Source organism: Bos javanicus, chromosome 24 (genome assembly GCF_032452875.1).
Source record: "Bos javanicus breed banteng chromosome 24, ARS-OSU_banteng_1.0, whole genome shotgun sequence".
Lineage (NCBI taxonomy): Eukaryota > Metazoa > Chordata > Mammalia > Artiodactyla > Bovidae > Bos > Bos javanicus.
The window spans coordinates 47,361,972-47,434,060 of NC_083891.1; the positions used below are offsets into that span (position 1 = coordinate 47,361,972).

A 72,089-nucleotide genomic window follows, 5' to 3' on the forward strand; every position below is an offset into this window, starting at 1 on the left:
ATTGGAGGACTGCCAAGAATTGCCAGGAACCACCAGACACCGAAAGCAGCAAGGAAGACCCTGCCAGAGCCTTCAGAGGGGCACAGCCCTCCCACCTCTTGATTTTGGACTTCCAGCCTCAGAATTGTGAAAGGATAAATTCCTATTGTTTTAAGGTACTTTGTTACCATAGCCCTGGGAAATTCATACAGTGACCATGTGCATTTTTTTCTTTGTTTTATCCCATTTTTTCATAATCTTTATTGAACTCCTGCTGCTGCTGCTGCTGCTGCTAAGTCGCTTCAGTCGTGTCCGACTCTGTGCGACCCCATAAACGGCAGCCCACCAGGCTCCCCCGTCCCTGGGATTCTCCAGGCAAGAACACTGGAGTGGGTTGCCATTTCCTTCTCCATTGCGTGAAAGTGAAAAGTGAAAGTGAAGTCGCTCAGCCGCATCAGACTCCTAGCGACCCCATGGACTGCAGCCCACCAGGCTCCTCCGTCCATGGGATTTTCCAGGCAAGAGTACTGGAGTGGCTTGCCATTGCCTTCTCCGATTGAACTCGTACTATATGCAAAACACAGGGCCAGGCCCTAGGGAGGAAAAGACGACCAAGGTCAGTAAGTACAAATCAACACCCTCAACAGGTTTAGGATTCAGCCTAACTAGAAGGTCCACAGGAAAATGGCCCAAGTACAAAGCAGTGTGTGATAAGGCCTCCAAGGGACAAAATATTTGCTAGGAGAGTTCAGAGGATAGGAGAGTCCATCTAAGAAGAGGGTAACATCCTCAGACAAAGGGAGATTGAAGGGAGATCTTTAAGGATAGAATTGATTTTGCTGAGTAAAGCTGAGAAGGACATTCTACAACTGCAGAAGCATTACATATGGGGAATATTTGGGGAATAGCCAGACTGGCTGGGCTGGTGAGTAGTGTCAGAGAAGGATGGACAGATGGACTAAGCCTGGATCACGGGGCTAAGGGTCAGGGCTGGCCCCTGTAGGCTGAGAGGGAGAAGGATGCTGAAAGGTTTCCTGGTGGGATGACATCATGCAACTGTGTTTTAGGATGCTGACCCAGCAGCGGCTGTTACGGATGTTTTAAAGCCTTGTTGAAGAAACCAATGGAAATGGCTGTAGTTATGCATTAGAGCCACGCGCCTCCATTCTACCATTGGAGTAACCGGGCACACAGTCCACTGAACTGCTCCTTTCCAGACAGTTCTCACCCTGACTCTTAGCTGGGGACAGGCTGGGCGGGAAGCAGGACTCTGAGAATCCCTGGGGTCTGGGGCCCTGTTGGAGATCAGTCAAAACCAGGAGAAAAGAGTGCTGTGTCACTGCAAAAATGGGATTCCAGCAACCAAAATGCAATGTGTACCTCGCTTGTACCTAGCACGTGGCTCCAGAGGAGCTGAAATGATGGACTTGAGGGAACACGGTGCACTGTCCTTCCAGGCACCAAGACAAACCCTGGGCAGCCCAGGAGCCCTCTCATTTGGCTTTTGCACAAGTTCAGCACTGGTGTTTAACTTTTTTCCTTTTTTTTTCTTGCTCCCTGTTATTTAAATGGTTTTAAACATGAAACTAGGCCAGGAAAAGGGGGTAGCATTGTTTTAATAATTAGCAATTATGATCGCTGCAATATTAATTGCATATTTCCATAGCAAACACTTCCCCAGAGGGCGGAAGGGAGTGGTGGTTAGAGACTGCCAGAGCCTAAAACTGGAATTCCTAAGAACAGAAAAAGGAGAGAAAATCAACTTCTTCCATTTAAGCAAATTACCACGGGGACCACAGGCCCCTCTAATTAGCCCAGCTCGCGTAGCTGGTGAGCGGGCGGGGGCAGAGGCTCGCTCCGTACGCCGGGCCTGCTGGCACAGACCCTTTCCCCGTGATTTCTTTTTGTCATTTGGGCAAGACAGCAGCTTATTTCCAGGGGGCTGTGGGCTGGGCTGGAAGATGACACTCCAGATCTCAGTACCCCAGACCCCTAGGCTGGGGCCAGGGGTTCAGTTGTGCAAATCCTGACCCCAGAAGGGCAAATGGGACAGGACCGCAGGCAATTCTGCGCGGTGGCGCTGGGGGAAGGCCGCCGGCAGGAAAGACACCGAGCTGCCTTCTCAACACTGTGACACAGATTAAGGGGTTCATGGTGGAATTGGGGGAATGAAAAAGCAGGAGTGGGGGAAGAACAGGAAGGAAGGAGGAGGAGAGAAGGGAGGGAAACCCAAGAGAAGGTACTGGCATGGAAGGAAGAAGCAAATAGAGGACAGAAAGAAGGAATTCAACCAGCAAGCAGAGGAAAGAGATCAGGAGGAAGAGTGTGGGGATTAAAAAGAAAAGGCCATGGCACCCTGAGGGCAAAGGAGAGACAAGTCAGAGAGGACTTCTTGGAAGTGGAGTCCTTTGCGGCTGCTTTGCACTGAGCCCGGAAAGGACTTTTATGAGAATAATGTGCTCCCACTGTAGCCCCAGCTTCAAGGATGCTAACAGGTTCACACAGGAGTCCCCAGATGAGTCCGGAAAAGCAAGACATTGGCAAAACCAATCACTCGGCAAAACCAATTCCCTGGCCGCTGTCAGGGAAGGGAAGAGACAATGAGACAGTGACCTCAGAGTCCCAACAGTGTCTTGTGTTTGCAGATCTCATGCCTGACACAATATCTCAGTTCTTCTTCATAGCAACAGGTAAGACAGGAATTGTTGTACCCATTTTACAGGTGGGAAGACTGAGGAAACCTGTTCAAGATCCCATAGAGACAGGTTGAACTCTTTCAGACACATCACCCTATCTCCCCAGCATTACCTTGCATTAGCCCCTGAGTCCTTGAAAACAAGTTTCCTAACAGAAGCAAGCCTGCCTGGCTGCATCCGTGCTGGGACCTTCTCACTGCATTTGGAAAAATCTCATCCACCCAGCTCCTGGTCAGCTTTCCAGGACACACTGGCTCCATTTTAAAGTAATTTGCTGAGCAAAACTTCCAAATTCCTGAATAGAGACATTACAGGGCAATAATTCTCATTGTAAAAAGGGTTCCCCCTAAGGTGCCTTTAAATGGGGGCGCTCCTCTGTGCATGGAAGCGTTTGTTTACAGATCATCGACTCCTCGATGGAGAAGCTGGGAGGCTTGACAGAGAAAACTTACAAAATGTCTCTAGCTGCTTTCAGTGGAAAAAGATAAACAATGAAAATAAAGGGAATGTTGTTTGGAGAGAAGGGAATCCAATTGTGTGAGGATAACAAGGGGATTGTACTTCACACACATAAGCACCCATCATCTCCCACGCTCTCCACCCCTCCCGCCCCCGTCCCCACCCCCATCCCCAAGCCCTGGTCAGGACAGCCTAGGTGCTGCTATCGTCTGATACAGGAGCAACCCCGTAAGGAAGGGCAGGTGAAGAAAATGAGCCCCAGAAGGTCCCAGTGCCTGTCTGAGATCCCTAGCTTGTACATGACTCCAAACCTCTCCCCACCTTTGATGTTTTTAAGACTACTTTATGCCCGCATGCCCCACTGGTGATGAGGGAGGGATTCCTGCCCTAGGGTTGTGGGGATGGCCTGGCACCCAACACCCAACACTGGACAGGCAAGACGGGCAGCAGTTTCTTAGTCTCAGATGCTCAAAGCCCAGGGGAGGAACCCAGGGTGCACCCCACAGAGCCTTGAAAGACCAGGGCTGGTGGGCGCCAGGCTGCAGGAACAAGAGAGTCAGGTGGCCTCTGGTTCCCACTGGAAGGTGTGACTGGCTTGGTTGAATAATTCTGAGGCTGATAGGGGAAATGAAATCCACTCACAGGAAAAGCAGAAACTGTGCGGGACACCGCCCCGCTCCCCCCCCCCCCCCCCCACCACTGCAATGAGGGTCGTCTGGGTGGGGAGCCCTATCCGTGGGAGCAGAGTGGGGGAAGGGAACATACATCAAAGCATTTGGGGGACTCCAAGGTCACAGCTGTCCGGGGAGCACATAGAATCAGACCCTAACCTCAGGCCTTACACCGCAGAGGTCCCCTTGCTGATGAGGCCCAGCTTCCTCAGTGAGCCCATTTCCAGTAACACAGCCACAGGCTCCTAAGAAACAATGCCAGCCAACAACCAAACCAGGTCAGCAAGGGCCCTGTCCTGAAGGAAGCCCCAGGGCCTGCAACTACCACCCCCACCCCCTGCCCGTCAGAGCAGCTTCCCCCATTCTGGGCTGGGGTAGAGGCTGGCTGGGCTTCCCTTGTGGCTCAGCTGGTAAAGAATCTGCCTGAAATGTGGAAGACCTGGGTTCAATCCCTACATTGGGAAGATCCCCTGGAGAAGGGAAAGACTACCCACTCCAGCATTCCGGCCTGGAGAAGTCCATAGACTGTATAGTCCATGGGGTTGCAAAGAGTAGGACATAACTGAGCGACTTTCACTTCACTGGAGACTAGCTGATCCAACTCCAGTTGAGAAAATGCACTCCCCCACCCTCCCCGTTAACAAGTCTATAAGGCTTTGTTCACTCTGTGTGTGTACAAATATTACCTGCTGTATTTTTTTTTATCTTACTTACTTACTTATCCCTGGGAATCTATCTCAAAGCTGACTTTGGAAACTCCTAAGTAGAATGTAATGCATGGATTTCAGCATCTGCTGGATAGTTTGATGTAGTTATTCCCCAGACTTTAGAAAGCGGGAAGAAAGAGCCAAAGAAGAAACATGTTTAACCCAGCAGCAGCCTATGGAGGGGGAGTGAGGGGAAGGCACGGGATGGGGAGGAGGGGAGGGACAGAGGGAGACACAGATAGGGAGACCCAGAGCAGCTCCCATGCCTGCTGCTTCCAAGAATTTGCTGAATGATCTCTGTCCACACACCCCCATCAACTTTATTTACCATGTCCAGGGAAACCAGGCACTGTGAGGGTAGAAAGTGTGGAGTGGGAGCCCTCAGTCTCCAAGATCTAATGTCGGATGATCGATCTGAAGTGGAGCTGATATAATAATAATTGAAATAAGATGCACAATAAACATATTGCTCTTGAACCATCCCGAAATCATCCCCTACCAGTGGTCCATGGAAAACTGTTTTCCATGAAACCAGTCCGTGGTACCAAAAATGTTGGGGACAGCTGGTATCAAAGGAAGTCCAGAGGTAACTATCCTGTGCTTGTGTGCTAAACCACTTCCGTCGTGTCTGACTCTTTGTGACTCTATGGACCATAACCCGCCAGGTTTCTCTGCCCATGGGATTCTCCAGGCAAGAATCCTGGAGTGGATGGCCATTTCCTCCTCCAGGGGATCTTCCCTACCCAGGGATGGAATCTGCACCTCTTAATTCTGCTGCACTGGGAGATGGCTTCTTTACCACTAGTGCCACATGATGTCAAAAATGTTCCCAATACAATGTTCAAAGAGAAGAACATAAAACTTGTTTTATAATTATAACTAAGGGCAAAAATTAAATGATAACCTAGAAAAATGAAAGCCCTTAGTAATAACTGTGTAGTGGATGGGACTGTTTGATTTTTCCTTTTGAAAGTAAACAAGTTATAATAATAGTGTTTGGATAACTAATATTTCAGTGTAACTATAGTTTGGGGGTAACTGGTAACAATCAGGAACGATAAAAGCATGTGTTATCGCCCTCTGAGTACTAATGGTTCAGTTAAGATACAGCTTGAATCCCACCAAAATACCTCTTCACTGAAGGAGGATGAAGAGGATGATGGGTTAGCTTGAAATTCAGGACTTTTCTGGAACCTGAGGCAGCTGCCAGACAGAGGAAGTGCTAAGATAGACTCAGACACACGGATCCTCCTGCAACTCACCTTTTGACCAGGCCAGATCTCCAGAGATGATGGGATTGTCCCTACTGTCTTTTCTTCCTTCGTGGAAGACCACCCCCAACCCCATCATTAAAGAACCAGAACTTGCATCACAGAACCCAAAGCACCCCAGGCAGGACCCTGCTGGAGGACCAACCAACTGCAACCAGGGGCCTCCCAAGTGGTTCTGGGAACCTTGAGAGAAGGGAATAAGGTTCAAAATGCTCTCTGCTGAGCCCTGCTGAGCTCTGTCCTCTCGGCACATTTTTTCAAAACACACCCACACCTTGTCACCACGCAGCGAGGCTTCCAGTGAACCCAGGATGGGGGAGAAGTGGCAGGAAGCTCCAGGGTCGTCTCATCCCTGTTCTCATGCCTCTGTGATGCCACAGGGAGGGTTACCAACTGGAACTGGGAGGGAGCAAGGCCACAAGAACACGGCCCTGGGGTCTGCAGAGGATTGTGGCTCAACAATCGAGCACAGATGTGGGGTCAGGCCGGCCCCACAGCTCTAAGCCCTGAGGTCTCCTCCAGTTTCTCCTAAGCCTCCAGCCCAACTTACATGACCCGAGTCAACACCACTTCTCTGCCCAGCTCCCTTCCCCAAAGCCCACCACTTCCTGCCCCGGGATTAGTAGGCATTAGCACACACTGGGGCTTCCCGGGAGGAGACCCTCCACGTTGCATCTGGGCAGAGTATTTTATCCTACATTATGTTATGTTATAGTCTCCAATAATATTATATTCCACTATACTATTATTAGCACCAATATTATCTCTATTAGCATTACTGTTGCTAACATTATTATTATTTCTAACAGTATTCTCCTCTTCAATATCACAATGCTCTCTATCATTATTTTTATTATCTCCAATATTATTATCATCTTCAATATTACAATTCTCTCCAATATTATTATTATTATCTACGATGAGTGGGGTAGTGGCCGTAATAAAAGATTTCTGGGTGTACATGGGCTGCAAAGGTCATCCAAGGACAAGTCCATGCTTGAGGGGACGAGTGCATTCGGATGGACAGGTCAGAGGTCAGGGAAGGTCAGGGTTGAGTGAGAACTGTGAAGCTGTGAGCCATGGGCAAGAATCAGCAGTGTGGCTTGACAAGTACAGGGACTCTGGGCAGGAGGACATTGCAGGGACGTGAGCAGGCCTGGATGAGGGGACAGCTGAGGCCCATGGCTGTCATTACCACTTCTGGCCAATGCCAGTCCCCCTGTGATCCTGGGAGACACTGTGTGCCATGGAGGAAAAGTGCTGGAGACGGGTAACTGCCTCAAAGTGTTCTGGGAATTAGAAAGAGTAGAAATAAGTAATGAACAGGCAAAATACAAGACAAATTTTAGAAGACAGAAATGTTAGAGCTTGGATGGAATATTGTGTGATTCCAGTTAAGGCTTGAGTCCACAGATAGAGATTCATGAAGCTGCAGGATTTCCTAAGCGTCATAATGGGTCCAGGATTCAAAACCAAGGTCCATGAATCCCCAGACGGCGTCTGCCCATGGCCCTTGCTGCCCCTGGTGTGGTCCCAGGTCCAAGGCATGCTGCTGTTTGCCATCTGTCTCCTCCACAGGAACATGAGCCCCGTAAGAGCAGGCATTGTGTCAGTTTGTCTCCCAGCACCTAGAACACTGCCTGGCACGTAGCAGATGCTCCTCTAAAGGAACAGAATCCAGTGGGTGGAACGGAATGGAAAACAAGAGGTGAAATGGATGGACTGGAGGGAACGGAATGGAATAGAGTTAGTAAAGCTGGAATTCGAATTCTGGAGTCCTGACCCCCACATGGTGGTACAGGCAACAAAGAAGCCCAGACGTCCTCTCTCCCATCCTCCCACCTGGGGGAGGTACCACTTCTGTCTCCAGCCAGCCAATCTCTACCCCAGGCAAGGAAGGACAGGGTCTCTGGCACCGGTTGGGGTGCAAGGAAGAAGGAGCCAGTCTCTTGCCTCAGGGCTGGAGGGCAGAGAACTGAAGTCCGAGTCCTCTACAAGAGCAGCTTTGGGACATGAAGAGCAGTTGGTTAACCACAGGTGGAGAGACAGACCCTGATCCAAGTTGGATCTTTCACCGCAGTAGCCCAGAGAGCAGAAGGAAGGCTCAGGAAGTGGAACTGAGGGCCCTCCCCTGAGCCTGTGATCCAAAAGTTGTCACAGGTTTCCAGCCATACTGGGAGAGACCTGCAGAGAGACTCGCAGCAGGTTTTGGTGCCAGCTCTCCAGTTCACTAACCTCTATTTCAATCCAGCAATCCCGCAATATCCTCTAGACAGCCTGGAGGAAATCGGATCCTTGGGTTTGCACGTGATTCAAGTGAAGAGTGGAGACATTCACGGCAACCACAGTGCAAGCCCTCGGCCTCGCTTGCGCTGGGAGCACACCTTCACAGCACCCACATGTTGGACCACTGGGGGAAGGGATCTCTGATGGCTGCCGCGGATCTGCCCCAGTTCCATCACCATTCGCAAGCCATTAAGTCTTTATTACTTTAAACCTGTTCCTGCTTGCAGACCCCAAGCTAGACATGTCATTGACATGAGTCTTGTCAGTGACAGAATTCCATCAGAGCCTTTGAGGTTGAGATAGCATGAGCTCACTGTCTAGTCTCCACAGCCCTGATCTTTTAGGGCAGTAGTGAGGACTGCCTGTCCTGAATTCAGGACTCTGTGTGCTCTCTGCTGTTTACCATGGGCCTTGTCGCACATGTCCATCCATCTCTTCCTTACAACCACCTGCACCAGCACCCACTACCATCACACCACTGAATGCCCAGCGCCATCCCCCCACTGAATGCCCAGCACCATCACACCACTCCCAAGCAATCCTGTGATCTCACTGCTGTGTGCCCACTGGTCCCGTCAGCCCTCCTTGGCTTCAGAGAATCTATCTGCCCGTGACTTGGCTACTGGCTTTCAGGTCCTTGTCCCTCCAGCCTTGCTCCCAGCCTTGTCTCAACTCCACCAGCTCTGATTCCCCAGCCAGTTGCCCACAGCCCACCATCCAATATGGCACCGCTCTCCAACCTACTCCTCACCCAGCCTGGGAACCAGAAGCTAGCCCACCAACCTCCACTTGCTCCGGCAGGAGGGGTTGGGGGTGAGAGAAAAAGAGCCAGCAGAGCAACGGGCTATTGACTACAAATTGCATTCCTCCTCCCAGCTCTGGCTATTTAAAAGCTAGGAGACAGGATTTGTTGCCTATGTGTGTGTACACGTATTACCACACTGTCGTCTAGCCTACTTATCCTTGGGAATTTGTTTCAAAGCCGCCTTTTGGAAACTCCTAAGTAGGATGTAATTCGGAGGATTTTATGTTCTGCTCACTGTCTGGTAAAGTAGTTTATTCCACAAACCCCTGGCAGATCAGAGAAAAAGAAGATGCAAGAAAAACAAGGCTGTTCTCTGCTCACTGTCCTAAACTCGGCTGAGGAAGCCGCCTTGCCTAGGCAGCGTCTGTGTGAAGTTTCTTAATGTCTAAAGTTTATGTTCTCAACTCGGGTTGTTAGTATGAAAGAAACAGTCTGTAAATGGCATTTAAAAGCAAATTGGATTTTCTTCCCCCAGCTGATACAGCCCTCGGTTCTGCTTGCCAGAGGACGCAGTTTACTTCTCATCTGAAACAGCCATTTGTCATGTGTCAGAGGATCTGAAATAAAATTCCTTTGTGTACGACTGTCTAATAAAGAGGTTCTTAACGTTAATAATTTACTCTAAATGCCGTTCACACATTGTCTCCCTCATACCTTCAATCTGAGTCATGGAAGCTGGAGGGTGTACGAGGATTTCTGAAGATCCCAAATATGTGTTCTGGAATAACATTCACACCAAACACCCACCTTCTTGCTATGCGAGACCAGTGACTCCATTTGCAGATGTTAATGTGGGTCAGGAAAGCTTCTCCCCTGGTGGGGAGGAAGCCTAAACCCTTGGGATGCAGGAAGGGAGAGAGCAGGAGCCTGGTCTGGAACAGCAGATGGAAGGGCAGGAGAGAGGCTCCTGGACACTGGACACTCAGCAGCATTTACTGGGGGACGTCAGTGCTAGGCACTCTGCTTACCAGCGGAGCCACAGGCACAAACCCAAAAGATGCTTCACCTTCCAGGCCTTTTTGGAATGAGATGGGGAACAAATCAATCAATTAATTGACAAATGTAGGCAGACCTATTCAACTTTGTAGACACCGTGTATACATCACCTGTCCGGCCCTCCCCACCCCCATGGATCCCTTTCCCCTGGCTGCTGTTGCTCCTTGGGCACATTCCCTTTAGTGGGTGTCCTGCTTTAGGTGGCTATAAAAGATTAGACAAAAAATGGTTCTGGAGTCTGGGAAGTCCAAGACCAAGGTGCCGGCAGATCCAGTGTCTGGTGAGAGCCTGCTTCCTGGCTCAAGGGTATATCCTCTCATCACATCCTCACAGGGCAAGAGCAGAGAGATGGAGAGCAAGTGCTCGTGTCTCTCCTTATGAGGGCACTTATCCCATCCACAAGGACTGCATCCTCATGACCTTGGTGGTGGTTTAGTCGCTAAGTCGTGTCTGACTCCTGGGACCCCATGGACTATAGCTCACCAGGGTCCTCTGTCCATGGGATTTCCCAGGCAAGAACACTGGAGTGAGTTGCCATTTCCCCCTCTAGTGGATCTTCCTGACCCAGGGATCGAACCTGTGTCTTCTGCATGGTAGACGGTCTCCTGCATTGCAGGCAGAATGCTTTACCGCTGAGCCACCAGGGAAGCCCCCTCATGAACTTATCATCTCCAAAAGTCCACCCCTTAATGCTAATGCTAATACTTAATACTATCACAACGAATTTTGGGGACCCAGGCCTTCAGGCCATAACAATTCAAAGTTAAGGACTTATCTTTTTGTGTCTGCACCCCCAATGTCTAGCACAGTGCTTGTCAAATAGTGGTTGAGCAGACGGAAGGCCCAGAACCTGCTCTCAAGTCTCGTGCAGGATGCAGAAACTAATGGGAGATCACAGAGCAGGAGCTCAGGCTAAAGAAGCTGCAGGGATACGTGACCCCAAACCTCAGGTGCTTCCAGCAGCAAAGATTTACCCCTTACCCACAGTCATGAGCATTGCCGGTTGGCTGTGACCTTCACATCAGTGGAGGAAGGAGCAGCTGCCATCCCAGACAAGGAGGCCCCATGTCATGGGGAAGAGAAATAGCAGAGCAACACGAGGGTTTGGGAAGCCTCTGCTCTGAAGTGACCCATGTCACTCCTACCCACATTTCATTGTCCCAGGTCTGACCCAGCCTGCCACCAGACAACCAGGAACCAGACAACCAGGAATGTCCTTCTCCCTAGGATGGCCTGGGAGGGAGAGAGCAAACATCCAACCACAGTATGAACCACCTTAGACACTGTGACAGCAAGACACTGGGGGCCTTAGTGATCCGTCAGGGGCACGGCACTTCAGCTAAGTGGAGTATAAGAGCCCAGAAGAGTGTCCTTGGGTGACAACTACCTGTGCTGGGTCCTGACCACAGGGAGGTGTCCCCAAGAGGCCGTGTGGAGACCTATGCAAGTTCCATGCTTCCAAGGATGGAAGAAGCAGCATCTTCTGGACCCAGTCAGATGCTGGGGAGTCACTGGGTTCATTCCAGGCCAAGGGTGCCCAGTCTCAGAGGACGGCAGGCCTTTGTCACACGGCACTCACATTCTGAGAGGCTCAGCGCTCAGGTTCCTCTCCCAGGGGTTGGGAGGGGACAGCCAAGGCTGGAGTCCAGCAGGGAGGCAGAGACACAGACCCTCTGCTTGACCTGCCAGGAGACCACAGTTGTGCTCCTCCCAGGCAAGTGTATCGGTCACACCAGACACCTCCGTGCCCCCTTCCAAGGAGAACTGGCCAGCGCTGAGCCCCCGCTGCCCACGCTGCCCGCTCTGTGCCGTGGGACCTCTGCTCCTGCCTGACGGGACCAGTGGGGGGCACCCTTCCCGAGGGCAGACCTGTCTTTGTGGGGACAGTGACCTGTGAAGACCTGGTGTGAGATGAAGGGACCCTCTCTCAGGGTTTTGAACCAGAGACTCGTGAGAAATGGCTCGAGAGGGAGGTGGAGCGAGGCAGACTCGCATTAAGCTGGCAGGATGAGTGAGCGCCATGACAAGGAAGGCTGTTGGTGGAGGGAGACGACTGGAGAGGGTTCCGAGATGCAGAGAGAGAGACGGAAGACCACCCCTGCCTGGGCTGTGACAGATTTCAGGTCCCAATCCAATTCAAACGTGACTCGACAAAGACCTTTTGCTCCTGGGTCAGGCTCTGCCTCTTACAACCGAAAGAATCTAGCGTGGAAACACCCACCACACCTCCAGGGTGTGAATCAGTTGGGAGTGGCACCGAGCAGCATAAAAAGTGCCAGTTGACATATGATTTTTCCAGAATAGATGAAACCACGGAGGGAGGGTGACCTTTAAAAGAGGAAAAATGAAAACTTTGACATACATGCAAAATACAATGGCACCCTTTATAAATCTAAAGATACATAAGTAAGGAATATTAAAGTGGACCATTAAATGTTATTAACAAATTAACTACTTTATTTATGTATTTATAACCTACTGTAGACATGAAAAAGCTGAGGGTGGCAGTGGGACTATTAATGTGAATACTTTTCCCAAATCTTAATTTATTTTTCTATCTTTTGTTGTAATTAGATCCATTTTTAGTTCTTACTCTTACTTATTTGTATCAGTCTTTGCTTCTCATCAATCTTGAAAAAGGATTGTCTATTATAATGGCCTTTAAGAAAGAAAATAAGCTTTTGGTTTTATGAATTAACTGTTTTTTGTTTTCTATTCAATTCATTTGAGCTTTCATGTTTATTAATTCCTTCTGTTTATTGTCTTTGGTTTTCTATTGTTACTCTGTATTGAATTTCTTGAGTTGAAATCTCAAGTTATTTATTTTCAGACTTGGTGTTTTCTAATTAATGGATCTAAAGCTTTAAATTATCTTCTGAATGCCCACACTCTGTGTGTTTTGATATATTATGTTCTTGTATTTATTCTAATAATGTGTGAGTCTCCTTGTGATCAACTCCTTAACATGACAGTTATTTAGAGGACTCCATTATTTAAATGTCAGATGCACAGATTTTATTTTTGCTATCACTTTGCTGATGATTTCTCATTTTATTGCATTATGATTAGTGAATATGACCTTTAGGTATCATAGTCCTATTTTAAAATGTATTGATATTTTACTTGTGACCTAACACACGGCCAATTATGTGACTGTTTCATATATGTTTGGAAGGGGCTTGCATCCTCTACTTGTTCAGCTCACAGCATACATTTTATATTTCATCAGCCGTGTTAATCATGTTATTTGTATCCTCTACAGCTTTACTTGGTTGTCTTATTGCTCTAGCTTATTGACCTGTCAAGAAGCAAGTTAGTCTCTGTGACACTGTATTCATCTATTTCTCCTAGCGGTGGTGGTGGTGCAGTCACTAAGTCATGTCCAAGTCTTGCAATCCCATGGACTGTAACCCGCCAGGCTCCTCTGTCCATGGGATTCTCCAGGCAAGAATACTGGAGTGGGTTGCCATGCCCTCCTCCAGGGGATCTTCCCAACCCAGGGATCAAACCTGGGTCTCCTGCATTGCAGGCAGATGATTTACCAACTGAGCCATGAGGGAAGCCCATTTCTCCTGGTAGTAGTATCAATTTTTGCTTTATTTATTTTCAATCTTTTTTGTTAAGTGCATGATGGTTCATGATTGTTTGATATCATCTTAATATGGAGTTCCTTTCAACAATATGAAACATATTTCTTTATTTTGTTTGCTGTTAATATTGCTTTTCCTGTTTCCATTCTATGAGACTTCCTTGACACACATCTTCACATCTTTCCTTTTGTTTTTAATGTTTCCATTAGCTTTATATGTGTATCTTTCTGGAAAAATTCATGAAACTGGATTTTTAAACAATCAATTTGAGAGTTTAACTCATTCACAAGTGTTATGATTGCTGATATATTTAGAGCTATCTATATAATGCCTCCATGCATATTCTATTTATCATGTTTCTCATTTGGTCTGTACCTATTTTTCTGCCTTAGGTAATTTGAGCAATCTTCATTTGATTCTATTTTTCTAATATGTTTAAAGTTACACTGTTTCTAATTTTCTAGTGCTTATCCTTAACATTCTGTCAGCAATACCTTGCATTTACATAATCCTTACAAATGTTCAGTATCTATATTCACCCCTAACTCAAACTAAGAACAAATTAACTGCCTCCCCCTCTGTTCTTCCCTCATCACCTTATATTCCATGTTTGATAGTATGCGAAATTTTTGTTCTGGTTTTTACTTTTTAAGCATTTTTTAGAATAAGCCACAAGTTTTACTAATTTCTTTTCACTTTTTTGTGTCTTCCCTATAGACTCGTTATTTGGTATTTGGTTGCATGTGTGATATTCAGTAATGGGGACCCATCTCAATTTTATTCAGATACATTTTGAGGAAAAACAATGACATGCTGTCATCCTACACACATTGAGAGTCATTTGAAAGGGTTTAGAAAGTGATTCTGTGAAGGAAAATATACGATTTTGTCCACTTTATCATCTAGGAAAGTTCGGCGTTGTTTCACAAAAAGTTCACAAAACCATTAAAATGTATTTTTCTCTCAGGTGAAAAAAAGCCCAAAGGGAACCAGTCCAGGTCTAGCATGGTTACTGCACGGCGTCAGGAACTTAGCCTTTTTCTATCTTGTTGCTTCACAGAACATGGCCTCTGTTCCCAAAACTACTTTCTGGTTCAATATGGCTACCAGGACTCCAACCATTACCTCTCCATCAAGGCAGCAGGAAAGAAGGCAGATAATGAAGGGTACCCCATCCTTTCAAGGAGACTTCCCAGAATATAATAACTCTATTTATGTCTCTAAGTTATGCCTAGCTGCCAAGGAGGTTAAGAAATGAGGATGACTATGTGCCTACATTAGGGCATATCAAGTGAAATTTTAGAATAGTAGGAATCAATAGAAGGTCCTAAAATGTTGTAGAGAATAGAATAAGATCACATTAAAAATAAAGGGTCACATTCAAGTGACTTGGAATTAAATATCTACAACAATACTGGAAGTTAAAAGAAACAGAAGTAATACCTTTAAAAGCCTGTGGGGATGAGCACTTATCATATAACACTGAGAACTATATTCAGTGTCTTTTAAGAACCTATAATGGAAAAGACTCTGAGAATATATACACATATCATGTGCGTGCTAAGTCATTTAAATCGTGTACAACTCTTTGCAACCCTATGGACTGTAGCCCACCAGTCTCCTCTATCCATGGGATACGCCAGGCAAGAATGCTGCAGTGGGTTGCCATGCCCTGTGAATATATATCTGCATCTCTTTGCTGAAACTAACAGAACATTGTATATCAATTACAATTTAGAAAAAAATCTGTGAGAGAAAGCTCTTCAACTGAAAATTCTTTATCCTATCATACCCTCCAGTGAGAGGTTTTACTGTTTGTGGTTTTTGTTTTTTGTTTTCCATCTTTCGTAGGAGGCTACTGAATGATGGAGTTCACCAAAATGAAGAAGTAAACCAAGGAAAAGAAAGACATGGGATCCAGGAAACATGAACCTGACCAAGTAAAGAAGTGAAAAAAACTTTCAGGGTAATAGCTGATACAATAGTACATTTGAACATTACTGAGAAGAGATTTTCATGCTTGTAGGAGAATTTAAATATGAGTTAACAATTTTGTGCTAACAGGTATATAAAACTAAGGAAATAGAAATGAAAACCAGCATGAATCCAGAGGGAAGAAAAAAAGAATTATAATCACAATACACTACATGTCTTAGCTGTGAATAATATTATAGTCATATTAACATAAGTACCCAATAGTGATTTTCACCAGAACTTGTGATAGAACTATATTGGAGGATGGGGGAAGGATAAGTGTATGTGTTTGTGAGGGAGGAAATATGCAGAGAGACCTAAAAGCTAATTTTCCATAGTCGAAAATCAATAGATAATTCCTAAAACTGAGAAATCAAGAAATAGCTGCATATACAAGAAACTGAGAAATATAGACATAAAGAGCAGAAGAAATAGCCAGAACCATTGAGAGTTTCGTTGTTTTGGAGAGTAAGAATTTAGAATGGAGAGAGACAGAGCAGCAAACTGGCCTTTTATTCCTAGTAATACTTTTTGTCTATATAAATATAACAATATAAATCAAATATATTTAGATAAATATATTAACACCAGGCAATTTGGGATTACTTTTCCTTGTTGGCAGGGGAGGCAATGGGGAAAGGAAGGCATCTTACACACCAGCCAAATACAATAATTCTTCCAAAGAAGAATTGGAAGGCTGGTAAATGTTCTGAGTCCGTACTTGTCTGATATGGCTTCATTTTACCTCACACTTGAATGATAATTTATGTTCAAAGCCATTTCCCCTCAGAGCTTGGAAAATATTGCTTCATTATTTTCTTGTATCCAATTTTGCTGATGAGGAGTATGGTATCAATCCAGTTCTTATTCCTACGTGTAGTGAGTTGAATAGTGTCCCCCCCACTCCACAAAAAAAACATGTCAATGTCGTAACCCCCAGCACCTGTGAACGTGACCTTCTTTGGAAAAAGAATGTGTGCAGATACAATTAAGAATCTTGAGATCTTTCATGACAGACCTACCCGGAGACTAGCATCCTTACAAGAAGAAGAGAGAACACGGAGAAGAAAGCCATGTGAAGATGGGAGCCGAGGCTGGAGGGAGGCAGCCGCAAGCCGAGAATGCCAAGGGTCTCCAGGAGCTATGAAAGCCAGGAGACAGGCATGGACGGGATTCTCCCACAGAAACCCCTAAAGGAAGCAAGGCTGCCAACACCTTGCTTCCCGACTTCTGAACTCCAGAACTGTGACCATTACACTTCTGGTGTTCTAAGCCATCCAGGGTGTCACGCTTTGTTATAGCAGCCCTTAGAAACTCATACACATCATGTCATTCTTTTCCTCTCTGTAGGTTTTTAGGACTTCCCCTGCATCTTCAGTGTTCTAAAATCTCACTGTAACATGGCTATGTTTGTGGCATTTAAAATTGTGCTGGCCATGCAACAGCCCTTTAAATCTTAGGGCTTGTGTCTTTCTTTGGTTCTAGAAAATAATCCTTCTATAGAGTTGCCTCTCCCTCATTACGTCTACTTTTTCCTTTTGGTACTCCTCACTTACGTGTTGTCTGTGTTGATGAGCTTTTCTTTCATACTTTCTATCTCCTTACCTTTTGTACTGCATCCCTGGAGAAACACTTGCCTTGATGTTGCAGCAGTTTTTCTTCCTTCATTTGTGCTTATTTTGCAATTCTGTCCAACAATTTTGAGATTTTTAAAATTTCAACTAACAAAATTTTAATGTCCATGATCTCTAGTTTTCTGATTATATAAATCCAGAAGCCCTACATGTTTTAGATAATATTTTTGCTGGGAAGAAAGTTACATGTGTCCTCAAAATGCCTTCACCTGGTACCTTCTTGGCATGCTAAGTTGCTTCAGCCGTGTCAGACTCTGTAGACTGCCAGGCTCCTCTGTCCATGGGATTCTCCAGGCAAGAATACTGAAGTGGATTGCCATGCCCTCCTCCAGGGGATCTTCCCAATCCAGGGACTGAACCCACTTCTCTTACAACTCTCGGATTGGTGGGTGAGTTCCTTATCACTAGCGCCACCTGGGAAGCCCAGTACCTTCTTTAGACCTTAGTCCAGAACTTACCTTCTGATTCTGATATTTGCTGCTGTTAATTGCACCCTTGCAAGGATCCAGGGAATTTGCTGAACACTTAATTATCTTATTGAATATCCACAGCAACCCGTAGGATGTAAATATTAATAACCCCATTTAACAGATGTGCAAGCTAAGGCAGGTAAGAGTTACTTGCCTCTGATCTTAACAGAGTTAGCCAGCAGTCAGATGGAATTTGAATCTAGATATGGCTGACTCCAGAATCCAAGCCCTCTTAAATTGTGTTTCAGATGTCACATCCCATTTCTAGATATCAGTTTGGCATTTGTTAAAGGAGATTAGTGTAGAGCAGTAGTTCCAACTGGGCTTCTCGCAGGTGCCCACAGAAGCCTGGAGAGGGACACACTGGAGGCATGGTCCTGGGTCCCTGGGACTTGGGGCGGGGTGAAGAGGCGGGTGGGGGTACCCAACATGCGCAGGGTCAGAGGCAGAAGCTGGAGTACCCCCCTATCCTGTCTGAACCACTCGTCAGGGAAAGCACTAAACAGCAGAGCAGGAAGACTGAGAGCAGAACGGGGAGGGGGTGGTAGCCCCCTGAGCAACCCCAGAGCTGGAGCCCCGGGGGTAGGCCTGTTCTTCACCTTCTGGCATCTGGAGACTTGTTTAAAATTACTGGCCTGCCCCCTCTTCCAGCCCCACCAGAGAATCTTGATCTTATTCAAATGAATGAAACATTGGCAGAGAGTGGGAAGAAGGGAAGTGCCTTTAGAGCACATCCACAGCCCTGTTCGACCAGACAGCAGTGGGGAGGTGAGCCAGTCCGAATATCTCCCCCACTCCCCCTTACTAGTGAGGAGCCAAGGCCAGAAGGAGGGACACCAAGGCTCACCAGGTCCCCTTCGGGCTCCACCCCTGAATCAAATCCCTAGGAGGGCGCCTTCGCTGTAGTGAGTATCGCTCTGTGCAGAGACAAATGGGGGCGTGAAATCTCAGCTTATCAGACCCTGTTTTTCAAACTCAAGTCCCATTTCCCTATTGACCCACAGGAACATCTTGGAGATCGTTAATCTTCATTTCTGATTGATTTTCTGTCAATATTTCCCTGCCTCCCCCCACCCCAGCCTTTCCATCAAGTGGTTAATGAGCTGTAAACAAACACTTGGATGTGGGAGGCCGTGGTTTTCCAAGAAGTCTTTTGAATAGTGGCTCAACCTTGGCCACTCAAACACGCAAGCGGCACCCTCTGGTTCTGCTGTAGGTGGGTGCACGTGTTCAGTTTTTCTCACTGGGGGTCCCCAAGACTAATGAAGTGAGGACAGTCCCTCCCCTTCCTGGGGAGGGAGTTAAGTGGCAACCACCCAAGTTGAAAGTAGTGCATTGAACAAGCCAAAATCTCTCTCCTAGGGCTCTCACCTTCCCATAGCTGCTTCTCCCGCTTAGGGGCTATCCAGAGGAAGCGAATACACAGGAAGTGGCCGAATCCAGGAGTACAGGGTAGGCAAGCTTGCCTCCTGGCACCCAGGGATAGCTGAGATTGAGCCCAAAAGGAGGAGGAGGGCACGACAGAAGATGAGATGATTGGATGGCATCACCGACTGGATGGACATGAGTTTGAGCAAGCTCCGCGAGTTGGCGATGGACAGGGAAGCCTGGTGTGCTACAGTCCATGGGGTCACAAAGAGTCAGACGCAACTGTGCAGCGGAACTAAACTGAACTGACTGAGCCCAGGAAGTTCCGACCTGCTCTTTCCCAGGGTTGGGGAGGCCTGGGCGGGGCATCTCGGGGGTGTCCCAGGTACCAGAGGTTTTGGAGGTCCCCAAAGATGACAGTGGGCTGGGGAAGACAAGCCTGACTCCACAATCTGGCCTCGGGGCACCCTGAGGATGTCACTCAAGACCACTCGCCTGGGGAGGGGGTCTCAGATTTCTCACTCATCAGATGTGGTGAATCATTCCTTCCCTGCTTACCTCCTAGGTGTGTTCTGGGCACCCTGGAACACAAGGTTTGGGAGGAGTCTAGAGGAGTTACAGATGTCAGAGAGGTGACTGTCCTTCCCTCGGCCACGGGGGTCCCCATCTGTCCACCCCACCCGCCAAAGCCCAGGAGTTTTTCCGCAGCCCGCCTGAACGTTAACACGCAGGGAAAACTTCAAGGAAAACATACAGCTGATAAAAATTTAATGCTATATGTAACAAAGCAGAATGAATATTTAATCCCTGCTTTTATGCGAAACCACATAACCAACCGGCCCCACGCGGCGGCGAGGGCGGCACGGCCCCTCCCGGCTCGCGGCGCCCCGCGCCGGCAGCGAAGCAGTTAAGCTGCTGGCAACAAGCAGCTCCTAATAAACACTCGGCTAATTCTGTAGGAAAAGCACTAATTAGAAAAGCAATAATAATCGGTGTAATTGCTCTAAATTACCCTCCTAACAGAGAAACTGCGCTCGGAGCCGGGAACGCAGCTGCCGCCGCCCAGCCCGGCCCCGCGCCCGGCGACGGCACCCGCGGCCCCGCGCCGTGCTGCCCCCTGGTGGCCGCCGCGCGCCGCGCCAGCCGGGCCTGGAGGCGCCGCCCCCGCCAACCCCGGCGCTCGGGCGCCCCCTGGTGTCCGCGTCGCCGCGCGGCCCTGCGTGCACGGGGCAGGGGGCCCGGGAACCGGAAGAGCGCTTCTCCTTCAACTTTCTCCGCTCTCCGCTCTTGCATTAGGGAACCAGCGTCACACGGGCCTCGTTCTAGAAAGAAGAGAATGAGGTCAAAATGATATTGGAATGAGGAGGCCTCTGAAGAGACCTCAGGATGGTATGGAATTGGGGGAGTGGGGTTGGAACAGACAAGTTCTAAGAATGGGGACCTTCCTCAAAGTGGGAGCATAGGATTCCAGGGGAGAGGGCAGGACAGCCTGAGAGCCCAGCCTCCTTGGAGCCATGGGCGAACTCTGAATGAGCAGGCCGGCTTTTTGATCTGGCCTGAAATGAATAAGGGTGCGGAGGGGTCCTTCTGCTGGGTTTATGGAGCCCTGACAGGTTTGCCTCAGAAATCATGCCACTCCCTGAGTCAAGCGCTCCCGGGGTCAGCCATAGTTTTCCGGAGTGAGGTGGGGCCTCGGCCTGTGTGTCTCTCCCAGCCCTCCTCAGACCAAAGCCTGTGCCCTGTCCTGTGGTCATGCTCTCTGCTCAGTCCCCTCTTCTCCCCACTCCCCACACACTGGGGGCTGCCGGACGGTGGGCTTACGTCAGTGATGCTCCATGAACACGCTGGAAGCTAGCATGGAGGGGAACAGAGCATCCTCTGGGTATAAACCTGTAACCGAAGGTGCCCGCAAGAAGCAGGGCCTCCAGAGCTTAGGGGACAAGCACGCTGCTGGCTAGGGGTCAGGGAAGACCTCGGGAGGAGGCCCCGGTTGTTTGGATGGATTCTGGTACCGGCTTCCCCTCAGCATGGGGACAGCAGTGGTATGCGCCAAAGAAGCCCAAAACACTGCTCCCCTGGCCCCCAGCCCTCACTCATCACCAGAGCCCATCCCATTGTCTTTTGTTTTTAAAGCGAGCCAAGGGTGTATGGATGTGAGAGTTGGGCTGTGAAGAAAGCTGAGCGCTGAAGAATTGATGCTTTTGAACTGTGGTGTTGGAGAAGACTCCTGAGAGTCCCTTGGACTGCAAGGAGATCCAACCAGTCCGTTCTGAAGGAGATCAGCCCTGGGATTTCTTTGGAAAGAATGATGCTAAAGCTGAAACTCCAGTACTTTGGCCACCTTATGTGAAGAGTTGACTCACTGGAAAAGACTCTGATGCTGGGAGGATTGGGGGCAGGAGGAGAAGGGGACGACAGGATGAGATGGCTGGATGGCATCACTGACTTGATGGACGTGAATCTGAGTGAACTCTGGGAGTTGGTGATGGACAGGGAGGCCTGGCGTGCTGCGATTCATGGGGTTGCAAAGAGTCGGACACGACTGAGCGACTGAACTGAACTGAACTGAAGGGGGAAAGATTGAAGGCGGGAGGAGAAGGGGACGACAGAGGATGAGATGGCTGGATGGCATCACCGACGCAATGGACATGGGTTTGTGTGGACTCCGGGAGTTAGTGATGGACAGGGAGGCCTGGCGTGCTGAGGTCCATGGGGTCTCAGAGTTGGCCACGACTGAGCGACTGCACTGAACTGACAGGTGAGGCAGGGTGAAGGGGGCCATCCCTCCCGCCTCACAGCTGCCCCCACAGCTGTCTCCGCTTGACCTCTAGTCCCTGAGGCTCTTGCTCCTCCTGCCTCCTCCCTTCCAGCTTGGCACCCACAGGAGTTTGGTCTCAAAGGAAACCTGAAGACCAAGGAGAGAGGGGCCCGCCTTGCTGACCTCCACTCACAATCTCACCTCCAGGCCTTGCACCCACCGTTCTCTGCTCCTCTGTCCAGCGAACTCCTCCCTGTCCTTGTCTCACTGGGACAGTTCCCACCCCAGGAAGCCTCCTCTCCCTGCTGCAGGCAGAGGCGGTCTGATGCCCTCCCCACAGCTCCCAGCTGACTTCACATAACACCCTCCTCCCGTGGTCATCTGTCTCCTTGTCCCTCCTGCAGGAGCCATGGGCACCAGGAGAGCACGGGGCTCTCTCTCACCTCCCCCACACCTGGCCTCATTCTGTCCATGTGCTGATTTTACAGATGAGCAAACTGAGGCTCCGAGCCAACGGCTAGAAACAGCCAGTGAGTCAGAGCCAGAGGATAAACCTGGACTCCCCGGCTGGCTCTGTGGCTTTCTCTCTCAACGGGCGTCACCGCCTCCAGTCCAGGGCAGGTTGGGGGGCAGCCAGGTGGCTGCATCTCCACGGAAGATCGCTGAGAAGGGCCCCTGACGAGGAACCCCTGGATACACGTGCACACACTCACATACAGAGGTACACAGAAACACACACACAGATACACTGACACACATACACACAGATACACACAGGCACACACACATACACAGACACTGAGATAGAGACACACTCACAGGCACACATACAGAGATACACACACACAGAGACACAGACACACACACAGAGACACACATACACACAGAGACACACACACAGGCACACATACACACACAGAGATACACAGACACACACAGGCAGTGACATTTCCAAGGAGGTCTGTGGGCACAGCTCACCTCTGGACCATTGCAGAAGCTTCCAGTTGGCCGGCCCACCCCCATCTGCGCCCCTTCTCCTAGCACACCCTCCACAGAGCAGCCAGTGTCCTGGTAAAGCGGGAGTCACATCATGTCCTTCCTCACTCAAAATCCCGATGGTCCTTCTCATTCAGAGTTAAAGCCAAGTCCTTCCTTCCAATGACCCCGAAGGCACTGCATGCTCAGACCTCAACCTCTTCCTTGCGGCTTTGTTCCTGCAAAGAGTGCAGGAAGTTGGCCTGCTTGATATTCACAGACACCAAGCACAGTCCTACCTGGGACCTCCCCTCTGCCCCCAGTGCCCTTTCCCCCGATAGCCACGTGGCTGACTCCATCCCAGCTTTTCGATGGCATCTGCCCCTCCTTAGAGGGGCCTGTCCTGACCACTGTGTCTAAAAGAACATCCTCATCATGCCTTATCCACTTACCCATCTTGGTTTCCTTCATAGGACTTTGTCATTTGACATGAAAAAAAAGGGAAAATGAAAGTCGCTCAGCTGTCAGACTCTTTGCAACCCCATGAACTGTAGCCAGCCAGGTTCCTCTGTCCATGGAATTCTCTAGGCAAGAACACTGGAGTGGGTAGCCATTCCCTTCTCCAGGGCATCTTCCCGACCCAGGGATCAAACCCAGGTCTCCTGCGTTGCAGGCAGATTCTTCATCATCTGAGCCACCAATACACATCTATTTATTTTTGTCTCCCTCACTGGACTGCAGGAACCATAAAAGCAGGCATTTTGCCTTTTGTTCACTCATGTATCCTCACCTCTGAAATAGTCCCAGTCATAAAAGGTGAGTTTGGTTAATGCTTAATAAATGCTCAGTAAATTGAACAGTCATAAAATCACAATGAAATGAATTTCTAATGGTGGAATTTCAAACAGTACATGAATTGCTATTAGACACAACACAGTAAGGGGCGTATAGGAGGTACTAGAAACAATTTGCAGAATGATGGGCCTTATTGATGTTCCTGTATGTGCCTTTTGTGTCCATCTTAGGGCAAGTGGTTGGCTTATCCCCTCGTCATTAGGAAAGTATTCAACATATTGTACAATTACCGTTTTTGCTATTAGACGATTCGTTGGTTGTCTGTCTGATCCTGACGGTGAGTTCCTATGGGCTCTTCTCTGTTTTCTCTCCCATGCGAGGTTCCAGGAAGCGCCCACAGTTGCACCATCCCTCTTCCCAGCGGTCTCTCCTGACTTTAGGGGCCCACCCCAATTGTTCCTGGACCAGTCTAATGCAAAATTTAATTTCCAGCTAATTAACCCTGAATTTGGTGACCCTCCTCAAGTTATGGGACTGCCCCACTCCCAAGAGAGGCAGGCTCCCCACCCACATGTGGCCAACATTTGACACTGCCTCTGCAGGGAGGGAGACAAAAGCCCCCAGCCCCGCCATTGTCTGCACTCGGGGTTCATGGGCAGGGAGACACAAAAGCCTGATGAATTCTTCATGACCCTCTGAAAGGGCGGTTCCCCCAGGCCCCTCCTGTCACTGGCCACAGGTGAGCCCCTGAATGGAGGACATTATCTCCTGAACCAACCAGTTTCCTTTCTTGAGTGTGAGCAGGGCTCCCTGAATCTCCTCTCCTTGGTGATGCCAACCCTGCAGTTTGACTGAAACCAGAGTCCCCACCATCAGGTCAAGGCAAGGTCACATCAGCTTCCAAAGGAACTCCCCTTACTTCCACACCAGCGCACCAGAGGGTGACTGAAGCTTCTGGGGTTCACGGGGTGAGACCCTGGTTCTTGGTAGGGCTGTTCCCTCCCTGGATCCAAAAAGGGTCTCTAGAAAGAGATCTGCCTCTCCTTCCACAGAGAGTCCTGGGGAGGAGACAGCCCCCAGGAGTCCTGCAGGACTGGGCCTGAACTGAACGGGCAGCACTCTGACTTGGCGCCCTCTGCTGGTGGATCCCAGGCCGTGCGAGGACTGCAGGTTTCACGCCCTGTCCTGATTCTTGAGTGTCCAACCCACACTGTCTTCTGACCTCAGGTTTCTCCCTCACCTAAGAAGATCCTTGAAGGAAAGAGGCAGCGGTTCTCTGGCCACGTCCCTTCTCCAGAAATAAGTGACGGGAGGAAGGATGAGGCCTGGGGGCGGGGCTGGATTTGAATTAATGAGCTATGTACTTTCCTTACCCTCCAACCCACAGCATTTGATGCTGCAGCCAATTTAACTTAGCCGTGGGATAATTTGTCATGAGGTTGTTAGGATGGCGAAGCTGGGGTGGGGAGAGGAAGGTGGAGCAAGGTAGGGCCAGGCAGAACAGGAGACTTTCCCAAGTCCCCTCTAGAAATCCTGAGGGGAGTCCATTCCATGTGCCAAGAGCCCGAGGGAGAGCATGTGGAAAGGGCAGAGCTAGCACAGGATCAGAGAATGGGGGGCAAGGCTCCATGCATCAGAGCGCCCCGGCCAGGCAGAGGGAGCCTTACCTCTCCTCTGAGGGCAGGAGTCCATGTGTTACTCTCCAAGGACTGGGGCCCACATAGAGTTATCGGATCTGTATAATCTAGGGATTGATGATTAGATGGATTGATTGACTGGATCCAGGGATCAGTGAGTGAGCTCCACCCAAAGCTTCTATGCATCTCACAGTGAGAGAACCAGAGCATCTGGCCTCGTTTCTGTTCCAGCCTCGTGCTTCCCTCAGAGGGAAACTCATCTTCAGATAGCTGGATGATCACAGGTCCTGCTCCACCCAGGGAGCTGCCCCAGTTTCCCCTGTTGTCCCAGGGAAATTGTCAATAATACTCCCTTTTACTCGGAAGACTGTCCTGGTGTGGACAGTACACTGCATGGTCACCAACAGAAGAGGAGGCAGGAGAGATGCAGTCATCACCCACAGCTCATCCGTGGTCATGCTCAGGTCTCTGGAAGTCCTTGGTTCTTCCCGCTAAACTGAACCATCCAAGCATCAGGGCCTGGCACTCAGCATCACAGAATCAGAACTCACCTGCCCTCTAGGACATTCCTCCTCCAGGAAGCCCTCCCTGCCAGGGCAGCCCTCAGGGATCTGCCCACATCTGAGCTTCGCCATCCCAACCCTGGGCACTGACTGTTTCTCCACCAAAACATGACTGGGACAGAGTGGAGAGTTTGCTCTGGAGGGGTGCAGGAGAGGAGCTGAGAAGGGCAGCAGGGGCCAGACAGCCAGGATCTAGGATCAACCACTGCACATTTCTCTCCTGGGACCTGACACTCAACAGTATCCTGAAAGCCCAGCTGAAAAGACAAGGATTCACACATCTGTGGGTACAATGCTGTCGCTTCAGTTGTGTCCGACTCTGTGCAACCCCATGGGCTCTAGTCTGCCAAGCTCCTCTGTCCATGGGATTCTCCTGGCAGGAATACTGGAATGGGTTGCCATGCCCTCCTCCAGGAGATCTTCCCAACCCAGGGATCGAACCTGCATTTTTTATGTCTCCTGCATTGGCAGGCGGGTTCTTTACCACTAGCGCCACCTGGGATGGTGCTGGAATTCACAGGTTGATTGGGCCTTTTGCATTCCGTGGTCCTGTGGGTGGAGGGTGGGTGGGGAGGCAGAGGGGGTGGGAGGTGGCAGGCCCACTCTATTAAGAGTGCTATACATCGCTTTTCTGATAACATGTGGTCCTGACTTGTTTCCCCCACTCTCTGGTCATCCCCTTCTTCTGACTACCTCCTTTCTGGTGGGTAGCATCAAACACAAGATAGGGTGATGAATTTTCTCTCCTCCCCGCTCTTCTCCGAAGGTTTGGAGTCGCCCTCCTCACCTGCCCCAGCCTTTCCACTTCTGAACTTTCCCACTGCCATGAGTTCCAGGAAGCTTGCCTCTTGTAAGCTGAACTGGCCTCTGCCGCCCTGCCGTCCACTCTCTGGAATGTAGCACCACCTAGTGGCAGCCTGTGGCCTGACAATGCTATGGCGAAAATTCCAAGTCAACAAGTCTTCGTGGAACGTCAACCATACAAAGGCGTTATGACAGGCCATCAGGGGCAGGCAAAGGATCGAAAAGAAAATCAAAGACACACAAACAAACACACACCTAAGCTGTGCTCCCTGTACCTGATGGGGCCTGCCTCGCAGTGAGGAACTGAGCCTAATAAAGGGGCAGTAGAAGCAGTACAATGTGGTGGTTCTGAGGGCCAGCTTCTGAACCGGGCATCTGGGGCTCAGAGTGTGGCTCCAGCACTCACTGCTTAGCCCCTGTGCCCGATTTCCTCTTCTGTAGCACGAGAAGAATAAAAATCTCTCGCAAAGGGACGCTGTAAAGATGAACCGAGTGGAAGGATGAAAGCACTTAACACAGTGCTTGGCAGACAGTACACGGGTTTTTAAGTGGATGCTGTTATTATTGCGATGATAAAATGATTAATTCAGGCTAAGTGTTGTAAGAATTCAGGGAAAGGTCAACCCAATTAAGAACTGGAATTATGACAGAAAATTAATGGACAAGATAGAGCATTGAATTTGCCTGCAGGAAATGCAGGGCTTGGGGCCATGGGCAAGTTGGTTAACTTCTTTTGGCCTCATCTTTAAGTGGGAATAAGGCAAGTACCTGGAGGTAGAGAACGCAGACAATCCTCGGGGTAACATCCCTCAGCCATTAACACATATGGCACCGCTAGTGTGCGCCAGGCTTTGGGAGTTCAGGAATGAAAAGACAGTCGTTGGCTTCACAGTCACAGTCTGGTTCGTGTCACAGAGAGAAGAAGTGGTGAGCTTCCTTGCGCCACCCTCTTACCCCAACCCAAGACCTACACCAAACTCTGAAGGCCAGGGTGAGGGCCCTTTGTCAGTGCTCTGCCCAGCAGGCAACACCTCCATGGTCCCAGCCCCCAGAGGGGGCCAGGTGGTGGCGGAAATCAGATGGCAGCTCATCACCAGGTTGCAGACCCAGCTCCTCCCTCCCAGGCTGCTCCCCTGCAGGGCCTCCCCAGCCTGGCACCCTCCTCCTCCCCACTCTAGTCCAGAAACTATGCCTGAAATGTAAAGTTCCAACTTGTTCACCAATGGCCAGGCACAGCATTCAGCGCCTGGGATACTTGGTGTTCAAAAACATTTGTCATGTGAATGAATGAATGAATGAATGCTTTAAGAAAATAACTCATTGCAGGACCCTGTCTTCCACAGCTTTTCCAGCCCTTAGAGTCTTCATCTAGAAATCCGGGTCCACTCAGAACCTGTGTTTCATCACTAGCCCCCAACTGCATACTTTTACTATGCTCTGTTAATCACTTTCCCTTGGGTCCCCCAAGTTAGATAAGTTTTCCTTGATAGGGAGGAGCTTTTTCTTATATGCTGAATTTACAGTTCACGGATTTTCCACCATGGCTGCACCATTCCCGGATTCCACGCTAAATTTATTTTTCAGAGTTTGTGTCAGAAGAGAATAAAGTTGGCGGTTTGTTGAGTCGGGGTTCTTTCTCCAGACCTCCTGACCTCCTTTTACAATGACAGGTCAAGTGATGATTGCAAAAGACCTGAAAATTTTAGAATGATGAGCAAAAACTAAATAAATAAAATACTAAATATATGTTTGATGTGCTTTATATTCAGAATATTAACAGTATAAGTACAATGTGGTAGAGAACACAGTTTCCAGTAAGTCAAGGGAAAGGCAAGAATGCTTTTATTGTTCAATAAGGTAAAGATAAGATTTAGGACTTCAAAAAAAAGAACAAAAAAAATTTTTAAATTTTAAAATAAAAATTGTAGAAATGAAAAGTAAAATAACCCAAATTAAGAATTTAATGTATGAGTTTTACAACTGACTGATAAAGGTAAAAGAAGAATTAGCTAAAAGAAACAAAGGTCAAAAAAATTAATCAGAAGAAATCATAAAGAGACAAAAAGGGTGAGATACACATAGGAGTGTAAGAGAAATAAGGAATACAATGAGAAAGTCAACCACACACGCAAGTAGAATCCCTGAGAAAAGAGAACAGAGGAGCAGCAATATTTGAAATCTCAGATGACTGAGATTTTTCAAAAACCAGTGAAAGATTTAAAGCCACATAGTAAAACTGATTTAAAAAGAAAAGCAAAACCAAGGATAAAATCTTTAAAAGGAGCCAGAAAGAAGAGGAAGATTATCTTTGAAGGATCTCTTGATAGAAAGATGGCAGCCAGAAGACAATAGGAAGATATCTACTAAGTGCTGAAAGAAAGAGCTGCAAGTCTAGAATCTGTACCCAGAAAAATATCCTTCAGGGATTAAAGTGAAATATTATTTTTTATTTCATATATTCTTAAGTTTAAAATGAAAGGCAAATGACCTAGAATTGCTAAATCAATTTTTTTAAAAAGAATAAAATGGAAGTAATTACTTTAGCCAATGTAAGGTTTACTATATTTCTACAGTAATCAAGAAAGGGTGGTATTAGTGGAGGGATAGATGCACAGATCAATGGAACACAATAGGGAACCCAGAAATTGACCCATGCATGTATGCCCAACTGACTTTTAACAAATATGTCAAACGGAGAAAGGATGATCTTTTTAACACATGGTGCTTAATTGGACATCCATAGGCCACACACATACAAACAAAAGAGAACCTCAAACTAAACCTCATACTTCATATACAAATCAATTTTAAATGCATTGTGGACTTAGATGTAAGATATAAAACTCTTATGGGAAAACATAGGAGAAGATCTTCAGGACCTTGGATTAGGAGAAGAGTTCTCAGACATGACATCAAAGCAGGCTTCAGAATAAAAAAAAGTTGACAAACTGGACTTCATCAAAATTAAAACTTTTGCTATGTGAAAGACTCATTAAGAGGCTGAAAGACGTGTCAAGCTGGGAGAAAATATTTGCAAACCACATATCTGACAAAAGCTGTGCAAAAACTCTCAAAATTCAACATTAGGATGGGCAAAATGAGTGAAGGAATCAAGGGGCCCAAACTTCTAGTTATAAAATAAATAAGTCATAAGGATGTAATATACAGCATGGTGCCTGTAGTTATTGTATTGCATATTGGAAAGTTGCTAAGAGAGTAGATCTTAAAATTTCTCATCACAAGAGAAAAACTGACTGGACTCATTTGAGTGGTCATTTCCTGGTTCCAGGAACTCCATTCACGGTTAGATACTCAAAAGTAGAAACACGTAGTAGATTTACGAAAACACGTGCAAAAGAATTTTCATTTTTCTATTCATTTTCTGTGCTAAAGACTGGAAATAACCTAAATTTTCATCAGTGGAAAATGGATAGAAAAACTGTGGCATATTCATACAATGAAATATTATTCGGCAAAACAAAAGGAAGAAAGACATAATAGCCTGGATGAATCTCAAAACAGACATGCTGTGTGAAAAAAACAGATGCAGAAGAACGTGCAATAGGTGACATTGTTTATATAAATTTGTAGAACAGACAAAATTAGGTGTTGATGATAGATACTGAAACAGCAGTTGCCTTGAGCAGAGAGGGAGAGGGATGGAGGTGGATTGACTGGAAAAGAATATGAAGATTAAATTGAGATGGTGGAAATGTTCTGTATCTTAATTGCATTCCTAGTCTTACGGGGGTATACTTTTGCCCAGACTGATCAAACTACACTGAAAGTCTGTACAATTTATTGTATGTAAATTATAACTCAATTTTAAAAAGAAAACCAAATTATGCTGAGTATGTTTCTAACCACAATTAAATTAAGCCAGGAATTAATAATAAAAAATATAACTGAAAAGTCCCCATATGAATGGAAATTAAAGAAATACATTTCTAAAACACCCGTGAGTTAAAGAAAATAATTACAATGGAAACGTGATAATATTTTGAACTGCATGATAATAAAATGCTTAACACCAGAACTTGTTGGGTACTGCTAAAACGCCAGAGGGAGATTTAATAGGTTTATATGCATATATAACCACCAAAAAGAGAAAAAAGCTCAAGGAAAATCTGAGCTTCCCAGGTAGCTCAGATGGTAAAGTGTCTGCCTGCAATGCAGGAGACCCAGGTTCAATCCCTGGGTCAGGAAGATCCCCTGGAGAAGGAAATGGCAACCCAGTCCAGTATTCTTGCCTGGGAAATCCCATGGACAAAGGAGCCTGGGACAGTCCACAGGGTTGCAAAGAGTCAGACACAACTGAGTGAGTTCACTTTCACTTTCTTTCACTTTCAAAGGAAAATCTATCTCAAAAATTTAGAAAAGCAATAACAAAGAAAATCCAAAAACAAGAATTAGAGTTTAATAATAAAAGAGCAGAAATCAATTTAATAAAAATCATATTCAGTATAGATGATACAACTAAAAACTGGTTCTTTAGAAAGAAAAATTAAATTGATAATCCTCCGGTGAGACTAATTAAGAAAAAAGAGACAAGGACCAAATAACCAATATAAAGAATGAATACATTACCACATGTTGTTGTTGCTGTTCAGTCACCCAGTCATGTCTGGTTTTTTGCGACCCCATGGACTGCAGCATGGCAGGCCTGCCTGTCCCTCACCATCTCCCAGAGTTTGTCTAAGTTCATGTCCATTGCATCAGTGATGCCACACAGCCATCTCATCCTCTGACGCCCCCTTCTGCCCTCAATCTTTCCCAGCATCAGGGTCTTTTCCAATGAGTCAGCTGTTCACATCAGATGACCAAAATACTATACCTCAGCTTCAGCATCAGTCCTTCCAATGAGTATTCAGGGTTGATTTCTTTTAAGATTGACTGGTTTGATCCCCTTACTGTCCAAGGGACTTTCATAAGTCTTCCCAGCACCGCATTTCAAAGACATCAATTCTTTGGCATCCTGCCTTCTTTACGGTCCAGTTCAGTTAAGTCGCTCAGTCGTGTCCAACTCTTTGCGACCCCATGAATCACTGATGCCAGGCCTCCCTGTCCATCACCAACTCCTGGAGTTCACTCAGACTCATGTCCATCAAGTTGGTGATGCCATCCAGTCATCTCATCCTCTGTCGTCCCCTTCTCCTCCTGCCCCCAATCCCTCCCAGCATCAGGGTCTATTCCAGTGAGTCAACTCTTCACATCAGGTGGCCAAAGTATTGGAGTTTCAGCTTTAGCATCATTCCTTCCAATGAACACCCAGGACTGATCACCTTCAGAATGGACTGGTTGGATCTCCTTGCAGGCCAAGGGACTCTCAAGAGTCTTCTCCAACACCACAGTTCAAAAGCCTCAATTCTTTGGCACTCGGCTTTCTTCACAGTCCAGCTCTCACATCCATACATCAGTTCAGTTCAGTCACTCTGTCGTGTCTGACTCTGTGACCCCATGAACTGCAGCACGCCAGGCCTCCCTGTCCATCACCAACTCCCAGAGTTCACTCAAACTCATGTCCATCGAGTTGGTGATGCCATCCAGCCATCTCATCCTCTGTCGTCCCCTTCTCCTCCTGCCCCCAATCCCTCCCAGTATCAGTCTTTTCCAATGAGTCAACTCTTCGCATGAGGTGGCCAAAGTATTGGAGTTTCAGCTTTAGCATCATTCCTTCCAAAGAACACCCAGGACTGATCACCTTCAGAATGGACTGGTTGGATCTCCTTGCAGGCCAAGGGACTCTCAAGAGTCTTCTCCAACACCACAGTTCAAAAGCATCAATTTTCGGCGCTCAGCTTTCTTCACAGTCTAACTCTCACTTCCATACATGACCACAGGAAAAACCATAGCCTTGACTAGACGGACCTTTGTTGGCAAAGTAATGTCTCTTGTTTTGAATATGCTATCTAGGTTGGTCATAACTTTCCTTCCAAGGAGCAAGAGTCTTTTAATTTCATGGCTGCAATCACCATCTGCAGTGATTTTGGAGCCCCCCAAAATAAAGTTTGACACCGTTTCCACTGTTTCCCCATCTATTTGCCATGAAGTGATGGGACCAGATGCCATGATCTTCGTTTTCTGAATGTTGAGCTTTAAGCCAACTTTTTCACTCTCCTCTTTCACTTTCATCAAGAGGCTTTTTAGTTCCTCTTCACTTTCTGCCATAAGGGTGGTGTCATCTGCATATCTGACGTTATTGGTATTTCTCCTGGCAATCTTGATTCCAGCTTGTGCTTCTTCCAGCCCAGTGTTTCTCATGATGTACTCTGCATAGAAGTTAATTAAGTAGGGTGACAATATACAGCCTTGATGTACTCCTTTTCCTATTTGGACCCAGTCTGTTGTTCCATGTCCACTTCTAACTGTTGCTTCCTGACCTGCATATAGGTTTCTCAAGAGGCAGGTCAGGTGGTCTGGTATTCCCATTCTTGAAGAATTGTCCACAGTTTATTGTGATCCACACAGTCAAAGGCTTTGGCATAGTCAATAAAGCAGAAATAGATGTTTTTCTGGAACTCTCTTGCTTTTTCCATGATGCAGCGGATGTTGGCAATTTGATCTTTGGTTCCTCTGCCTTCTCTAAAACCAGCTTGAACATCTGGAAGTTCACGGTTCACGTACTGCTGAAGCCTGGCTTGGAGAATTTTGAGCATTACTTTACTGGCGTGTGAGATAACGCTAGTGAGACGGTCCAGCTCTCACAAATGTACATGGCCATTGGCAAAACCATAGCCTTGACTCTTGACTCTATCACTCTTCTCGTCAGAGTGATATCTCTGCTTTTCAACACACTGTCTAGGTTTGTCATAGCTTTCCTGCCAAGAAGCAGTTGTCTACACATCCTACCCATATAAAAAGATAAAAAGAGTATACTGAAAAACTTTGTGCCAATATATTTTAAAGTTTACAGGAAATAAATTTCCAGTAACTCCTACTAAATTTCCATACAACTACTAAAACTGACTCAGGAAGAAATAGGAAATCTGAGTAGTCCTATCACTCTTTAAAAAATTGATTTATTTATTTTAATTGGAGGCTAATTACTTTATAATATTGTGATGGTTTTTGCCATACATCGACATGAAGCAGCCACGGGCGTACCTGTGTCCCCCCTTCCTGACCCCCCTCCCACCTCCCTCCCCATCCAATCCCTCTGGGTTGTCCTAGAGCACCAGCTTTGAGTGCCCTGCTTCATGCATTGAACTTGTACTAATCATTTATTTTACATACGGTAATGTACATGTTTCTATGCTATTCTCTCAAATCATTCCACCCTCACCTTCTCCCACAGAGTCCAAAAGTCTGTTCTTTACATCTGTGTCTCTTTTGCTGTCTTGCACGTAGGGTCGTCATTACTGTCTTTCTAAATTTCGTATATATGCATTAATATACTGTATTGGTGTTTCTCTTTCTGACTTACTTCACTCTGTATAATAGATTCCAGTTTCATCCATCTCATTAGACCTGATTCCTATCACTTTTATAATAACTAAATCTGTAATTTAAAACTGTCACACATAGAAAATACCAGGTTCAAGTAGCTTTACCAGCAAATGTAGATAAGACATTAGAAAAATTATACATATGTATATATATGTACTAATTTTTTATTACTGAATAACAAATTACCACAAACATATCATCTTAACACCCATTCATGATCTCACCGTTTCCATGGGTCAGGCATCCCAGCACATAATAACTGGGTTCTAGATCAAGGTCTCACAAGACTGCAGTCTAGGAATCAGGAAATGCGGCCCCATCAGATGCTTGACTGGGGATAATGAGCTTCTGGGCTCCTTCGGGTTGTCAACAGAATTTACCTCCTCAAAGCTGTAGAACTGAGATCCCATTGTTCTGCTGTCTTTCAGCATTTAGAGGTTTCCCACCACGCCCTGCCACACTGCCCTATCTGTAGATGTGAACACATATGTTTCTTTGCCTCTTCAAGACTGGCAGGAAGCTCTTTCTCTTCAGTCTGCTAGGACAGAGTCCTACGTTACGAAACATACTCATAGGAGTGACATGACATCATCTTTGCTGTGTTTTTTGGATTAGAAACAAATCACAAGTCCCACTCATACTCTGAGAGGATTATACAGGAATATGGGTCACTGGGATGTATCTGCCACAGTAAGTCAGACAGGAAGTGATTGGGATTAAGTCTATGGACCTTGAACAGGAGAGTAAATATACTGATTAGCTTTTATTTTTTTTAGATTAAGGATGCTTATCAAGGTTTCTAGGGTAACCACTAGAAGGGTAGGACTAAGATATATATCTCCAAACTAGTGGGGCATGGGGGATGGTAGCCCTCAGTACACAAGAAAAAAGAAAGAGGAAAAAAGGAATGAAAATTGGGGAAGTAACAAATGCAAAATAAGGTAACATAAATAAATCCACATTTATCAGTAATTATAATAAATGTTAATTAATTAACTTACCCATTAAAAACATTCATAAAACTGAATTTTTAAATAATCTAGCTATAAGCTATCTATGGGCTTCCCATGTGGCCCAGTGGTAGAGAATCTGCTACTGATGCAGGAGACTGGAGTTCAATCCCTGGGTCAGGGATATCCCCTGGAGAAGGAAGTGGCAACCCACTCCAGTATTCTTTCCTGGGAAATCCTATGGATGTAGGAGCCTAGTGGGCTACAGGCCGTGGGGTTACAAAAATGTCAGACATACTTAGCGAATAAACAACAAAACTGAAACTAAAAGGATGAGAAATATATGAATTTATATACCATCAAACTATTATTAAGAAGAAAAAAGAATGTATAAATATATTGTGATTTGGTCATAAAGTGGAATACCATCCAACATTGCAAATGAGTAAACCACAGCTGCATTTACCAACATGGACAAAGGCTCCAAAAATGTTAAGTAAAAAAAACAAAAGTCAAGTCATAAAAAAATGTGTGCAATAGGATTCCACTTATATACATTTTTTTAAATATTCAAAACTAAATTGTATATTATTTCTGATATATACATATATGATAAATTATAAAAGGAAACTACAAACCTAAATTTTCCCTGGAGATGAGAAAGGAATTTGGAAGGCATACACAGGAAGTTTCAAAGATATTACAATGGAAAATTGGTGGTATTTTGAATAAAATAATAAGTGCAATATGTAAAAACAATTTCTTAACCTAGCTGCACAGTAGATATAGGTTCATTTTACTTTTATTTTGTACATCTTTTATATGTTCATATGTATATTCCTTGAAATGAATTTAAAATTCATGGACGGAGGAGCCTGGTAGGCTGCAGTCCTTGAGGTCGCAAAGAGTCGGACACGACTGAGTGACTTCACTTTCACTTTTCACTTTCATGCATTGGAGAAGGAAATGGCAACCCACTCCAGTGTTCTTGCCTGGAGTATCCCAGGGACGGGGGAGCCTGGTGGGCTGCTGTCTCTGGGGTCGCACAAAGTCGGACATGACTGAAGCGACTTAGCAGCAGCAGCTATTTAAAGTTTACTGAAAACCTAATAGCTAACTGTTTTCTTGACCTAAAGAAAAGGTCCAGCAATGGCACCATGAGAAGAGAGGATTTCCCCTGGAATTGCCGTGAACTTAATGAGCATTAACTTGTAGCATCCAACAAGGTCATGTCTCCACTGACACACCCCAGCAACCTATATTGCAGCCAGGAGCCCTACTCTTGCTGGGGACTTAAGGCAAGACCAAGGGATCCTTGCTGCTTTTTGTCATTTCAGTGACCCTGACAGATATCAGCTCCACTCTGGTCACCTCAGAATTCTTGTCCAGGTAGGACTTCCCCATAATCCTATATAATACTGTATGATTGAGTCACTTTCTCATATAATGGGCTTCCCAGGTGGCTCAGATGGTAAAGAATCCACCTGCAATACAGGAGACCCAGGTTCAGTCTCTGGGTCAGGAAGATCCCCTGGAAGAGGTAATGGTTACCCACTCCAGTATTCTTATCTGGAGAATTCCATGAACAGAGGAGCCTGGCGGGCTACAGTCTATGGGGTCACAAACAGTCAGACACGACTGAACAAATAACACTACTACTCACTTAATATATTTTTTATAACACCTCCTATGTGCCACACTATGAACTAACTGCTAGGGATACAAACAGACTATCACAGTATCACGGAACCAACACGGTCCCACCCTCAGACACTCAGAGCCTAAGAGGGCTGCAGACAAGCAAATGGGCACACACAATAGAGAACGTCAAGTGCAAAGAGGAAGTGAATTCTGTGCATGAGAAGAGAAGATGGAAGGTTTCCAGTGGGCAAAGGAAATGGCCTCTGAGCTGAGAAGGCAGAGGACTCTGTGATGCCTTCCTCCCAACTCCAGCTTGACTTAGCTTCAGTAACATGTCACAGGATTCAGCGGAGAAGGCAATGGCAACCCACTCCAGTACTCTTGCCTGGAAAATCTCATGGGCGGAGGAGCCTGGTAGGCTGCAGTCCATGAGGTCGCTAAGAGTCGGACACGACTGAGAGACTTCACTTTCACTTTTCACTTTCTTGCATTGGAGAAGGAAATGGCAACCCGCTCCAGTATTCTTGCCTGGAGAATCCCAGGGATGGGGGAGCCGGGTGGGCTGCCGTCTATGGGGTCACACAGAGTTGGACACGACTGAAGTGACTTAGCAGCAGCAGCACAGGATTCAGCCTTTCCTGGCTCCTATTGTATTCTTATAATATATTCAAGCTGGGGTGATAAACCCTGTTGCTGTAGAATTTTCCTACAACAGGTAGGATTATTCCTTGCTTTGGATTGTCCTAAAGCAGCTACCTTCCAGCTTCAGAAAGGACCACAGTTTCCTGCTCTGCCCTGGCCAAGGCCCCTAGCAGTGGATCCTACTGACTGGCTGCCTGGCAAAAAGAACTGAAGAAAGTAGAACTCTTGGCCTTTCCGACCTGAACATCCTTCATCAGAAACATGCAAAGCCAGTCCAGGCTCCTGGCCTCAGTCAACCCAAGCTGTGGGTACCAAGAGAGGAGTCAGGGATACTGAGAAGACAGAGTGTTGACCTCCACCGGGGAGACTGGCTCCACAACTGTCTGTGTGGTCTTTGTGTGGTCTCTAGCAAATCATGTCACCTCTTGGGGCCTCAGTTTCTGCATCTTTGAACTGGTTGTAAACAGTGCCTGCCTCTCAGGATAGAAGTGGAGTGAAATCATTAGTTCAAGGGCAGTCCCCTGAAAGATGCAGAGCTCAGCCTTTATTCTAAAGTCAGGGTCAGGGTTGCTCAGCCCTTCCATCCCCACTTAAGCCTGGAACTACTGCCCTCCCACCCAAGGCCTCTCTTGGCACACCCTCTCACCCGACTAGACCCAGGCTCACTTGGTTCCTGAGTCTGGACTCCCAAGATCCCTTCCAAGGGGCCGCAGAGGAAGCTGAGTGCAGAGCAGGTGGGTGGGGAGGAGGTGATCCGATCGCCCAGGCCTTTCCTTCCAGCTTTGGACCAGCGCTGTTCTCAGCCCTCTGAAGGGGAAGGCAGATGCACTGAGATTCCAAAACCTCCTTTCCCGACCCTCTCTTAGGACTTGTCCAGCTGGACGTCAGCCCAGGGATTTTCCCATTGCCCAAAGGATGCTATGCACCCCAGCACCACCAGGTGGCCTCAGGGAATCAGGCCCTGCCTGTATCTCCACTCCTGGGTCTCTTGAGACTACTGTTTCAAAATTGCAGAAGCCTGGGAGTTGGACACGACTGAGTGACTTCGCTTTGACTTTTCACTTTCATGCATTGGAGAAGGAAATGGCAACCCACTCTGGTGTTCTTGCCTGGAGAATCCCAGGGACGGGGGAGCCTGGTGGGCTGCCGTCTATGGGGTCGCACGGAGTCGGACACGACTGAAGCGACTTAGCAGCAACAGCAGCAGCAAGCAGAAGAGACCTCAAGAGAGAATTCAGACCAGGCTTCTCAACTTCTTAAAGAAACTGATGAAAACCACTGACCAGTCCCCAGGAAAATGCCCCAGCATGTATACTCAGTACTGTCGTACAACTTCAAAACAACCTTGGACACCCCTTCCCCCGCCCCTCCCACCAAACACCACCATGGAGCCAGTAGAATTTCTCACAACTCAGCCTAGGAGGCCCTGCCCAGATCGCAGCCACCTCCCTTATTATCTGGATGATAAGTGAGTCCCACTGCCTCCTCTCCCCAAGATCAAACCCCATGCCCATGTGCATCAGTGAAACCTGGGTAAACTGCTCCACTATGGAAACTGAAAAGAAAGTCACCAATGCTTAGCCCATTTGAAAGGAGGAGTTTAGAAAAATGAGGAGGGATTTTGGTGGTTTGGGGAATTATGGACTAATTGACTGTCCAGGAGCCCCAGGCATGAAAAGTTTCTTAATCAGTAACTGACACTCCTTTTCCCAAGAGAAACCATGGTTTCACTGCCACCTGCATATGAGAGCACAGAGATGGGGGTTGAATGGAGAGGGAGGAGGAGAAGGACATGGGGGAGACTCCCCCTTCCTGAGACCCTGGGGTCCCAGGGAACGAGTGCACTTTGGAGAACAGGCCCTAACTGTGTCAGGTCCACACAGACACACCACCATCCCAGGTTGGCTGGTTTATCCCTAATAAAACTGTAAACTGACTAAGAGTCTAGGAGAAGGAAAAAAGCAAAACAAAAACTTAAACACTGGGAAGAAGGTGGATGACAGAAGTGAAGGCCAGTAGAAACAGTTCCCAGTCACCTCCCCTCCTTCTCCTTGGCACCTTCCACAGCAGGTAACCCGGTCCAGGAGGCAGCTCCTGAGCAAGCAGGCCCTAGGGGCTGCGGGGTGTCAGGGACCGGTCCCTGTCCTTCCAGAGCTCCCAGCAGAGTGGGGAAGTCAGACACTAACAAAGAAAGAGTGTGGCGTGGCAGTGGCAGTGTGAGTCATGCCAGAGGAAGGAAGCCTTCCACCTGGGGTGTCAGTGAGCCCTCCAGTGGGATGTGACTTGAAGAAAGAAGGTCCAGAGAGGGTGGTGGGTGAGACTAGGTAATGGCGGCGCAGAAGCTGGAAGACAGGAGGTGCGAGCGAGTGCTGAGGGCGCCAGGAAGCAAAAGACAGGACCCAGAACGCTTTCCACGTTACCAGCCACCTTTGGCATCTTTCTGCCATAGAATCTTGACCGTACTCTGGTCCACATCTTTCACTCTCCCCATCCCCCAGCCACCAATACCCCTCACAAAGCGTGTGTTTGGAACTCACTGGAGGACGGAAGCCCGCCCACTTCACGTTCACTCTGTACGCTTCTCACATGCGTTCACCACGTGCCAGGCCACTGGGGGCGCTGTTCCAGCACAAGACACACCGCAGGGCAAAGAGAAACGTTTCACATGCGTTCACCACGTGCCCGGCACCACTGGGGGCGCTGTTCCAGCACAAGACACACCGCAGGGCAAAGGGAAACAGCGCTGTGCCTCTTCTGTTCCTGGCAGAAAGCTTCTTAGAGCTGAATCTTTGTTCCCAGCTCCCCCTCGGGTTCCCACCTTCCGCAGTCTGTTATCAGATGAAGGAAGGAATCGCTGGGTCCAGCCTGAGTCAAAGTGCTCACCCCTGGGCCTGACAGTAGCTGAGATCAGGATGAGACCACGAGTCCTAACACGACTTCATGGATGGAGTTGAGGAGAAGTCGTTCAAAGCAGACGGCAGTCTGACCAGTGTCCAATGTGGGCCCTCGGGGAGCTAGTCTAACCTTCCATGTTTCAGTGAAATAATTGCACCCATAATTAATCCCAGTTGGGACACAGGCCAAGAAATGTGACGCTCTGGGGACATATAAGGGGGGTCGAAAAGAAAGGGGAGGAAGAAAGGCTTCTTTGAGGAAGTGATGTTTAAGCTGCGATCAGAGCGGGAGAGTAGGAGGAAGCAGGTGGAGAAAAGGGGAAGGACAGAGCATTTGGGGAGAGGGAGCAGCAAGGGTGAGGCTGGCCCCATAAACAGTGGTCATCAGTCTGCACCATTTCAGAAGTGCCCTCCAGGCTACTGAAGACATTTAGGGACCAGGCGGAAACACTACCACCTTGGAAAAGGTGGGCAGATACCTGCTCTGCCAAACCCCAGAGAGACATCCACTATTCGTGGAGTGTTCCCCAGTGTGGGTAGCAGGTGACAGAACTCGCATGGGTTAAGAGAACGATATTCTGTCAGGCTTATGCTATTCAGAACTGCCAAAACCCACAGAACAATAGTTCTGAAGAGCAGTTCTAGGGCAGGAGTTGCGGTCCTGGCTGTACAACTGAATCACCTGAGACACTCGGAAAAACACTTGTTTTTCCAGACCAAGCAAATCACGGTAGCTGAGCACAGGACTTGGTCATGGGGACTTTGAAAGTTCCTGCATGTGTGCGTGCTCAGTCATGTCCGACACCTTGCGACCCCACAGACTATAGCCCTCCAGGCTCCTCTGGCCATGGAATTTCCCAGGCAAGAATACTGGAATGGGTTGCTATTTCCTTCTCTATGGAATCTTCCCGACCCAGCGATCAAATTTGCATTTCTTGCATCTCCTGCATTGGCAGGCAGATTCTTTACCACCGCACCACGTGGGAAGCCCTTGAAAAGCTCGTAAAAGATTTTTATTTCTAACGAGCAGCCAGGGTTGAGAATCACTATCCTAGTGCAGTCCTTTTTTAAAAAACAAATGAAATAACTAAGACCCTTCTACATATTTATCTTAGAAAATGTATCCACATTTCTAAATTCACATTACACACGTGTAGAGAGTGAAGACGTGGCAGTGGTCATAGAAATCTCATGTTTAAAATAGGGTTGAACTTCAGGGAAAGTGGGTCCTACTGTCTCTTTCTTAGTCCAGGAAAACAGTATATTAAAAGTTGATCTATAAGGTTTATCATTTAAAAGAAAATAGTGCTATGGATTACCACAAGCAAAAGAATGAAGTTAAATCCCTTCTTTACACATACACAAAAATTCACTCAAAATGGATCAAAGACTTAAATGTAAGAGCAAAAACAATAAAATGCTTAAAGACAAAAAACACAGGAGTAAATCTTCATGGCCTTGGGGTCTTGGGCTGAACAAAACTTTCTTAGCTATGACACCAAAAGCACCAGTAACAAAAGAAAATATTGATTAAATAGACTTCATCAAAATTACTAACTTTGTGATGCAAACAATATCATTGAAAAAATGGAAAAAGCACTCACAGAATAGGAAAGAATATTTGTAAATTGCATATATGATAAGGCAGTTGTGTCCAGAATATATAGAGAACTCTTACAACTCAACAATTAAAAGATAAATAACCCAAATAAAAAGTGAGCAAGGGATGTGACTAGACATTTCTTCAAAGATTTATAATAGCCAATAAGAACATGAAAAGATGCTCAGCATCACCAACCATCAGGAAGATGCAAATAAAAGCCAAAATGAAATACCACTTCACACCCACAAGTATGGCTAGAATCGTAACGACAGAGGATGTGGCAAAGATGTGAAGAAATTGGAGCCTTCATACATTGCTAGTTGGAATGTAAAATGGTGCAGCTGCTCTGGGAAACAATTTATCAGCTTCTCAAAATGCTAAACACAGAGTTACTTACCATATGACCCAGCCATTCCACTCATATAGATCCAAGAGAAATGAACGCATATGACCACATAAAAACCCGTATGTGAAAGTTTATATCAGCATATTTGTAATAGCCAAAAAATACAACAGCCTAAAAGAGCATCACCTGATGAATGGTTAAGTAAAATGAGGTATATCAAGGCAATGAAACATTATCCAGCCATTAAAAGGAATGAAGAACTGATACATGCTCCAGACATGAATGAATCATGCAATCATTATGCTCAGTGAAAAAAGCCAATTACAAAAGCCACATATTGTATGATTTCATTTATGTGGAATGTCTAGAACAGGCAAATCTGTCTGAGATAGACAGTATATGGGTGGCAACCTGTGGCTGAGAGGTTGGAGGGAGATGGAGAGTAACAGCCGATGGATACAAGCTTTCTTTCGGGGGTAATGAAAATGCCCTAAAATTGACTATGGTCATAGTTGCACAACTCTGTGAATATACTAAAAAACATTGAGTTGCACAATTTAAGCAAGTGGATTGTGTGGTATGTAAAGTATATCTCAATAAAAATAAATCTTTTTTTAAAAAACAGCATTAGTCCTCACTTCCTTATTCCGGGTAGGCCTGGGCCACTGCTTTCTTACATCTCGTGTTTTCCATCCCTTTACTCTTTCTGTATTCTTATCCCACTCGTCTGTCTGGATTTATGCCTGCTCTCTCTCTGATTTTCTGTCTCTCCTCCCTCTCTTATCCCTCCCCTGCTTCATTTCTCACTCCCCAAGAATTCCAGAAAATTCTCAGAAGTGCTGCTTTTGCAGGTTTGCTCATGCAGAGAGTCACCAAGCTGGTGGCTTTCCAGTGAGCCGACCAGCTTCACAGTTGTCCCCTTGTCACAGTTATGAGTGACCCCGGTATGCTTTGCACATCACCTGGTTGTGTCTTCAAAGGAAAAGCAAAGCGGGGGACCAAGTCCGGGGAGCTTCCTATGTCAGATAGAGCCTCTGGCCACGTTGAATCCCTGGGAAGTGGAACAGTTCAGGAAACAGGCTTTTCTGAAATCTCTTAGCCAGTTACTTCTAAAGGGGACCAATGAGAATAAGGCAAAGCATGACAGAGGGGACACCTGAAAAAACCAGGAAGACTGAGTGCCCCAAGCATGAAGATCGCATTTTCAGAAAACGGCTACGGCAATAGTTCTGATCCTGCCGGCTTGTCCAAATTCTTGGTCAATCTTCTTACAGAAGATAGGGTCTAATTCCCCTCCTTTTCTTCACTTTAGAATCTTTCTTCTAATGAATGGAATCCAGAGGAAGTGATGCTGTTTGATTTCTGAGGCTGGGTTAGAAAATGTGACGTCTTCCGCCTCTCCCTCTCTCTCTCTCTCTCTCTCACTCTCTTGGAAGCCTGGGCCTCCTAGAAAGGCCACGCATGTGTTTCAGTCAACAACCCAGAGTCTCAACCCAGAGCCAGCATCAGGGAGGGTGGGAGGGAGGGAGGAAGGAGCCTTCACATGCTTTCCGTTCCCAGAGTCCACACCCAACCAGCTGACAAGTCGAAGAGGGATGAGCTATCTCCAAGTCCTCCCCATACTGCAGATTCTTGAGATATTAGTGATCTATTAGTGCACAACAAATTACCCCATAACTTTGTGGCTTGAAACACCTATTTTTCCACAGCATCTGTAGATCAGGGGTTTGGGCATGGCTTGGCTGAGTTCTCTGTGTCAGAGTCTTTCAAGGGCTGTGATCAAGACATTGGCTGGCATCGTGAGGTGCCACTGGGGAGGCTACACCTCCAAGCTCGTTCAGGGGGTTGCTAGCAAGACTTGGTTCCTTGAGGCCTATGGAATTATTGCCTTCAGTTCCTGGACAGGCGGGCTTCACGTCATGTGGTGGCTTACTTCGTGCAAGCCAAGAAGGCAACAGAGTGAAAATGGAGCAAGCAACATCGCAAGTAGCCTCCCATCATGCTTGCCGTATTCTGTTCGTTAGATGCAAGTCATAGCAGAAAAGGCTTTCACACTAAGCAAAATTAATGTCTTGTTATTTTAATCCACTGAGCCTTGGGATGGTTTGTTACACAGTGTTAGGTAATTAGAAAACCCCAAAACACAGGGAGAGGGGAGAACTGAGTAGGAAAACTGTATTTATTGAATATTTGCCATGTATCAGGATCACTTGGCAAGACTGAGGCTTAGACAGGTTCAGGGAGTTGCCAAAGCTATTAATGGCATAAGGAAGATGAAACCAATTCTTTTAGATTCCACAACCTTTTCACTTTTCCACTCCACTTCTTGTCCTTTGAAGAGAAACTATCTCAAACCATTTGAATATCAAATAGTGTTTTACTGATGGCTTTTGTGTTTTCCAAATTCCTAAATTTAACCAGCAGAGACTATTTCTAGGTATACTTCCCCTCTCCCACCCCTTCAATTCTCAATTATGAAGAACTTTTCCTGTTAATCTGTATTTTCCTCAAATTCTGTATTTTATAAAGCTGGCAGGACCAGCCCTCCAACCTTAGCTAGATTTTCCTCCATAAAAACAAGCTTTCTGGAATACTATTGCTTGCCCGTGGTGAGGACATAGATTCCAGGAAGTTGCTTTTAATGCTAAAAAAAGAACATGAGGCAGACATCTGCTTGAACAGAGAAGAATGTAAAATCCAACTGCTCCCACTGCTGGTGTCTCTGTCAGCACCCACAACCCCCTCCAGTCCCGCAAGAGGGGCTTCAGGCTGAACGCATAAAAACTGTGTGCTCACTGATCAGGGACCCAGGATCGGAGGGAGGTAGACTTTTCATTGCAAACCTTTTTGCATGGTATCTGCACACATAGTGTGCATATAAATTACCTTAAAAAAAAAACTGCTTAAAAATTAATCTCAGATGAGAGATTTCTGTTAAGAGAAATGGGGGTATTTATCAGGATGGATTCAGTGATCACTGTACCCTCTCCCCGGAGAAGGCAATGGCACCCCACTCCAGTACTCTTGCCTGGAAAATCCCATGGACGGAGGAGCCTGGAAGGCTGCAGTCCATGGGGTCGCTGAGGGTCGGACACAACTGAGTGACTTCACTTTCACTTTTCACTTTCATGCATTGGAGAAGGAAATGGCAACCCACTCCAGTGTTCTTGCCTGGAGAATCCCAGGGACGGGGGAGCCTGGTGGGCTGCCGTCTATGGGGTCGCACAGAGTCAGACACGACTGAAATGACTTAGCAGCAGCAGCAGTACCCTCTCCCAGGGCCTGCTTCTGGGCCACCACATGTGTGATTAAGACCATACTGAAAGCTTCCAAAGTGAGCTCAGGCCTGGGAACACAGCAGAGATGGAAAGAGCGTAGAAATGTTCTCATCAGAGTCTCCTGCCTGTTGAGGAGACAAGGAAGGTTTTTCCAAAAGCAGTGTTGCATTAAGGGAGACCTCTCCCAGGGCCCAAGAGTGGACTCTTGTCTAACACTCGGAAATGAATTATCTGAGGAGACACTCGAGTTAATAAAACACAAGACTTTATTGGGAAGGGACACCTGGGCAGAGAGCTAGAGGGTAAGGGAAACCAGGAGAGCTGCTCTGCCACGTGGCTCAAAGTCTTGGGTTTTATGGTGATAGGATTACTTTCCGGGTTGTCTTTGGCCAGTTATTCTGACTCAGGGTTCTTCCTGGGGGCTCACACACTGCTCAGCCAAGATGGATGCCAGGGAGAAGGATTCTGGGAGGTGGTAGGACATGTGGTGTCTCCTTTTGACCTTTCCCAAGTTCTTTCAGCTGATGATGGCTTGTTAGGTCCATGTTCTTTACTAAGACCTCCTGTCGTAAAATAACGCACGCAAATGGTTACTATGGTGCCTGGCCTGGGTGGGTGGCTTCAGTCAGTATGTTTCTCCTAAGAGGAGCAGATAATTCACAGCCATACCCTAGATGCTCAGGGGTTGAATGATAATCTGAAAGAGGAGTCAAATCAAAGGATGGTCCCATTCTTTTACAGTCTAAGTCATAATGACATTAATGATAATGAGAATTACTATTGTGAGGGCTTAGTCCATTAACATTTAATTAAATTAATGATAAGATTGGAATTAGATCTACCATTTTATTATTTGTTATCTGTTTCTTGGTTTTCTGTTCCTCTCTTCCCCTCTCCCTCCTAGTTTAGACTATTTAAAATATATTTTAGAATTATTTTATGTACATCTTGGCCTTTTAACTAGAACTATTTACATCATTTTTAAAGGTTACACTAGGGATTACACTCTACATCCTTGATTTTTCACACTGTTATTATTGTACCATTTCATATAAAAATGCAGAAAATTTGCAGCTGTATTGTTCCATTTATCCCTCATACTACTCCACGCACAGCACTTTTCACTGTTGCTGCCGTGTGCATTACAGCTACATACCTGTAATCTGTCAGCAATATTATAATTTCTTTTTAAAGAGTCATAAATATTTCAAAGAAATGGAGAGAAAAAACAGTTTTATATATTACCCAGATATTTACCACTGCTAACGTTCTTTAATCCTTCCAGGCAGTTCAAGCTTCCCTCTGGTATAGCTTCCGTTCAGCCTGAAGAAATTGCTTTGTCTTTCTTCCAGTGAAGCTCTGTAGGCAATGTAAAAGAACATCTACTTTGCCTTCTACTTTACAGGATATATTTACTGGATATAGAATTTTGAGCTGACAGTTCTTTCTCTTGACACTTTAAAGATGTTTTTCCACTATTTTCTAGCCTCCATGTTTTCTCTTAAAAACTTGGTGGATGTTAAAATTATTGCTGTCCAGTATGCCACGTGTTGTTCTCTGGCACGTGAAATTCTCTTTTGAATTTCTCTTTATGTCCAGTTTTAACTCTAACGAACCTAGATGTGATATTCTTTGCCTTTGTCCTACGTGGGCTACTCTAGGGTAAATCTCCAAATTTATGTCTTTTACTAAATATAGAAAATTTTCAGTCATTATTTCTTCAAATATTTTTTGAAATATTCTTTCTTTCTTCTTCCTCTGAGACATTTATACAAGAATTTTTGATATTGCCCTAGAGATCCTGGAGACTTTGTTCATGTTTTAAAATCTTTTTTTTTCCCCTCTCTTTCTTCTTCAGATTGGATCATTTCTATTGGTATACCTTTACATTCACTGACTTTTTTCTGTCATCTCTATTTATATTAGTCCTGAGAGTTAGATTTCTCATTATTGGAAAATGAAGTTACAAATAAGCAAGAGAGGAAGGCTAAAATGAACAGGTTGATTCCTGTCACACTGAATTAGTGTTGGACATCAGTAGAAACTCATTTATTAGGATGATGGGAAAGAGAGAGAAATAGATGTGTTCACAAAAGTTAGTGTACATACATACATTCCCAAATCTATTCACTGACTTAGAAACAATGACATCCTCATAGCAATGAGTGCACCTCGTGTCCAGATCTTGGTTTGAAAGGAACAGGACCCCTTGGAGAAATGGTTCATTCCAGGCCTAAGGCAGAAGAAATAAAAGATGAAGTTCTGAGCATCTTGTGAAATAAGGAAGTGCTCAAAAAAAAAAAAAAAAAAATTATGGGGGCTTCCCAAAAGACACAAGACCCTGGAAGGGCTCCTAATACATTAGTTTTGAATTATATCCCAACTAACAAAATAAATATGCTTTGTCCCATAGTAATATAAATCAGTTGCTGACTAAATAAATGGGTGGAGGATGAGACAATTTCTCCCTCCTAAGAATTCCAACTAATCAGTGTAGAACAAAAGAAGAAAACGGAAAACCACCGTGAGACATTTCAGTAACAACGGTTGCAGGCAAGATTCAGCAACGAACGCTGAAAAAAATGGGTGAAGGCTTAAGAAAACACAGGGTGTGCCTTCAAAATATCTTCTTCAAATATTTATTAATTCCTGTAGTGGAATATGTTCACAAATTCTTAAACACTTCTCCCGCCAGGAAGGGGACTTTAATTTTTCTCTCTCTGAGTATGGGCTGGATGTAGACTCTCGGTTAACAAACAGTTTAAAATGAGAAAAAGACTAACAGTATAGTGGAGAAACCTTCAGGCAGCCCTAGAACAAATTGCTCAAAGTCAACATCACCAGTAATAAGACACGTTGGCACCACGTACCCTCTGAAATGATACAGTGAGGACATGTCACCTCGGCGGTAGTCCTTCCCAAGTTGTTATTTAGTCGCTGTCATGTCTGACTCTTTTGCAACCCCATTGACTGTAGCCCAGCAGGCTCCTCTGTCCATGGGATTTCCCAGGTAAGAATACTGGAGTGGGATGCCATTTCCTTCTCCAAGGAATCTCCCCAACCCAGGGATCAAACTTGTATCGCCTACATTGGCAGGCAGATTTTTTACCACTGAGCCACCAGGGAAGCCCCAGGCCTCCCTAGGATCTAATCCTGAGAAAGCTTTAGACTAATCCAAATTGCAGGAAATTCTGCAAAATATCAGACCAGCACTCCTACACAGTGTCAAGGTCATGAAAGACAAGGAGAGAGTAGGAGCCTACCACAGATTGGAGGTAACTAAGGTAAATGTGAAGATTAATGCAATGTGGTGTCTTGAATTGGATCCTAGAACAGAAAAGGAGCGTTAGTAGAAAAATTGAGATAAACCTTCCCTTTAAAATGTATAACTTCTTGAGCATCAGGACAGAGTTATTCAACTCCCAGGCCTTAACGTAAAGCTTTCAACACTGACTTTTGATGTGTTCAAGTTAGACATACCGATAATAGTAACAGTGCCATTTATTGCCTCTTAATGGAGGCCAGATACTCAGCTCAGGATTTTACATACAGTGTGCCATTTAATCCTCCAAACAGCATCATCAACATCATCAACTCCATTTTACAGGTGAGATGTTGAGCACAAAGCAGGATAGTAATTTGCCCAAGGTCACACAGCTAGTAATTGCAGGAACCAAGATGTGAACTCAAGGAGTTTGGCTTCAGCCCTCAGACGCTTTAACTACTATGCTTGGTCTGTGGGAGTGTTTACTAAATTATTGCCTTGAGGAATTAGGAAACTCCATTACAGGGATACTGTGAATCATCCAAATAAGAACCATAAAATATTGGAGGAAGAAGTGTTTATATAATTCTTTCTGAAGCAGCAAAATCTATACCCTTGTTTTCCAAGCTTTAGTCTTCCTCCAGCCAGCTCCCCGATTTCTGCCATGGCTGACATAACCTGTGCTCTTAGTCACTTAATATCTTTTAAACTGACTCAATTGTTTTTGCTTAAGTAAATTATTCAAAAAGGAAAGTGACCTCATGCCACTATTGTAAATGGAAAAGCAGTATCATTTACCTTAAGTAAATGGTAACCTAAAAATAAATACCATAGAAACAAAACAATCTCCATAGATTACAGTTAGATACTGGCGCTTGCCAAGGGCCTGAGCCTGAATGAGTTGTGCTCTCTCTTTGCTAAAACAAGGAAGATTTAACGAATGTTGGAGACCTGTCCATGGCAGACCAGCACCTAAAGGTAAGCAGAATTACCAAAAAAACTAAAGTCTTCTTTGTCATTTTGGAATTCAGTGACAGAGACCCCACAGAAACTTAAACAAAGTAGAAACTATTGGTGTCTCACACAAAAGCCCACAGGCAGGAGGACTGGCCAGTATGGCACCCAACAGCGCTGAGAAGAAGCATGCGCCAGCTTGTGGTCCCATCAGGGCAGCCTACACAACCACTTCAAGGACCAAGATTGCTGTTGCAATACCAGCCATCACTTCTGCTCTCCAGGGAACAAGAAGGAAAAGGGAATACCTCTTTGAGAATAAGTCTCCACTTTCGCTTGCATCTCATTGGCTAGAACTTATTTACATAGACTGGGAGACAGGGAAATGTAGTTTTTATTTTGGGGCAGCCAAGTATCTAACTTCAAAAAAAGGAATGGGAATTCTATTATTAGAGGAAAAGGGGGAAATGGATAGAGAGTAGCAATGTCTGTGATTTTATGATTCTCCATGCCCCACCTATTTTCTACCAGGACTCGTCTTAGGAGAATCACCTAAGTGATTCCAGCCCAGGCCTTCAGCTGACCTCTCCACTTGCTTCTGAGGTTGACCTTGACCCTGCTGCTCCTTTGCCCATCTTCTGAGCTAAGGAAAGTACTTCTCTCCCCCTACTAAGGTTACATTTTGTTATTAGGCACCTTAAAGCTGCCCTGCCTCTGAGCCCACCTCTTACAGGGCTCCCGTGCTAAGTGGGCTGTGAGAGGAGCACTGCTCAGGGCGTCACCAGATCTGGGGTGCTTTCTGGCTGCCCCTCTCTGGCTGTGCTGCCATCCCTGATTCACGCTCAGAAACGTTTCATCACTGAAAGTGACACTGCAGAGCCAAAGGCAGAGTTCCTGGCCGTGGGCTGGAAGAATCCATGGCCCCAGACTGAGCTGTGGGCTCTGATAACTCTGCCCTGAAACTTGAGAAGTTTCACACATTATAGGAAAGTTACACCACCTCCAACACAAAGACATACACAAAAGGCCTTCTCAACACGAAGACAGAGACAAAACTTGCCAAGGATGGTGTTGGCAACCGCTAGCAAGTTGGAGATGGAAATCCTCTTATATCAAATGACCTTCGATTATAGTCTGAAGAGGAAAGATGTGACCTGACCAGGGAAAGGAGGGAAGTTACGGGCACTGCCATTGACAGCCTCAGAGATGAGTCACAGATGCTGGGGTTACCATCCACCTGGACCACTGAGACCAGGACCACCACTCCAGGCAGGGTTGAGATCATAGGGTTTTAGAGCAGAAGGCCATCTGAAGACTCCCTGACCCTATAAGTCTCCACATTTCCAAAATCAAAGACATTTTTTAAAAAGCATCAACCCAACAGACTTTTGTTTTAATAGTTCTGTGACAATTAAGTTGTACAAATTAATAATTAAATCACGTTTCTTGTATTTTGTACCTAAGACCCATATCTGCTGGTCAGAGGGCCTGGTGAGCATGGGAAAAATGATAAGACCAAGCTGAGCTTCCAGATGCTTGACATTTGCCTCCCACACAGGCTCAGGCTGCAGAAAAACCCATCGCTTTAGGTGGGAGGTTGAAAAACACCAGGAAAGAACTGGTAAGCCAACCCCACTCTTGGCATCTTTGCTGGTCTCCAGGCTCCTACCAGGTTGAAAAGAGCTAAACCTCACAGTCAATCTCTTCAACTTACTGGTGGGAAAACTGAGCCCAGGAGGGGAAATAGCTCAGCCAAAGTCACCCAGTTACGGATGGTGAGCCATGTCGCACACCTCCTGACTCATGACCACTGTCCTGCCCACTTCTATACCCTCCCAATTGCTCAATCCCCAAACTCCAGCCAAGAGTCTCAGAGCACAGTGTGGGAACCAGCTTAGCAGAGTCACAGGGAAGAGAGGGGTTGCTCCCAAAGAAAGGTGAATCATCCACACCCAAGTGTACAAAGTAGCAGGGACGCCTGGATCAGAAAGCCAAGCCTGTGCCAGAATGCCACGGATGCCATAAACAAAGCAGCCAAACGTGCCAGACTCGTTGTGATTACCCAGCAGGCTGACGGTGTATCTGAAGGCTGCAGTCTGTGACGGGTCCCAGGACACTCACCTGGCTTCTTAGATGGCTTCTTAGATGATCTTGTGCCAGTGATAAGAGAAAGCATTGTTTTCCCCAAACACTATCCAGATCTAACTCAGGAACAGACCACCCAGAAAGTAGTTGAAACCTGTCATGCCTAATAGGAGAATAAATTGCGATATGTTTATATTCCCAGGGCCTGATGAAGTCACTGAGTCTCTCAGATAAAGTGTCAAACCAGCCTGCGACACCAGCCGAGAAACCAAATGTTAGCCCAGTTTTCTGAGTAGCCGTGCAGCCTTGAGCTGGCTCGCGGGGGTCCTCGGTGCCTCAATCGTAAGTGGGAAGGTTTGTCCCTGTAGTGGTTTGCTAGGACTGCCAAGACAAAGTAACCACAGATGGGGATTTAAACAACAGAAATGTATTCTCTGTTTGTTCTCAAGGCTGAACGTCCAAGGTCAAGGTATCGACTGAGTCGGTTCATTTTAACGGCTGTGAGACAATTTCTGTTCCTTGCCTCTCCCCTAGCTTCTGGCGGTTTGCTGGCAAATTTTGATGTTTCTCCCCTTGTAAATGCATCACTCTGACCTCTGCCTTCATCTTCACATAGCATTCTTCGTGTTGTGTGTGTGTGTATGTGAATCTGTCTCCAGTTTCCTTTTTTGGTAAGAGCATCAGTCATTTGTATAAGGAGTCCACCCTAGTGACCTCAACCTAATTCATTACATCTGTAATGACTCCATTTCCAAAGGAGGTCATGTTCTGTGGTGCCGGGAAGTAGGACTTCAACATATGAATTAGGGGAGGACCCGAACCAACCCAGAACCGTCCACAGCCCCCCATCTCAGCACCAACTGTAAGGGTCACAGAAGGCCTCGCATGTGAAAGCACCTAGAGGCAGATAAGGCCAACAGGATGGAGAAGTCTGTGTGGTCCCTTCGGGCTGTGGGGGCCACTGAGATGTGGCTGTAACTCTGAGAAGCAGAAACCTGGAAGTCCAAGGGTTTCCTGGCTACTCTGGACAACTCGGCAGACAGGTGGTGGCCGTGTTTCCATAAAGGCTTGGTATAAAAAGGCAAACCCAGGCAAGCATTTTCACAGAGGCAGGGCCTCTCGGCTGGTCTGTGACTGAGGAAACTTTGGTTTCTTTTCTGCTCCATCCAAGGGTCTGCTGCCATCCACAGCAAATTTGCTCTAAGTGGGACTGCCTCTCCTCCATCCCACTCATGTTAGAACTGAAACAGAAAGAACTGAGGCTAGAATAACTCAGTGCCCTATGTGGTTTGGGGTGAGTGGACAGAATGTTGCCATTTCCTATTGCCGTGTGTAAATAAGCACTGATCACTCTGTAGGAAGCAGCAGATTTCCACACAAGACGAGAGTCACCAGCCCCGCGGAGCTGCCCCTGTTCACCTTGCCAGCTGCCTGGGCCACCCTCTCCTCCACCCATGCTCCCTCCATCCTGTGGCACAAAGAATTGGAGTAATTCATCCAAGGCCCCTCAGGTAAGTGGCAGAAACAGCATTCAGACCCAGTCGGTCTGGCTCCGAAACACCATAATTCCTCATGTCAGACTGAAGCTGGACCACTACCCAGACCAAAGGCTCAGATGCACGATGTGGTATTGACTCTGGAGACAAGCTTGGCCCGGGGGGCGAGTAGAATTTTCCACATTGTGCTTTAGAGTTTTTCACCTAAGTGTCTTGAAGAAGGGAGGCCAGTGGTGGATGCAAAGTCTGGACCATCTGGAGTGAGAGGGAGCCTTCATGTCCCCTTCCCTTGGGGAGGCCTAAGTAGTTTTTTTCATTAATTGATTGAACCTATTGGAAAACATATCAAGCATACAGACAAGGGTAGAGTATTAAAATGTACATACTATTTGGCTTTATCAAATTTAACACTAAGCCATTTTTGCTTCAGATGTTTTACTTTTAAGAAATAAAACAGGAGATGAGTTGAAGTTTCCTGCACATTGTTCCCCTTTCTTCAGAAGAAACCACCATCATAAGGTTGTGTTATCATTCCCATGAGTATTTTATACTCTTAATACCCACGTGTGCATCCATACATATCTTACAGTATTGATTTTCAGGTCCTAAAACTTTTTCCCAGTGAAATCATACTGGACATTCCTTACTCACTTCTTTCCACTCCACCATTTGCCTTTGCTTATATCGTGTTGATCCCTGTGGCTGCAGTTCATTCATTTTAACTTCTATAAAAATAGGCCACAATTTTAAAAATTAATTTTCTGGTTGCTTTGCATTTTTTTTAATGTTAGGAATGACCTTGTAAGAAGATTCTTGTAACAATGAGGCTCTCACGCTCTTCTGAAGCATAATCTTAGAAGTAGGATGCCTGAGTCATGGGGGAGGAGCATCTTCAAGTCTTCAGACAGTCACTAGACTTCCCTCCAAAGTGGTTCTACTGATGGATCCTCCCATCTGTAGAACTTTGAACTCTCCACATAGTTGCCTACACTTGGTATCATCAACCTTTAAATTTTTTGCCAAGCAAAATGAAATGGTGTCTCCCTGAGATTTTAATTTGCATTTTCTTTTACTAGCAGTGAGATGCAGCATCTTTTCATGGCTTTATTTTATGGGCATGAGTCTTTGGGTGTCTCCCCTAGTGAGCTTCAAGGGGAAGTGCAGAGTAGCCAGAGCTTAGATCTCGGGCCTGGTGCTTGTTAACTCTAGAAGCTCTCCTGACTCCTGGGTAAGAAATTCACTGTTGCCTGAATAGCCTGGAGTGCCTTGTGAAGGGTGAAGGGAGAGAGTAACGGAAGAAGTGGCCTGTTTTACCCTAGATCAGATCAAATCAGATCAGTCGCTCAGTCGTGTCCGACTCTTTGCGACCCCATGAATCGCAGCACGCCAGGCCTCCCTGTCTATCACCAACTCCCGGAATTCACTGAGACTCACGTCCATCGAGTCAGTGATGCCATCCAGCCATCTCATCCTCTGTCGTCCCCTTCTCCTCCTGCCCCCAATCCCTCCCAGCATCAGAGTCTTTTCCAGTGAGTCAACTCGTCACATGAGGTGGCCAAAGTACTGGAGTTTCAGCTTCAGCATCATTCCTTCCAAGGAAATCCTAGGGCTGATCTCCTTCAGAATGGACTGGTTGGATCTCCTTGCAGGCCAAGGGACTCTCAAGAGTCTTCTCCAACACCACAGTTCAAAAGCATCAATTCTTTGGCACTCAGCCTTCTTCACAGTCCAACTCTCACATCCATACATGACCACAGGAAAAACCATAGCCTTGACTAGACGGACCTTTGTTGGCAAAGTAATGTCTCTGCTTTTCAATATGCTATCTAGGTTGGTCGTAACTTTCCTTCCAAGGAGTAAGCGTCTTTTAATTTCATGGATGCAGTCACCATCTGTAGTGATTTTGGAGCCCAGAAAAATAAAGTCTGACACTGTTTCCACTGTTTCCCCATTTATTTCCCATGAAGTGGTGGGACCGGATGCCATGATCTTCGTTTTCTGAATGTTGAGCTTTAAGCCAACTTTTTCACTCTCCACTTTTACTTTCATCAAGAGGCTCTTGAGTTCCTCTTCACTTTCTGCCATAAGGGTGGTGTCATCTGCAGATCTGAGGTTATTGATATTTCTCCCAGCAATCTTGATTCCAGTTTGTGTTTCTTCCAGTCCAGTGTTTCTCATGAGGTACTCTGCTTATAAGTTAAATAAGCAGGGTGACGATATATAGCCTTGACGAACTCCTTTTTCTATTTGGAACCAGTCTGTTGTTCCATGTCCAGTTTTAACTGTTGCTTCCTGACCTGCATACAAATTTCTCAAGAGGCAGGTCAGGTGGTCTGGTATTCCCATTCTTGAAGAATTGTCCACAGTTTATTGTGATCCACACAGTCAAAGGCTTTGGCATAGTCAATAAAGCAGGAATAGATGTTTTTCTGGAACTCTCTTGCTTTTTCTATGATGCAGCAGATGTTGGCAATTTGATCTCTGGTTCCTCTGCCTTTTCTAAAACCAGCTTGAACATCAGGAAGTTCACGGTTCACATATTGCTGAAGCCTGGCTTGGAGAATTTTGAGCATTACTTTACTAGCATGTGAGATGAGTGCAATTGTGCAGTAGTTTGAGCATTCTTTGGCATTGCCTTTCTTTGGGATTGGAATGAAAACTGACCTTTTCCAGTTCTGTGGCCACTGCTGAGTTTTCCAAATTTGCTGGTATATTGAGTGCAGCACTTTCACAGCATCATCTTTCAGGATTTGGAATAGCTCAACTGGAATTCCATCATCTCCACTAGCTTTGTTCGTAGTGATGCTTTCTAAGGCCCATTTGACTTCACATTCCAGGATGTCTGGCTCTAGGTCAGTGATCACATCTATCCGTCTACTAAACAACTGGAGTCCGGCACAGCACCCCGGTTGGTGACTTACTGTATGACTGCCACGGGGCCAGTCCAGGACGGCAGGTGCCCTCTTCTCTACAGAAGCCTTCCGGGGAGGATGTGAGCAAGAGAAAAGGTAAGATCAAGAGACAACTGCCCTCATAAACCACAAGGTCATATTGTATAGCCCGGGAACTGCCCTGATCGTTCTGTGACAACCATAATGGAAACGAACATGAAAAAGGGACTCAGAGGGCGAGACTGAAATGAATGAAAGTCACTCAGTCATGTCTGACCCTTTGCGACCCCATGGACTGTAGCCCGCCAGGCTCCTCGGTCCATGGAATTCTCCAGGCCAGAATGCTGGAGTGGGTAGCTGATCCCAAGGCTGATGGATGTTTAATTTTGTCCCATAGATTTGGCAACACACAGGTCCTGGGAGAGCTCCACAAGGCAGTGCCGAGAGAGCATGTTCAGGGTCAGGGTCAGGGTCAGAGACCCACCCGGAGTGAGCTGAGGGACCCGAAGGGTGTGCAGATGCGTCTCTTGACAAGCTCAACTGCGAATGAGAGCAGAAGGGCAAGGAGTTGAGGAAAGGTTTTCTTTCACAAAGAGACAAAGCATTTAGATCCGAGAGAAAGAGATGCAAGGATGGAGCTGTGAACTACTGGAGTGAGGCTTCGGGTGAGCCACCATCCACCATCACAGGAGGTGGGGGAGGTCGTGTAGATGAGGCTGGAAGGCTTGGAGGCCAGTGCCCATCTGATGGCTGTTCTGCCCTCTTCTTGGGGCAGGATGCTTGGTCATCAGATGCTCAGGTAGGGGGTCACATAGGAAAGTTGAGACTGAAGCCAGCTTGAAACAGTCCTGGAGAACAGGAGGGTGAGCTTGTTAAAGTCTGCCACCTCCCTGTCGCCACCTTGTGAACGCCTGTTCTAATTCTGCTGTCCTGACTGTGCTTGGATGCTCAGGAGGGCAACAGATGAGGAAGCCACGAAGTAAGGCAACCCTGCGCTCAACTTGGAAGTCCCTGAGACACTGAAGAGAGAGGAGAACTATCTCCCTCAGAGCTGCAGGCCACCTCTGAATAAGAGGCAAGGTCAGGACTTGAAGCAAGGACCCAGGAGTGGCCAGTGTTTCTGCGTGAAGATGCCTTCGTGCCATAGGGAAGACATGGAAGGGTCAAGGACCAATGATGACAGGCTTGATTCAATAATTCAGTGGTTTGCTTTCTCTTGATTCCACAAGTAAACATTTTTAATGTGTTCTCTTTTTCCATCAACTGAGTATATAGCATGGCAGAAGAAAAAAATGTGGCTGATATTTTTTGGTTAATTACTAACACTTCTCTCCTGATTTCTCTTTATTGCTTAAAAAATTAATGTTGACTTAAATATTTTTCACTACCTCTCTGTTTAAAGTTTTCTCATCCCCTCGCTGACTGTCAGGAGAGACGGAGCAGCGGTTTTAAATTTTTTTCTTTTTCATCCCCATTTAACAGACAAAGAAGCTGGGGACCCTGCAGGAGATGTGATTTGCAAAGACTACCCAGCTTGTGAAGGGCAGGGTTTCAGCTACAGGCTATCATCTCTGGCTCGCAGGGCTGGGGTCCGACAGATGAGGGACTGGGAGTTCCAGCGCTGGCAGACAGGATACCCGGCGACTCCTTGGGCGCCCTCTCCTGGTGGTCGGTGTTCGAGCAGGATATCTTCTCCAAAGAGGGCGGCCCTTTCAGGGCAGAAAACTGTGGAAAGCACCTCTGATGCCAGAGAAAACCAGAGGCCTGCCAAGCTCGGCCTCTGCTTAGACGGCACCAGGCCAGAACAGAACTTGGCTTTCACTGAGCCATGAGCAAAGAGCCAAAGAAAACAATGAGGGGACCCACAGCCCCTAGAAGCCAGCCCCCTGCCCCCAGCCCCTCTGCAGACAGCTCTAGTGACTCACTCCTCCGCAGGGAGCGGCCTGGGAGGAAACAGTCCAGGAGCACATGGGAGAAACTCTATGGACGGACGTCAAACAGGTCCTGGTCTCCAGGAAGGAAAAACACCACTGAAATCACCACGGTTGGCAACGGTGCTGCTCTCCAGGGTCCCAGGGTGTATGGTGAATGGCTCGCAGGAAGGACAGTGAGAGAAGGGGGCACAGGCTCAGCCACACCCAGGAGCCAGCTCCCCGGCCACAGCTGGACAAAGTGTCTGCTGCGACAAGCCTGGGATCGTTGACCGTCAGCCACCACAGGGCCAGGCATGATTAAGATGCTATGGAGAGAATCGTTTAGATTTTGCCTGCGCCAGGCTAACGGTTTTAAAGACCATCATTTTGAACTTCTCACCAAAAGAAGAGTCTGAGGCCTGATTCTCCTCTGTATGAAATGCCATCTTTGCAGCAAATAACAACAACGAAAAAAGATAATGAATCAAACAAAGAAACAATGAAGATATTCAAACCCATGCTCTCTTATTGCTAGAGCCACAGAGCTTCAACCCCTGATGCTCAGAATGTTACCTAAACACACGCTTTTGCTTCTCAGTGTTGGCACAGTTAGGAAAGGAGAATGACCGTGCTGGCAGACCAGGCTCCCTTGAAGCTCCCAGGTGGTCAGCTTCCAGCTGGAGAGAGGGGTGTCCAGGGATGGAGTTCTTGGGATGCAGGGCACTTGGCTGAAACTAAAGGCTCTGCTTTTACTGGGGCACCCAGGGACTGACTCTCTACAGTGTCCAGCACAGGTCCAAAAATTCACTCTTCACTCCCTTGGTCCATGCATTCATTCACCTGCCATCCTACAGGCATGTGCCAATGGCCCTCTTGTGCCTGATACAGAGTTGGGCTCCTGGGTGGATTCAAGAGCAAAGAGATGGTCTCCGCCTTGAGTAACTGCAACGTGATGCAAAACAGGCCACAGAGCTGTGCTGTGGGGACACATGCCCACCTCGGGTTCCTGGCCTCCGGCCCCTCTGCTGGGACACCTGCTCCCTCACTTCCTTCGGGTCTCTGCTCACATTCCTCTGCCCCGGAGGGCTTCCCCCATCACATGCCATCACTCCCTGTCCCCTGACCCGGCCTTATCATGGCACTTACTCTTCCTGATCTCGCATGTATTGATGGTCTTGCCCAGAGTGTCGGCTTCATCGAGGCAGAGACCTTGTCCTGCTCTCTTTCGAGTTCTCAGCCCTTATACAGGGCTTCTCACTGACACTGAAAAGTAAATGTTGTGAGGAGAAAGAGCGGGAGGGACGGACACTGCTGTGACTCACCAACCGTGGCACATGTGAGAGGGCTTCCAGCTGGAGGTGTCCTAGGGCTGGGACTTACAGGAGGATTTGCCTGGGGTGGAAAAGAGAGGACCAGACAGCCAAGCAAAGGAAGTGGTACCTACAGGACTAAGGAGGTTGGAAGGAGGCGAGGCTGGGGCAGGTGGGAATACGGCTGAAGGCCCTTGAGGCCAAAAAGGGGTCACGGCCTCGTCCCTGAGCTGTTGGGAATGATCCAGAGTGATTAAGCAGAGGACAAGAAAGGGACGGGTGTGCTGGGGTGGGGAGAGATGGAAGGAGGCCTGTTGGCCAGGAAGCACTTGATTTCGCAGTTTTCAGGTGGCGCCAACAGGGAGGCAAGTTCTGGGGAGGGGGCAAGGTCCCCAAGTGCAGCCCAGTTGGGGCCTGGAGGGTTTCATGGAGAAGGTAAGCCCGGTACAAGGCTCTGGAGCCCACACCAGATAGTAGGATGGCCGGAAAGGGGAAGAGAGCAGGGCAGGACGCCAGGCCAGCTCCCCATGGCTGACATGCCCACTCCTCCCACCTCTGCCTCCCCGTGATCACCAGCACGTTCACTCCAAACAGTCAGCATGGACTGAGGCTAATTATCCAGCCAGGAAATGCCTGCGTGGACAAGGCCACGTCTCCTGACAGCCCCAGCCCCGCCCGGGCGGCCTTGAGCGTTCCCTGCCTGCTCTCCTCGTCTGGTGCCAGCCCAAGGCCGGGGACTCACCCTAGACACAACTCGGCCCTCACCCTGCTCCGGACCTTCTTAGCTCCACCCTGACCCTCCACAACCCTGGCCCCCTCCCCATGACTGACCCTCCCCACCCTCAGAGGAGGCTTGGGGTTTCAGTCTCTCTGGGACCAGCAGGGCCTGAGCGAGAAGGGATGCAGGGCTGGGCTCCTCCTGCTTCTGCCCTTCAAAGGCCCCGCTTGGCTCCATCTCCCTCTCTGCCCTTCCTTCCACCTGCACTCAGGGAAGGAGGGCAAGGTACACCCACACAGGGCCCCCTGGTGACCCACCAACAAGCCCACGCCAGGCCTTGAGGAGGGAGATGAAGTCCGAAAATTAGCACGTCCAGAGATGCCACCCACCTCGCTTGGGGCTGGGGGAGACACATCATACTTACACAGCACTGCTCCTTATAGCTCCAAAGTCACTTTTTGGTGCAAAAGCATGAAAAATGTATTATGTATGACTTGGTATCACATTTGATATATTTAGATAATTTTTCAGAAATGAAAACTAGCAAAACCTCTCTGGGAAAAGAAATTCCCATTCCCCGCCCCGCCCCCACCACCACCACCACCAAACTTTCAGGGTATTTTTGTGCCTTCCTGGCTCTGCTCTGGGGAGGGGAGGAGCTGGAGACACCACCACCACCCCCGCCAACCCGGGAGCCCACCCCTGGGAGAGGGGAGCGTGCAGCTAGCTCTTCCCGGGTGTGTGGCCCCACCAGGGATGTCAAATTGATTAACTTCATCATGGTAGTGAGCTCCCTAATGTTTTTCTTTGCAGTATCTCGACTCTAAACGATCGTGACCCAAGGCAATTTACAGTTACTTCCATTTTTTTTAATGAAGTCTGATTTAATAGTCGGAATGGTTAATGGCCTCGTCTGTCACACATAATAAAACAGAGCCTAATTGTATTTTAAAAAGGCCCTTTTGGTATGAACAGAAGCAACAACTTGATTGCCTTGTGAGAGAGGGCTTTGCTGTGCGCTGAGATGCCTTCCCAAGGGCGCCACTTTCTCCCTGGGTCACCATTTCACCCTCCCCTACAGTTTTTTCTTCTAAAAAGGAATTCCTAATTCCCCAGCCAGTTAAAACCCTTGGCCATCCTGCCAGCTTCCTCAGGCTGCCCCATCCTCAGGCTCCCAGGGTTTTATACCCCTGCATAATTACAGCCCTTCAGGCCCTCCCCTTAGAAGCAAATAGCCTAACACCCATTTTACAGCTGGGAAAACTGAGACTGGCTTGTCCTACTATCCCAGAGCCCCAGGGCGGTGAGTCAGGGCCTCTGTGGTCTGGCTCTGTTACCAGCTCCCACCACTGACCCTCCCCTTTCAGACAGATAGCCCATGCTGGCTCCTCCCCTGTGACAGAACAGGGCCCCTGTGAGCAGGCCAGAGCCCTGGGCTCTCAGAGTCACTGTGCTCTGTGGGGAAACTGAGGCAGGGACGAGTGATTCACCCAAGAGCCCAAGGCTTGTTCAAAGGGCCCTGAGATCAAATTTTGGTCCTTGAGCAAATAACACGCTTGCCTCCTATAAAATAAGAAAGTTTGGGAAATCCTACAGAAACCTGGCCATAGCCACTCCCCCAACCCCGCCCCCCAAGTCTCCTGGTCTTCTGTCCTCAGCGGCCTGTGTTCAGAGCCCTGCTTCCCCCAGCCTCAGCGCCCCCTGAGCGAGCCCACTCTGGAGCCTTCAGTGAGGTTTACCAGTTGGCCAAGCAGGTGTCCCAGGGAGGCCAGAAAGTTTAGTTGATACCACACTGAATGCATAGTAATCCTCCCCCTGGAAGTGAGGGATATCTAAGACAGGACCGTGGACTTTGTGCTGTGAGCCATGTGACCCTGAATGTGAACTCCCTCTGTGAAACACAGTCACATCTGTCTCGCCCTCCCCTTGACAACCTCTGGCTGTGGGGGCATCTCCACAGTCCTGCCTTCAGTGGGCTCTTTGTTGAGGGCGTGGGGGTGCCAGTTAGGCCCATAGCGCCCCTGTGGGCTGGAGAGAGGCCAGAGTCCCATAGATGAAGTATCTGGCAAGGGGAGCGGCTTGAACCAGTCACAGTGTGCAGCCTGCAGGCTTGGGAAACAAGGCCTGCTGGACACTCCTGCCCTTCATCCTGGAGCTCCTTCAAGTGCCCAAGCCTGAGCAGAGGCCGAGGAGCAAAGAGCTTGTGGGCTCTTGTCCAGTGTCTTGGGCTGGAGGCGGGATGGGTAAGCTGGGAGATGTAACTGCTGCTGCCCCTCTGAGCAGGGCGCGGGCTGGGGCCTATCTGGCTTCTCTGAGAAGGGGAAGGAAGTTGTGGGAATGGGGACCCTTCTAGTCCCTCGCGGTAAACTACGGGGAGAGGTGGGCTTAGAGTCGAAGGACCAGGCTCCAGCCTGCCCAACTCCTGTTTGGAATGGACAGGCGGTGATTGTCAGGACCTGGAGGCTGTGGTCAGACCACACAGGACCATCCTCACCCACGCACGTGGAGAATCCACGGGAAGCAGAAGTCCTCCCTTCCCAAAGGGCAAAATGGGAAAGGAACCTGTGTCTCATTCTCTCGCTCTCTCCCTCCTGTCAGCTTCAATCTGAAAAGGACAAAACAAAAGTCGGTACCTAGAATAGCTGTGGCAGAGGCTCTGCTGGAATGAAAATGAGCCCTCGCGGAGAGGAAGCTCAGGGCCCCCACTGCTGCCAGAGCTGCACCTGGACACGGGGCACCTCCTCCTCGGGGATGCCAGGAGGAGCGCTTCGTCCCGACTGGCTCTGGCCACTCTCACAAATACCAGGGAGGAGCCTTGGGGTGAATCTAGCATCTCCCTTATCTCCCTCGTCATCCAGCTCAGGCTTCATTAAGCACACCCTCAACGTCCTGCCTTCCCTCTCTCAGGCCTCCCTAGCAAAACCCCAAGAGTCTGTCCTCCCTGGACGTGCACTGGGTGAGATAATACAGTTGGAGAAAAGCAAGCTGTATCAGTCAGCAAAGGTCGTTTGTTGATCGGTTGCTAAGTCATGTCTGACTCTTGGTGATCCCACGAACTGCAGCACTCCCAGCTTCCCTGTCCTTCTCCCAGAGCTTGCTCAAATTCATGTCCACTGAGTCAGTAATGCCATCCAACCATCTCATCCTCTGTCACCCCCTTTTCCTCTTGCCCTCAGCATAAGTTATGCGGCAACAGCAACAACCCCAGGTCTCAGGGCCGACAGAGAGCAGCTTCACTGCAAGTTGATGTGGCTCTGATCGCCAGCAGCAGGTGACACCATCATTTTCATTCCATGCTCCCTGAAATTGTCTCACGGACAACACTTTTCCTTTGTTCTCCTCCTACTTCACTGGTCATTTCCTGTTAATCTTGTGCTGTGCTGTGCTGTGCTAAGTTGCTTCAGTTGTGTCCGACTGTTTGCAACCTTATGGACTGTACTCCACCAGACTCCTCTGCCCCTGGGATTCTCCAGGCAAGAATACTGGAGTGGGTTGTCATGCCCTCCTCCAGGGGATCTTCCCGACCCAGGGATCAAACCCACGTCTCTTACGTCTCCTGCATTGGCAGGTGCGTCTTTACCCCTAACCGGAAGTTTAAGATGAGTTGAATCTCCTTACTAGGAGGTTTGCTGTGGGTGTCTTTAACTCATCTTTCCGACCCTTAAACCTTGGAGAATCCAAGGATTAATCCTCATACTCCCTTACTGCCCACACCCACTTCCTCAGTGGGCTCATCAGGCACAAGCATTGAGCATCACCTTTGTCAATATCTCCTCCACTTATATCTTTGCCCAGTCATCACCACTAAATTTCAGATTTGTACATCCAGCTGCCAAATCAACAGCTCCACTTGGACAGGTGAAAGATGTTCAAAACTAAACTCTTGATTTTAACCCCCGAACCTACTACTCCTAACCCCTGGTCTCCCATCCTAGGTATTGGCAACTCCATTATTCAAGTCATTCAAGTCAAAACCTCCAGGATGTCTTGACTCCACATCCAACTCATCAGCAAACTGTTTGCCCTGTCTTCAAAATACACACAGAATCTGAAATTTTCTCATCACTTCTGCTACCACCCTGATTCAAAACAACCAACCTCTCTCTCCTGGACTATTACTGCAAGAGCCCTTTAACAGTTCTCTGCCCCTGGCCTTGCCCTTCTTCAGGATAGAGTGATTCTTTAAGTTAAATCAAGGCACTCCTCTCCTCAAAATCCTCAAGGGCGTCCATTGCAGAGTAAAATCCGGTGTGCTCACCACAGCCTACGAAGACCTACGTGACCCGGCCCATTGCAGCTACCTCCGTGGGGTCACCTCACACCGTGCCTGTGTCCCCAGACTCACCAAGCAGCTTCCACATCACTTTGTACTGGCCCTTCCCTCCTCCTCGAATGTACTTCTCCCAGAGACTCACATGGCTTGCTTCCAGGGGTCTCTGCTTAAATGTGACTTTATTAGGGAGGTCTTCCCTTACCTTCTATACAAAATAGGATCCTCACAATTTCAGACACTTTATATTCCCCTGTCCAGCTTGATTGATTTTCATATTAGTTGTCATCATGGCCCTTTTCTGTCTCCCCAAAATACCAAAGAGAAGTGATTTTATTTGTTTTGTTCATTGGTGTAGCTCCAGCCCCTATAGCTCCAGCCCCTAGAGCAGTGCCTGGCATGAAGCAGGCACCCAATAAATATTGTTATTTGTCAAATGAATGAATGTGTGAATGAATTAATGGGGGAGAGAGCAGAGTACAGTGGCAGGAAGTCACTTACGCCCTTGCAACACAGGGCTATTTTTGGCGTCTATTTTGTGAGACATTGAGCTTCTTCACTATTTAGTCTAGTTTCAATTGAGTTTCTGTTCTTTTCAGCCAAGGATATCCTAGATGAATCACTGCCATTCAGGCCAATTGGCAGGGAGCAAGAGTGCATGGGCCCCAGCAGGAGACTGCTGCCAGCCGTCCTTCTGTGGCAGCATGGGGTCAGGGAGCTGCCCCTTCCAATACGCTTCCTGGGCCCCTCCCCTAGCTTCTCATCTGATGTGGTGGGACAGTACCTCAGAACACGCCACCAAGCTGGCTGTGCACCACAAAACCTATGGCCACCCAGCACTCCGGGTCCCGGGGTAAGAAGCTTGCAGATGGGGAAAGGTTATAATAGAACTCTGGTACTTTTCCTTGCGCACCTATGAACAGCCTCCTCAGCCCTTGCCCATGCTATTACAGGGACCCAGTCAGTGCCAGTCTTCCCTGGAGAAAGATGGAAGCACCAGGCAGTGCAGGCCGCTGCTATGAGCCATGCATGCTAGTGCGTTTTACCTAGAAAGGAGTCTGCCATAGTGTGCTGGCTGTATCTTAACACCTACCCCTCTTTTTTTTCTGTTGTTAAACTTCTATTCAACTCACCCTGATTAGGCTTTCACCCCCTTCACTTCATCCATTAGCTCCTGTCACCGTCACCAGTGACCTCCAGGATGCAAATCTGGGGATAACTTTTTGGTCCTTGTTCAACTTGATCTCTCAGCATCAGCAGTGCGCGATGGTCTGACCCTTCCTCAAAGAACCGCTCTCACTTGATTTTCTTTCTTCCTCTGGCTGTTCGCCCTCCATCTGGCTGTTGGCTCCTCCTCACTTTTCTAATCTGTTGATATAGGAGTACTTAGAAGTACTGCCGTCTCTTCATAACCACTTCCTTGAAGCTCTTGTCCCATGACTTTGTATTAACTCACTGCTATGGATTGAATGTATGTGTTCTCCCCAAATTCATATGTTGAAACCCCCAGTGTGATGGTATCCAAAGATGGTATCACCTTTGGAAGGTGATTAGGTCATAGAGGTGGAGCTGTCATGATGGGATTCGTGCCTTATAAGATGATGAAGAGACCAGAGCCCTCTTTCACTCTGCCTGTTGAGGACAGGTCAAGAAGGTGGCCATCTGCAAGCCAGGAAGAGAGCCCTAACTAGATCCTAACCCTGCTGGCACCTTGACCTTGGAGTTTCCAGCCTCTGGAACTGTGCAAAACAAATTTTTGTTGTTTAAACCACCCCCACTATGGCATTTTGTTATTGCAGCTCAAGCTGACTAAGACACTCTTATATTTACCACTTCCAATATTCTTCATCCTTGTCTACTGCTATCATTTCCCTTCAGCCTGAAGAGCTTCCTTGAACATCTTTTCTGGTATGGGTCTGCAGAAACAAATTCTCTAGGCTTTTGTTTTTCTGAAAATGTCTTTATTTTACTTGCATTTGTTTTTGAGATATATTTTTGTAGGATATAGAATTCCATGTTGACACATCTTTTATCTTTCAACACTTCAAAGGTGTATTCATTGTCTTTTAACTTTTATTTTTCTGATGAGTCAGCCATCATTCTCACCGTTTTGCCCCTATATGACATGTCTTTATCCTCTTGCTGTTTTTAATGCTTTTTTCTTTATCTTTGATATGTTGTTTTAACTGTTAAACGATGTGTAATTAGTATTGGTTTTCTTTGTATCCATCTGGCTTAGGATTCACTGATATTCCTAGATCTGTCAGTTGCTGTTATTGAAGACCCTTGGAACGTTTTGGCTAATATTTCTTCAAATAAATATTTTTTCTGTTCCTTTCTTTCTCTTTTCCTTCTAGAATTCCAATTACATGCAGCCCACACTTTTTTATACAAGTCACTGAGGCTCCGTCCTTTTTTTCCGCCAATATCTTTTCTTCTCGGTGTTTTTATTTAGATGATGTTGTAACCAATTTCTTCAAGTCATTTGTTGTAACCAATCCTCTGAATTTTTTATTGCTTATATCGTCTTCAAGTCATTTGTTGTAACCAATCCTCTGAATTTTTTATTGCTTATATCGTACAATCCAGTTCTCTGGTTACAATGTAATTCTTTTGCGTTTCCATACTTCTCCCGAAATTTCTTATCTCTTTACCAGTTAATTCATTATTCCTATTGACTCTTCAAAAGACTTATCAAGTTTATTTAGAGTTCCTGTCTGCTGATGGCAACATATCTGTTATCTGTGTCTGCTTCTGTTGACTGATTTCTCTTTGACTATGGGCTACATCTTCTTGTTTATTTGAATTTTTTGTAATTTCAGACTATATATAGGCTATCGTAGGTGATTGTAGAGACCCCAGATTCTGTTATCTTCCTCTGAAGAGTATTGTGTGCTGGTTCTAACTGTTAAATAACTCTTAGATCATCTTTATCCTGAGATGGCTGAATTTTACGATCTGTTATGGTGAATCTCTTTCAGTTTTGCCCTTAATCGTAGAGTGAGTCCCTTAGTCTTGGGGTATATCTTAACTACCGGAGTCTGGGCTTTCTGGAATTTCAAAGGGAACCCTGAGATCAAGCCCCTGTACATTCAGTGGGAAGCTGCAGCCTCTGCTGAGTTCTATCAGTTTTCCAGTCATCGTTTTCCTCTGGGCAGCTTGGAGTTTTGACCCCCTCATGCTTACCTAAGGAGTCAGGCAGGGGTTTGAGAAGAGCTCGTACACAGATTATGGGACTCCCTGCTCTGTGACTTCTTTCCACCTCAATTGCCAGCTTCTTTAGAAACTTCAGCCTAGTATGACCACTAATTTCTGCTTTAGTTCTATTCACTATACGGTGTATGGGCCAGGGAGTACCCTCAGGAAAATAACCTGTATAAATGTGGTTCTCACGCACCATGCTTCCCTTCTCTCAAGGGCTGAATCTCCTCTAGTATCTGTCTGTTGTAGGTCACTCTCCCATGCCCCCAGAGTTTATAATTATTGTCAGCAAAAGAGTTAGTCTGATGCAAGCTACTCTGTGGTTACCAGAGGCTGAAGCTTTATTCTTTTGGTTTTAGACACTCTATCATCATACAACTCCTGAATGTATGTCTATAGGCTCAGTCTCTCCCTGGTGTCCAGACTTGTATATCCAATATCTTCTGAATTGTCAAGTAGGCATTTCAAACTATACATAAGCAGAAGTAATCCCTTGATCATTTCCCCTGCAAGATTTCGCCCCCTGCAGTCACCCCCATCTCAGTAAATGGTACCTCTGTCCTTCACACAAATTTTGAACACATCCTTGGCTCTCCTTTTCCCTTACATCTCACAGCTAATCCATTAGCAAAGTCTTATGCATACCCAGAATGAAGTAATACCTCTGATGTTTGCATAAAAATAAAATGATAGGAGTGTAATGAAACAAGATCAGCCATAAGGTGATAATTGTAGCAGCTGGGTGACAGGTAATGATTATTTGTTATCCTGTCCTCTCTGTTTTTATAAATATTTGAAAAGAATACACACAGACACAAAATCAAACCACTTCTCACCACTTCCATTATGACCATCCTGTTTCAAGTCATCACCACTACCTGGATTATTGCATGTGGTTTCTATTCCTTACCTCTGTATAGGGATAGTACTCTCACCTCAAAATCTATTAACCCATTAATTGCTTTCCAGTATATTCACCGAAGACCAGCTTAAAACCCTAAGACCTCAGGATAGTCAACAAGGCTCATTGTTATATCCGTCTTCATCTTACTCAATTCTCTACCATTTGATCATAATTATTTTGTAGAACGTCCTCAATTTGCTTTTTCTGAAGCTTCATCATGATTTGATTCAGGTTATATATTTGGTAGAAAACCCACTCAAACCAATGATCACTTTAAAAAATTTTTTTTTTAATTTTTAATGTTTCTGGCTGTGCTGGGTTTTTTTCATTATGGCTGGCAGGCTTCTCTTGTTATAGTATTCAAGCTAGTTGCCCTGCAGCATGTGGGATCTTAGTTCCCCATCCAGGGATCGAACCTGCGTCCCCTCCACTGGAAGGTGAATTCTTAACTGCTAGACCATGAGGGAAGTCCCCAATGACCACTTTTTAAAGAAGGGTTCCACCAAGACTCTCCACTGTAAAGATACCATTTTCCTTCTTGTAATTGATAATCTGTGAAAATATGCCAACCCCTGATTAACTTTCACTCAATGGTTTTAGTGCCCAATGACGGTCCTTATGATTTAGTCATTACTCTGTTGGTTACATAATGGTGATTTTCTGCATTTACTGGCTGGTATTCTCTGTAAGAAGTGCTCTCCCCTCTCAGGGTGGGTACTTTTCTAGCTGCTGCGGTTAGTGCTGGCTTCGATGAAGTCTGAGGTGGTAAGTTTCAGTCAGAGACTGAATCAATGTAAGAAAAGTGAACTAGCAACTCCAAGGATAAGAACATGGTCAGCAAAGGAATAGACAAAAGTAAACCCCTGGAGGTGCGCATGCCTCGTGCACCCGAGAAAGAGTGAGAGGGTCTACAAGACTAGAACAGAGTGGATGGGAGGAGCGAGGTGGCGATAAAGCCAGAGCAGTAGCAGGGCCAAATCTTGAGCACCTACTGGGCCATGCTCCAGGAGCTGGGATTCTAAGAACACAGAAAAAACAGTGATGATCTTGAGCATAGGAGGGCCATAATCTGATTGACCTTTTTAGAAGATCAAGTCCTCTTACCATTGTTTTCACCTTTCAGATGGAAAAGCTTGAACAAGTTTGATTAATACACTGGGTTGATAAGGGCATGTGGCAAAAGAAATATTCACATTCATAACCTGTGGTAGTACACACTGATAAAAATTTCATGGAAGGTAAGTGCAATAACTCAAAATTATAAATGGAATTTGATTCAGCAAGTCTACCACTGAGAATGTGTCCTACAGATATACTTGTGGGTGTATAAAATGACATAGGTCCAATGTTACTCTTTGTAATATAGTATATAATAGTAAAACACTGGCAACAACCTAAGAATCACCAGCGGCCATTAAATATGGTAGAGTATCCATAACAGTGGATGCAAAAACAGAAATGAGAGTGGACTTTGCTGACTAACATGGAATATTCCCAAGAAATTATAACTGACAAGATTAAGTTACAAAACATTTAAAATGTAGACTCTAGATGGTCATGAACTATATCTTGGAAGGATATAAAAGAAGCTGATAACATTGATTACCTCTTAGGAAGAAGAAAGTAACTTTGATGTCCACCCTGTTAGGCTTTTTCAATTTTATACTTTATCAGTTCTGTTTCCTGTTCAAAAAGAAGATAAAACTAAGAAGACCACTCTGGCTTCTATGTGGAAAAGAGCAGAAACTGATAGACCAGCTGGGGCTGGGGGCTGTGTGGTCCTTCGCAGAGAACTGATGGTGCCTGAGCCCAGCTGTCGTGGGTGAACTGGTGTATCTTTCACAGCCAGTAGAGCCCCTTCTTCTCCAGAAATTCCGGGTGTTACTGTCTCTCAGAGACTGTTTCTGAAAAAAAGGAATAATCCCAATAGAATCTCCTTGTTGGGCCCAGAGAAGAGAAGGGCCTCGCCCAGACCACAGAGCTAGCTGGTGATGAGTCGATAGGAGATTGTAGGTCTTTTGAATCCCAACCCAGTGCTGACTCATTCTAATTACTAGAGTCTTGAAACCAAAGCCCACTTGCCTCCTGTCCCACTTTCCAAGCCTCCACCTTTTCCACACCCTCCCTGTGACCCAGAGGCATCACAGGTCCTGTGGCTTCTGCAGTCTTTTCTCTCTCTAGCCTTCCTTCTGGCCTGCTGCCCACCCCTGCCTTGGACCTCAGTAATCCTCCCCTCCTCCTCTCCAGAAGGCCCTCCACTACACACACACACACACACACACACACACACACGCACACGCGCGCGCGCGCGCGCCTGCACACAGGGCTGAACTCTTTCAAAGACCACCACCAAAGTTTCTGCACCCAAGCGACCTCCCAGGATGAGCCATCAGACCCCTGGCTTCTCTCCCATGCACCCACCAGCATCCTCTTCCTCCCATCAGGCTCCAAACTTGCCCATCCTATATTCCCACCTCTTTGAGTCCTTTTGGCTAATCAGTGTAATTAATTTCAATCCTACCTTCCACTCTCATAGAGCGTTTCTCCTACCAGTGCCCTGAGTCAGAGGCATAAGGGGCAGATATTTCAGGCGGCTTGCATTCAGATCCATCAACCACAGAGCTAGGGCACTCCCTATCACACCCCCCCTCCCCACATGTCAGAATGGGACCCAGGCCCCTAAACCCTGTGCCAGCTTTATATTCCTCATTCTACTCATTTAGTCTAATATTTAAAGTCAGAAGTCAATGGATTAATCCTACCCTGGTTTATAAACATCTGCATGTGAACTAGAGACTCTGGGAGCCACTGAAGAGAATAACTAATTCTTCTGTTAGGGAATGACAGTGACTTGGCAGCAGACTGGGGTGTTTTTCCGGAATAGGCTTTCACCTAATTCCAAAGATATTAAACACAAGGTCTCTCCATTCTTTTCCTGGAATGTGGTTGGGCTTGAGGGGTCTATGGCTTGGATACAGTTTTGTACTCTGGAAGCCTTCCTGTACAGACCCTGTCTTGCTCATGCATGGCGACACTTTGGCCCCGTGACACCACATGCAACCATGAAGAAAATGGAGCAGACAGGCTTCGGCATAGGCAAGTAAAAAGCAAGTAAAAGCCACAAACCTCAAAGTGGAAATAAGTTTCCCATGGGCTCAGAGGGACCCTGCCCTGGGCGCTAATGCCATCCTCCCTTGTCCAGTGGGTTTATGCAGCACGGCCACAGAGTGACGTAACGAATGCTTTATTGACTATTCAACACACACTGTGCCATTCCCTGATCTGTTTACTGTGCTGTCCTTCATTAGCAACGTGTGTTTCAGGGTGCTGTGCAAAATCACAACCAGCTCAGGGCACTAACATGACATTTCCATCCAGCTGTCACCATGCAGCTGGGGTAAGTGGGCTCACACAGTTTGTCTCGCTGGTTTTCACTGAGTCAGTATGTGACTACAGCATGTGCAGAAGAGGTCATCTCAAGAGAGCTCAATCAGGATAAGTAAATAAATGAATGAATGAATTTATCTACATTTTAAAACTTTACAGCCCCTCCTTAGTTTGCCAAGCACTTTTGCAGTTTGTTACCCCTGGCGATCCTCTCCTGTCAGTTACAGCCCGGAAAGAGGACCTAAGATTCACACAGACAGGGCCCTGAAGACATCAAAGAGCATCAGGGATCCCCAAGGGCTCCTCTTTTTTGTTTATTTGGCTGCACTAGGTCCCAGTTGTGGCATGAGGGATCTAGTTCCCTGACCAGGGATTGAACCCAAGCCCCCTGCAATGGGAGTGCAGGGTCTTAGCCCCTGGATCATCAGAGAAGTCCCCCAAAGGGCTCTTCTGTCCA

General features: G+C 46.9%; 1 long non-coding RNA gene across 2 annotated transcripts; it reads right to left on the minus strand.

Moving 5' to 3' along the window:
• Window positions 1-44,804: 44,804 nt before the first annotated feature.
• Window positions 44,805-60,451, minus strand: LOC133237721 (uncharacterized). Of its 2 annotated transcripts, XR_009733315.1 has the most exons (4): window positions 51,579-60,451; window positions 47,352-47,471; window positions 46,496-46,597; window positions 44,805-45,801 (listed from the first exon to the last, which is right to left on the minus strand). It is a non-coding gene; the product is annotated as an uncharacterized LOC133237721 (long non-coding RNA). The 2 variants fall into 2 exon arrangements; XR_009733314.1 differs by lacking the exon at window positions 47,352-47,471 and having other exon boundaries at window positions 45,463-45,801; window positions 51,579-60,445.
• Window positions 60,452-72,089: the final 11,638 nt, after the last annotated feature.